The sequence below is a fragment of the Bacillus rossius genome, chromosome 10 (genome assembly GCF_032445375.1).
Source record: "Bacillus rossius redtenbacheri isolate Brsri chromosome 10, Brsri_v3, whole genome shotgun sequence".
Lineage (NCBI taxonomy): Eukaryota > Metazoa > Arthropoda > Insecta > Phasmatodea > Bacillidae > Bacillus > Bacillus rossius.
The window spans coordinates 57,343,366-57,415,454 of NC_086337.1; the positions used below are offsets into that span (position 1 = coordinate 57,343,366).

A 72,089-nucleotide genomic window follows, 5' to 3' on the forward strand; every position below is an offset into this window, starting at 1 on the left:
CACGTTACCTTGTCCATCAATTTCTGGAATCTGTGATTCACTAGAAATTTTTTACGTTATTCTTTACCGAAATTATTTGATTTTTCTTTAGGGGTTTACATTTCTCCAAAACCTTACTAATAAAGTATAGTATTGTATAGTCTTGTAAATTTTTGAGTAGTGATCTGGTTTAAACAGGGGACGCACCACAACGCCGAAATACCACAACGCCGAACGTACAATAACGCCGTTAACCATAACGCTTAATGCCAAATTGACTACAACGCCGACAGCTAGAAAGCTGCTGTGTACCACAACGCCGAAATACATTAACGCCGAAAAATGTCATTGCAGGACTGCCACAAAGGTTAGGTTAGGTGAGGTTAGGATAGGTTAGGCTAGCCTTGGTTAGATTAGGTTGTGGCATTTTGGCGTTAAGATGCGTTTAAGAAACACACACAAATTAATTCAGTTGTTTTTCATTTTGCTCCTGTGGCCCCCCCTCCCCGCATCAACATTTTTCGGCGTTACTGTATTTCGGCGTTGTGGTACACAGCAGTTTTCTAGCTGTCAGCGTTGCGGTCAATTTGGCATTCAGCGTTATGGTATTCGGCGTTATTATACGTTTTGCGTTGTGGTATTTCGGTGTTGTGGTAACGACCCGTTTAAACATATCTCGTACTGTGGCGCAGCTAGAGATGGCTGGAAGGTCCCGCCGGCTGGTTGAGGCATGTCGGCGGGCTGCGGCCTCGAGACCACGGGAACCAGGATACTGACGGCCTCCTGCGGCGAGGTCACGTGGTGCGCGCCGGCCGCGACGGCGGGTGGACGGGCTTATCTTCCCGTCCAGGGAACCAGTCTGGTCGCACAGAGGCACCGGCTGTCCGGGAACTGGGGGGGGGGGGGGGGTTGTTCCTGCGGCGCGTCTGGTGTCGAGGCGGGTCGTTCACAACGCCGAACGTACAATAACGCCGAATACCTTAACGCCGAGTGCCAAATTGACCGCAACGCCGACAGCTAGAAAGAAAACTGCTGTGTACCACAACGCCGAAAAATGTTGCTGCTGGGAAGGGGAAGGGGCCACAGGAGCAAAATGAAAAACAACTGAATGAATTTGTGTGTGTTTCCTAAACGTATCTTAACGCCCGAAATACCACAACCTAACCTAACCTAGGCTAGCCTAACCTAGCCTAACCTCACCTAACCTAACCTTTGTGGCAGTCCTGCAATGACATTTTTCTTACGTCGGCCTTGTGGTAATTCGGCGTTGTGGTACACAGCAGTTTTATAGCTGTCGGCGTTGTTGTCAATTTGGCATTCGGCGTTATGGTTTTCGGCGTTATTGCACGTTCGGCGTTGTGGTGCGTCCGCGTGGAGGCTCGACCGACGCGAGAACCTCAGGTCTGGTCGTCCCAGGACAACCCCTCATCCCCACCCCCCTTCCCTCCCCCAGATCACGTGCTCTTAACGCGAGGCAGCGCAGTGGCAAAACACCCGGCCTCGCCGGTTCGGGAAAAACCGGGGCTGCGATCCGGTTTCCTGCCGGCCTCGTTCGCTGGCGCGGTCACCAACCGTAGCCCGGGGTCGGGTCTTTCCAACGGACCTGCTTAATCGTCTTGTTTGCGCCAGTCTGTGATCACTCGTGGTCGACGAGGTATCCAGCTGAAACACCCGGGAAGAATATTCGCCAGACACACGGAGTTACCGACGCGATGTCTCCAGTGGTGCCGGTTCTTGTTGCTTCTGTCTCGACGCTGCCTTTCCACTGAGTCCGTCTGTGGCTGCAATAATGTCTTGAATAATTACTTCCACGGACTTTTCTGTGCCATGTTTTGACGGGACAACGTCTAATAAATCGATGAACGCCATGCACGTACGAAAAAGTGTCCCATTACGCAAATTGTCCCGTTACGCTGTGTCCCGTTACTCTCATTGTACGCTTGCGCCGCACCTATCTCTCTTCCACTCGATTGGAACAACCATCGATATAACTTTTTCGAGGCACATTAAACTGAAACACTCCCATTCGTTTCCTACTTTTCCTATCGTCGTCCTATCCTTAACAGAATAACACAGACTGGAAGAAGTTAAATAGCAAACATGTATAAAAGTTATAGTTAAAATAATCTCTTCGTTAAAGTAATAAACATATTTGAATTAATGAGTGCAAATAAAAGTAAATATACGAATTAAATTGTAGATTTAATTTCACTCCTTTTTTGTATCCATACAAAATAGTGATAATTCAATAAAAATGATTCAATTTTATTCATGAAAGTATGCAATAATTTCATCAATGTTTTGTTATGACGTTATCACGTTAAACTATCGTCTGTAAACCGACTTTACAGACAACCAATTATTTTTTTTAATTTTTGACATCGCCTGCTTTTAAGCTTGTTTTCTGTGTGTGTTCGCATACTTATCACCCTTGTCTGTTACTGAGGTTTCTTATGGCATATAGTATAATCAGCCACGGCGCATGTACCAAAGTACATCTTGAACCAAATAAAATCATATAATGAAACATAAAAATAATTATTTTTATCCTAAGAATTTTACAGTTTTAAACTATTATAATTTTGTTTCAGTTTGATGTCATGAACAATGCTAAGTTGGGAATCGCTAACGTTAACGGTCATGCTTCCAAAACACGTCCTTTTTTTATGGATGCACAGATAGTCACGGGGTTTTCTGTTGTAAGTTATGCACAGTCCAAGGCCACAGGACATCCGAGGTTATAGCTGGTCCCCAATCACTTTACTACCATCTCGGTAATCACCACTGTCATAACTCTGGAAAGTCTACGGGTTTATTGCATTTATTTTATACTTGTTAGTGTAAGGCACCTAAGACGTTCAATGATTAAAATAACAAACACTTAAATTTAATATACACGAAAAATTTATAAAAAAAAATTTCTTTTAAAATTGTGCAAATGAAAATTATTTCTGACATATACTAAAAAATAAAACATGTGAAAAAAATTGTTAATGAAGAACCTATGGAAAAACTCTGGTCGTTCAATATTCTTCCTTACTGTGGATTCTATTGAATACACACCAGGATGGCAAACCATATTGGCAGTGCGATTCGAATAAAGGTTCTCAATTGAATAGAGTTCGCCATAATATTAGCATGCTACAGTTCAAAAGTGCCTTAACAGTTATTCGATATCAATTAATCCTACCATTAGCGCTCAACAGTGGTTGGTAGATTCATGTTTGCAAATGGAGGCCAACAACTGGAATTGTATTAAACCGGTATACGCGGCCAAACTAAGCCACAGCTCGCTACTTTATCACTGAAAAAATGTCTCGTCAACATATGACTCTATGCCCCCATGCATATTATTTTTGCGCCATGGACTCGGCAGCAATGCTAGGAGGAACAGGTTAGCAAAGAGCAATGAATATATTACACTTCAAGCGCATAGAAATAGAATTCATAGATCGTTACAGGTCTGTCAGTAAGTCAGTGATGAGCGTATTTATATTATTTATTGCTTGTCACGTTTTTAGTTATTTACGTAGCCTAACATTTTGTGAATCCTTGTACAATTTTATCATGGTATCTATATTTGTAATCTTGAGCAAGAAATTGACGTCATTTTATTAAAAAGTAAAACTAGATTTTCACTTACAACTAAGTCATGCTGGAAACCATATTATTTTCAACAAAGAGAGTTTAACGACTTTAACATGATCATTTAAGGGAGAGATATATTAACCAATTATAAAATTGGTATTTTTCACGACGCCTTTTACTTTACCAACGATATTGGAAAAAATTCCTCCATAAATACACAAGGAACACATTGATAATTCTGAGACTCATAGAAAAATTTTAGTTATCAAATTTACTTTTGGAGTCATTACTAAAGTACTCCATTGATTTGACAGGAGAACATATTTATTGCAGACAATAATTAATAACATATTCAGAACTTGCGTTAATTAATTCAAAATCAAGACGATGCAAAAATAAATTTCATAGTTGAATCTTAAAGTGTCAAGTGTTTTCTATCTCTCCTACTTAATCAAGGCTTTTTGTAAACGGCGAACTACAAGTGTCATTTAAATAGCCAAGACAGTGCAGGAAACAAAGTTCAAGGTATTAAAAAGGCATTAAAAAATTTAATATCCTTTACAGTATAGTACAATGCATGCAGTCAGGAATAAAGGTATGAGAAGAAAAAGATTTTTATTTTATTGCGTGAAAACATGCATAAGTTAGTTACAACATGCAGTATGCACTAATGTTGTGTTACATTAGTTATAAGCCTAATGAAAATAAGTTATTTGAACCAAACAAGTGGCAAACATGCTTAATTTATACATGGTTGTATATGTAGTAGTTTACATGTTTTTATACACCCACCTAAAAACATGCTGCTTGTGTACATGGCTTAAATGTTTTTAAAATTACATTATTCTTTACACTCAAATTGAAATATGCTGTTAATATACATACGTTTATATATTTTACAGTATTATTCACTCTTATACCCAAAATAAACACACTGTGTCAGCTTTTAGGGGCACAAGTTTTAAATTAAATGTTTTTTGAATCTTCGATTACAAACTTGTTTTATAATATTGTGATAAATTGTTTACAATAAAATATTTTTAAAACCTAATGAAAACATGCTATTTGTGGACACAGATATAAATATATTAAATGGCATGCACTTTTACACCCATTTGAGTTATGAATCAAAAAATATATTCCAGTCACAATTATTATTTACATAACTAAAAATTACAAAAATTGGTTCAAACCAAGCTAAAAACAATAAAGTTTGCACTTAAAGTTCAGGTACAAATCAAAGTATAACACTTTCAAATGTGTTCGATAATATTTTATCTTGCTTCCATCTTATCAGTATATGGAAACACGAAAGTGCTTTTAACCGACAAAATATAGGCGTCTGAGTCAGTTATGACTGTTTTAAACGTGTGTATGATAACATGTTAAATCGACACGCCTAACACGCAGTTACTCTTGATTTAGTTGAGTCTCAGGAACACCGTTTTTTTTTCAGGATATAAAAAATAACAAAGGTTATTGGTCGGTTACAAAGTTAGGTAGAAGGCATAAGCTCGATTCTCGGAAGGTTGAAAATCCGTTCGGTTTGACCAGCTTTCAGTCATCGCAGATCGACTATCGCTCGACTGTGAAAAAAAGCTGTATCGATTGTATCGTGTCATGTAAGGTGGAGTTGGTGTCGCAACCAGCTTGCCCTAAAACTTATTGGAAACATTTAAATTACATTTATTTAGCTTCAGTCTCTTAACGTTTGGCCTCTTTTGTCATTTATGTTTAGTGCAGTCCAATCAAATACATTGTGTTAGTTGTAAAATTTAAAGATTACGCTGCAGTTTACCTTAACCCAAAATGACTAGAAAATAAGTAATGGATTTACATCAAGAACCTAGAATAAATTTAGTTAAATAATTTCGTGTTGATTGTCATTTAAAAATATGCTTTTGTACTCTAGACATATTTATTTAACTGAACTTGTGTAGCATGGTAACGTGACATAAATTTCTCGTTATTATTATTTGTTTATTAACAACCTCGCTTCGTGCAACTCAGAAAACGCTTTGTTACGTGTCAAGTTTAAGTGCAGTAGTTGACTCCAACTCCAAACTTAACGTTAAGCACAGAGTGTCGCGTTGTCACTGTCCTGTACCTTGAGACAGAAGCCTGCTGACGGCATTCAGCGTGGATATCGGGATCTGAAAAGAGACAAAAAATAAAACCATAAATTTCTCGTTTATATTGTAGCTACGATTACAGGTTTCACACTGAGGCAAAAGGAAAACACATCATTACAAAGCGAAATTTTTTGTTACAACTGTCACTTATTACCAACACTGCTAGTATCATTTGTCTATTGAAGGTAATTCAAACACTGACTTAAATACATGGAAGTATTTATTATTATTACAGACAAATATTACACATGAGTTATAATCATGGAAAAATTCAGCACTTCAAGGAATATTCCATTCACTGAAAACAATCGTGAGTTTCAGTAATTGATAGATGATCTTACTACTCTGTAAAGTTGGCCTTCAGAGAGTGCGATTGGTAGGTTGCTGGGGCATGCCAATAACTTTTCTGTGGCCATTCGCTACGTTGTAATATACCTCAGTCTGGTCTGACAGGTCCTGTACCTTGGATCTTTATTTTAAGTTGAAAATATGTTAATTCCAAATCACCTGCTTTAGTATTAAAATATTTAGCAATTTTTCTTGGGAGGGGGAGGGGGAAGAGTCCAAAGGCTAGACCCAGTGAAAAAAGATACGAACAAAATATTTTGGAAGGTCACAGTCGGCACTGACTTTATTGAATCTGCTCTAATATTCAACATCGGACAGTTCTAAGTAACTCTGATGTTGCAGCGCCTGAATATGCTGCAATGTGTCGTACACGCGCGTGCTCAGAGCTGCTGTTGTTTAGGAATGTCATTGTTACGTCACTAAGTAAGTACAAAAAAGATTATTAGTATTTCGTCGCCTGAGAATTGGAGTGTTCTATGTCCATTGAAGTCAGAACTGAGATATAAGCATTTGAAAGTTTAAACAACTATGAATATCATGACATAGAACAAAATATTATTGGTCTTAAATTAAGAACAAACATTTTTATGTGCGTAGACGTGTGTGGATATAGTACAAATGAATACTAATATTAATTTCGTTTCCATAGCATAAAAAACCTAAAAAGTGGACATAGAACACTCCAATACTCAGGCGGCGATTTAACTAAAGTACGGTTAGCCACAAAAACAAGTTAAAAAATTTACTCGTTCTTTAATTTAATCCTATTTTTAACCCTAATATCTATTACTAAAATATCAGATCTTATATGGCAGAGATAAAATGTTTATTTTAAAGGTATGGTATACTTATGAAAATTCATAAAAAAGTTATTTTAGAAAATAATGTTTTAACAAGTTATAATATGCCAATCACCAATCAGACTACGACTAGTTTTATGCGTTACTGTTCAGTATTGAACTACCCACTGTCGATTGGCTTCAGTATTTTGATTCAATAAACTCGTTGCAGGCTTAAACTTCCTCCGGAGCGCAGTTCTGACGACGCGAAGCGATGAAGTCAAGTTAATGGGGCAAGTCGTGACGCTAATTGTCACGGGAAGAGACGGAAGGCCGCCCACCACACATGACACGAGGCCGCGGGTCTCGGAGCGAGAAGCGACGCTGCTTCAAGGACTCTTCCCGCCGCGCGGGCAGGGGTTCACATGCGAGTCACGTGTCGTGACACGCACCAAGTCACACCCGCGCGCTGTGACCTCGCTGCTCAGCTGCAGCAGGGCCCGCTGTGACCTGCGACTAGCCGGCTCTACTCTCTCCGCGAGTAGCACGTCCGACGTTGAAACCGGTGCCACCGTTGTCATCGTACCTGCTCTTACCGCGATAACTTTATATTTAGTTGTTTTTTTAAAATAGATACATTATTATTCAAGAACGAAAGTTGCACCCGTAATTCGAACTCGTCTCAGATATGGGAGTAGTTGAAGAGGGTTTATGGGAATGTGGACACCGTCATTCGAAAGTGCTACGTTTTCCACTTGCGATAAACACGGTCGCCTAGGTAGAAGGCGAGTGTTCGAGGTATTAATAACACGGTATTTATTATAACCTGGGTTAAAAGAACGATTCACGACCTTGCTGGGCCTTCCTCGGCTGCGCTGGTTGTACTCACGTCGAAGATGCGGTCGTAGAAGCCGCCTTTGGAGGCGCCCAGGGAGTTGCCTCCCGAGTAGCCGCCGGCGTACGAGCTGGCGCCGCTGTAGAGCCCGCCGCCGCCGCCCCCGCCGCCGCCCCCGCCGCCGCCGCCTTTAAGCAGGCCGCCCAGGCCTGCAGCCGCCGACCCGCCACCGCCCGTGGTGGCGCCGCTGTAGAGCCCGCCACCGCCGCCCCCGCCGCCCCCGCCGCCTCTCAGCAGCCCGCCCAGGCCGGCCGCCGCCGACGCACCGCCGCCCGTGGTGGCGCCGCTGTAGAGTCCGCCCCCGCCGCCGCCGGCGCCGCCTCCCAGCAGCCCACCCAGGCCGGCAGCCGCCGCCGGGCCGCCGCTGGAGCCCGCCTCCGCGTGCAGACCGCCCGCCGCCGCCCCCTGGCCACCCAGCAGGCCCCCCAGCCCGGCGCTGGCGCTCCAGGGGCCGAACGAGGCCCCCACCTCGCCGCCTCCCAGCTTCACGGCCTGCACAGCGCGCCGCTCCTCGCTGTCACTCACATCCCCTCGCTGTCACTCACATACCCTCGCTGTCACTCACCTCCCCTCGCTGCCACTCACCTCCCCTCGCTGTCACTCACCTCTCCTCGCTGTCACTCACCTCCCCTCGCTGTCATTCACCTCCCCTCACTGTAACTCACCTCCCCTCGCTATCACTCAACTCCCCTCGCTGTCACTCACCTCCCCTCGCTGTCACTCACCTCTCCTTGCTGTCACTCTCCGCCTCTCGCTGTCACTCACCTCCCCTCGCTGTCACTCACCTCCCCTCGCTGTCACTCACCTCCCCTCGCTGTCACTCACCTCCCCTCGCTGTCACTCACCTCCCCTCGCTGTCACTCACCTCCCCTCGCTGTCACTCACCTCCCCTCGCTGTCTGCTCCATGCTTCCTCCTCGCCTGCTGACTGAGGTCGCCGTCACACATACACTGAGAGAAAGGTTTGTTTACATATGGCGAAATAAATATATTTTGTTGATTCAAACAAATATTTTGAAGAAGGAAAGATTCTGTTGACCCCAACAAAAATGACTTTTGTCAACTCAAATGTATATTTGGTTAGATGTAACAAATTATTTTTGTTACTTACTGAATTGGGTTAAACTAACAAAATATTTTGTTCCACCAAGTAAATATTTGTTTCGCCATATATAAACAAATATTTGTTTGATTAAAACAAACCTCTTTTTTCAGTGGCAGTCTGTGCATCTTTCAACCTAACCAGGTCGCCCAAGAAGTAGTTCAGTACGACATCTCTCCTGCACAAGCCTCTGATTGGCTGTTGAGTGCCGAGAGTATAAACAGTCATTTTCGAAAAAAATTGCAAGATGGAGGGAGAATGTTCGTGTAATATTCTACCGACTGCAATTTCTCTAACAGAGACACCCTCGCTCAGATAAATAGGACCCAAGAACACATTCATTCGATGACATCAGAAAATCGGTCCAGGAGTTGGACTTAACCTCATACCAACTACAGTGTAACCGTACACTTTCGGGTTTTTGTAAGCGTGTTCACTGTACAACTTGAAGTTGTTGGGAGTTCCGTGTAACCGCGCCCTAGAAGATTATCCTGTTAGTTCATTGCGACGGCTCTCCTATTACAATCCGAACAAGTCGGACTTATGCTTTTAAAAGAATACGCTTGGTAGGACTGTTGTAGATAAAATAGCTTTTCCGAACAAAAGAAGCAATGTGTATGTGTCTTTTGACGTGACAACGTCTGATAAATCGATGAACGCCAGCTGCACGCACGAAAAAGTGTCTCGTTACGCTCATTGTTCCGTTACGCTGTGTCCCGTTACGCTCATTGTTCCGTTACGCTGTGTTCCGATACGCTGTCGGCGAGTGCAGTAATAATAGATTATGTTACAATTGACTAAAAAATTATGGTGATTCATATAATTGATGATAGATATTTGATTATAGTTCATTTATATGAAAACTTGTTCATAATTATATTTAAACTTTATAGCTAAACGCCAGTTTTTAAAATTAATTACAATTCATCTACACGTGAACTGTTTCGTCGACTGTTTATAAAGTGAAGTGAAAAGTTAATGTGGTTTTCATCGCTTATTACAACACCAATTTCGGCAATAAAGGTTAATTATTCTTGCATTTTAAAAATCTGTTTACTAGTATAATTTCAAGTATTTATTATTTTATTATTAAAATAGAAATGAGTCAATTTTATTCATAAAAGTATGCAATCATTTCATCAATGTTTTGTTATGACGTAGTCACGTTAAACTATCGTCCGTAAACCGACTTTACAGACGACCAATTTTTTTTTTTCATACTTTCATAGACGCTTTTAACACCCGGATTCTTATTCGCAGAATCGTAAAACTGCCCATGAAGACACGCTTTGTGGCGGGAGGGGGGGGGGAAGTGGGGATAAACCGATATGCCTGATGTACTGCCGAGAACACGAGACCTCGCGAAGTACCGCGAAGTGAAGACGCGCGGAGGAGATGACTCGGCGAGAAACAGAGGCGGCCGACAGCGAGACGCGCTTGCACGGGGCAAACAGCGCGCAATGGCTTCCTCCGAGCAACGACACCGGCTCCCAGCCCGCCGTCCTTCGCGCGAGTAGCTGTCAGCTGTCCGTCAGCCGTCGCCTAGCTGCCTGCGCCGTGATTGGCTGGGACGCTCGCGACTAAACCCGATCACGTGGCTGCAACCGACACATTTTAAAACATTTCGTCTTATGAATCGACGAACGCCGGCTTGCACGCACGAAAAAAAGGCACGACTCATTGTCACGTTCCGGCCTGAGCCGAGCGTGCAAGAACCGGCAAAAACCAACCGTGCGAGAAAATCTTCTATAATATCAAACAGGTTAAGGCGGGCTTTTTAACTAATTGTACGTGAATATATTTAAACTAATTATTTAAATTAAATGTTGCAAAAAAAAAACTGTAAATAATATTTGAAAATTAAAAAGTTTGAAATTTTTCATCAGTGTTTTTTTATGACGTTATCACGTAAAATTATCGTCCGTAAACCGACTTTACAAACAACCCCCCCTTTTTTTTCGTGTGTTTTACCAAGAAAATTCTTCGAAAGAAAAAAAAATCGGTGGAGCTTTGTCGGGACACACGGCCGTTGGTTTAACGTGAAACGTCTGTGCCAGCGAGTCGCTCTAGTTGTGACGGATCGAAGTGAAGACGAGACATCGACTGCGCACTAAGCGGTTCAACACAAGCCAGACCCTGGCTGGCTCGATAGAGGTGTCACGCCTGGCAGCTCTGCGCCGCTGCACAGACTGTCTCACCGGACACTGGGGCGTCTGTACGAGGCCCCGCCTCCTCTGGCCTGCGATAGGCTGGCTCTGGCACGGCCCGAGGCTCACATGTTTGTGTTTTAATACTTATTACAGGCTCACTTTACAGTTTTACATAGAAATATTGTCCAAAAACGACGTTGTTAGGCTTAAAATAGATATATCATAATAAACTCCACACACAAACACATGCTTCACCGCGCCGTCACGTCTGAGTCGGGAGCTGCGCTGAGTAGAAAGGAGCGAGAGCGCCGGTTGTGACCAATCAGCGCGGTTCCTCTTCCCTTTACCCCTTCCCCCCCCCCCCCCACAACGCGCCCGGCCGCGACGCAGACTCAAGGTCGTATCAGACGAGCTGCCTACAAAGTTAAATAATGACACTACACTTATGTCTCTAAGACTAATAGTTACGGAATTATTAAGGCAAGACGACATAGACCTTTTCGTTACGTTACAAGTTTCTGTTCTGGTGCCCGCGTGTTTCTGGCTTCACGCCAAACTGACCAGTGAAAGACGCAGTTCGGCTCCGCTGCGTAGATTTTTCGTGAAAACGTCAGAATAAAATCACAACAAGTGTTTCTTATTGATATGTAATTTAATTATCAATCTCCTTAGCGCAACATCCTTTTTCTCTAGTTCCGAGCATGTTTACGTGCCGTACGAGACATCTTTAATAATTTTGTAACAGTCACGCGCATGCGCATACAGTAGTACGATGACGTCACAAGCAAAACAAATACTTGCGGGACAAACGCGTACGGGAATGAACTATTTCGTCGTGGACTCGACCAATTTTGACGCTTTGTCTACGCAGACTGCGAGTAACAAATAAGGAAATTGCATTGTAAACTGATTTTCACATGCTTCATCGCAGACAGACTTTGCCACGCACGTGGCCGTGCAAATGATACAAATTGCCCTGATTTTTCTTAGGCATGATTAAGTGATAATCAGCGAGATAAATATGCTTGCCAACAGAATGGCCTTAACGCGAATGAATAAAACAATTTCCTTGTAAATGGACGTTTATACGCATAAAAAGGAAAAGAAGCGCGTAACATTGATACTGGAGATTTGAATACAAGAGTAAGCGAGAAAACTCGTGGACAGATTATTAGCCAAGAACTGTTCAGTAACGACGGGGCTTTATCTCAGACAGTTTTGACTCTAAGGCTTCAATGCATTTTGTTTTCAACTGCAAAGCATTTTAAGTTAATTTCTGTGGTCAGAGAAAGACGCTCCCCCTCCCTCCAACTCATTTTTGGGCCAATGAAAACGCACCTGGACTCCAAACCCAAGGCAGTCGGTCCAAGTACAGACCACCAAGGCTTGTGCAGAAGCCCGACATACTGACAGGAATTCAATACTAAAATACTTAACTTATTCTTGCAGAATTTCAATTAGCAAATTATATTTTTTAATTTATTTAACGACAGCTGTGATTTTACTGAAATAAAGCTCAATTGCCTGTCCTTACCTATCATTGAAAAAAAAGTGGAATAAAACAAGGGGAAAGAGTTTGGGGGTGCTTTTCGATACTTGAAAAAAAAACACAAACACAAATTTCCCCGCTAAATTTTAATTTCTTTTTATTTGGCCACTGCTGGTGTATCTATATCATATATAAAGTTACGTATTTATCAAGAGAAATGTTACAAATACTTCTTATAGGCCGAATCGAATCACCGTACGCCACCTACATCTACTGTGGTAATATATACGTAATCGATTTGTATCTCACAGAGCTATTTTTCGAGAACTCGCTTCAGCACTTACTAAAACAACAAATTCAACTTGACGTAATTACTGTAAAAATGTTAATTTTCAAATATACCTATGCCTGTAGTTTGCTATCTGAAAAAAACTGAAGTGTTGGCGAGGTCTGCTTGTCCATAAGGTCCTTTAGTAATAAATTGTGTTTGTGGGAAATTTATCCCTAAATTTGTTTAGCTACAAAATAATTTAATCACAAAGTATTTCTATATTAAACTTAAATTGGCATGGTTTTGCCATGAAGCTAATATCTCTAAAAGTACATTTTATAACTTGAAAACATCAAAATTTATATGAAATTCAAAAATCCAGATTTGTTGGTCACCTATAATTCTTAAAAAGCATGGCGTTTATATGAGCAGATACATTAGATGTGCTAATTGTGCCCATTAGCCATTATTTTTTGACCAATGGTTTGGCTGTTACTGACATCACAAATACTAGCATGAACTTTCTTTCTAAACGTCTCTAATTTCAAATGTTATTAGTAGAGACCCGGAAAATTCGCGGCTTCAATGACCTCCAGGATAGACTCCAATATCCTCTACACACTCGGGCAAATGCCAACTGTTCATTGGCTGCTGACTTGTGAGTCGTCTCGACTGGGTGGCCTGTGATTCGACACTTCTATGAGTGAGGGTCTCTAATTGGCCCTCAGTCCTCCAGATTAACAGTGAACTAATGGCAGAAGCAGCACTAAGGTATAATTATTTGAATTTTAGCATAACACGAAATGAACCCGCGAATTTTCCGGGTCTCTAGTTATTGGAAGCGAGCACGCCACTGACCTGAGGGGCGGCTAGCGCCGAGCCGACGAGCAGCAGTAGCAGCACCGCGAGGAAACCTCCTGGAGTCATGTCTGCGGTCTCTGCGGGCCCGCGGGTAGCTGTGCGGCGGCGGCGGCCCGCCGCGGGTGTTATAGCGGTGTGCCCCCCCCCCCCCACCACCTCGCGCGACGCCTCAAGGTCACGGCCGGGACCCGCCTGCCTTCCGCCACTCGGCGCCTTCAACCGGCCTCCGTCACCGTCGGCAGTGTCCACGTGGCTTTCAACACCTTCATACAACAGTACAATATCCTTGGACACGCGACATTGCAGTAGCAACAGAATTAATTTGTACCTAACCTCGGGGATTATTTACCAATTAATTTAACAGAAAACTGCAATAGAACATTGGCATTGAAGAAGCAAGGTGCCTAATGAAGGACATGCGAACTCCTACCAAAATTAATACTTCCCAGGAAATTTACACAATTTCGTTCAACAAATAACATTTTTATTTGTTCAAAACGAGTAACATGCAACTATGAAACTGACATCGGAAAGTCGGAAGTAAGCACGTAAAGGTACGAATAATGACCAAAAATAATTAAGGCGTTACTGCACAAAAAAAAAAAAAAAAACTCGTGAATACAGTCGCAAGAGCAATGACTAACCTTTAAATCATTCAGATGCAATATACTGAACAACTCATGCAATTCCATAATTTTTTTTCTGATACAATTACCGCATCTGACAAAGGTTACAACTTATAACTGGTACATACATGGGAAAAAAAGGGGGGGGGGACAGAAAATTAAAAATCCCCTCACAAAACTTAATTGAAAATTTTGTTATTTTATTTTTTTAATTTCGAAATATTTCAAATTGAAGCATCCTGTCCAGAGAGGTGTTGAGTCGTTTAAACTCCGCAAGGGGGAAAAAAAAAAACATTTGGGTCACAGATCCCCCCCCCCCCACCCCCAGCCATACTTTTCCCTTGCGAATTCCACATATTTGCGCCCTTGGTGCCCTGTTTAGCCGGAACAGTTGCAACTTGACGACAACACGCCAGATGGCAGTCTCTGTACCAACATGCCAGTGGGGTCGCGGGCAAAGCCACGCCTTCTTCATCTCAGAGTGCGGTCCAGTGCAGAATCCAGGTCAGGTCGAGCTCCACCCAGAGGTCACTGAACTCTGCGGTAGCCCACGAGGCAGCCACTGGTTTCCCCCAACTGGCTGCCGCTATGGTCCTCCCAGAAGTAAAACTCAGCTTCAGTAATTGTGACAGCGAACCTGCTTCACTGGAAAGGTTTTTTTTTTTTTTACGGTCTGACCTGATAATGCGTTGAAATGAGCAGAGCCACAATTTCCCGTCTTAAACTCACCCCCTGGACGTCATAGTTACAAACACCACATCTGGCACAACCTCTCGTTTTGATGGAGGGGCGAACATAATATTGGTGGCGTGTGTTTTCTCGTGGTACTCTTACTTGCTCTACCATGTTCATTTGAATATTTTCAATTACTTCATATTACTTCAGCCATGACTAAAGATGGTCATAACTAGGCAGCCAGACTCTCTGATACGTAGCCGTAGCTCATCTATGCTGACCCTTTTTCAGGTGTAGCGTGTAAGTAGAATTGCTGACACCACAATAACGTACACAATATTTTTTTGGTTAGGCTGTATTTTGGCCTGCAGCCACCAGGGGTATGTTGCATTAATTTCCAGCGCCTTTAACGTTCACAAACACTGGCTCAACTGACTTCACATAATCATCAGGGAGCGTAACCATGACATTTACCAAAAAAGTTTATTCCCCATCGCTAGAGACCGGAAAAATTTGCGAATTCATTTCGCGATAGGCTAAAACACAAATAGTTATAGCTCAGTGCTGCCTCTGCTATTGGCTCACCACTCACCTGGATTACTCTGGGTCAATGAGAATCACCCAACCAAAGTTTCATCGAATCATAGGCTTCTACGTTGGGACGTCTCACATGACAGCAGCCAATGAGTGGGTGGCATTTTACCGAGTGTACGTAGGACTATGGAGTTCATCCTACAGGTCATTGAACCCGCGAATTTTTCCAGTCCCTACCCATCGCTTCTCGCGAGGTGGACAGCTGAGGTTCGCTCGAGTGCAAATTTCGCGCCTCGTTCGGGGGTTCGTTTTTCCCCGCTGGCTCATTTGTCTTGGCTAATTTTTACCTCAATCGATACTTACGACATTTCTCTGCATTTTTAATTGCTTCTTCTCGGGAAATTTCGCTTGTTTTCTTTCTTTTCTCCAACATAACCCGTTTTCGCTTAGGCATTTTGCGATTAATGGCTAGGGACTGGAAGAATTCGCGGGTTCAATGACCGCCAGGATAGACCCCACGATCCTGTGCACACTCGGGCAAACGTCGCCTGTTCATTGGCTGCTGACTTGTGAGGCGTCTCAATTGGGAGACTCGTGATTCGATACTGCTTTGACTGAGGGTCTATGATCGGCCCACAGTCCTCCAGGTTAACAGAGAACCAATAGCAGATGTTGCGTAAAGGTACAATTGTTTGCATTTTAGCATACAGCGAAACGAATCCGCGAATTTTTCCGGTCTCTATTAATGGCTCCAAAACCAAAGTTGGTAACTTTATAGTTATTTCACTCAACTAGAACCACTCACTGCTCACTCATGAGCAACTTAAAGTTCAAATCACGCAAATCGATCTATTATTCCGGAGTGACAGCTCTCATTGACTTCAATTCGACGCTCCCCACTAACGCTCATTACGTCATCACTGTGTCAGTCGCACGTAACGACCACGAGAAAAGTCTGCTCTACTAAGACATATTTACTTCAACTCTGTAGCTTTCATAGTTTACGAGCTTTAATCTGTGTCTAATCCTCAGCTGAAGTGACACCCAACCCGAGATTTAAAGACATTCATATTCCTGTTAGAAATTCATGTCAAAAATTGTTGTTTTAAAAATAGGCTACTTTTGAGTGCCTCTGACATTCTAAACGAGAAAAACTGTCTCGTGGATTCGTTCGGATCCAAGGTCGAATCATTTGACGCAGTGGGATTCCCATCGAATGTCGGGTTTTCCTTCCAGCAAATGAATTATCAAAATATTCCTCTGTAGACCAAGTATCTTCACACCACAGAATGCATGTCCACTTGTGTGTAGTTGGATAATCTTGGGAAGTTTTTCTTTTTTAGTTTTTTTTTGTTATTATTTAGTAAGTACCACTTTTGTTGAGATTAACAACTGCGTAATTTCGTCAATTGCTTTTTTTGACAATACATTTTTTAAAATATGTGTTTATGGTACATTTCCGATTGTATAAAGAAGATCAACTAATTATATGTATTGTTACCGTCCAGAACCTAACCAAGCCAAAGAGAAATAAAATTTCCATGCTTGAAAATATTTCTTCCATTCAAAGAAATATCAAGGAACAGTGATTTGCAAACTATCATAACGCTAAATATTCTGTTATCAAAAATGTATATTTAGTGATTTTACCTAGTGACTGGATTCATCATGTCAATTTCTGAGATAACAAATAAGCCTCAAAAAAATTACTATCGAATCATGAATAAGTAGTAGAAAATACAATTTAATTTTTATACAGATAATGTTTCCAATGAAAACGTGGCACGTTCTCAGGTACTCACATATAAAAATTATAAAATTTAGCAAAATAGTTGAGCGTTGAAATTTTTTTTCATTATGTGTCAAAGACTATTTCATATCAACATTACAACTTCGCGTCACTTACAAAAAAAGGCGGTTGTCTGTAAAGTCGGTTTACGGACGATAATTTAACGTGATAACGTCGTAAGAAAACATTGATGAAAAATTGCATACTTTTTAATTTTCAAATATTATTTACAGTTTTTGCAAATTTAATTTAAATAATTTGTTTAAATATAATCACGAACAATTAGTTAAAAAGCCCGCCTTAACCTGTTTGATATTATAGATTTTTCTCGCACGGTGGTTGGCCGGTTCTTGCACGCTCGGCTCAGGCGGAACGTGACAATGAGTCGTGCTTTTTGCGTGCGTGCAGCCGGCGTTTTCATCTATTTATAAGACGTTATCACGTCAAAAAATTTGTCAGTGGAAATTGTAATCTTGTGTAGGGAACTGAATTTTTTTTAATCGGTTAAATCCGGCAGGAAAAGGCACTTATAAGTTCGCTGAAGTTTCAAGATTACTGTGCGCGATTGTCACGTGTTGAGATTGGCAGTTGGACTCAGAGCGCGTGTCCAAGGAGATCATGTCGCTACCAGCCAAGGATGCTTCCGAAACCTTAGAAAGTTGTTCTGGATGGCGATGCGAGGACTGCTTCCTGAAGTTAGCGTGCTTCACTCTACGCAGGAGTCTGCTCTATGCACATAATACAGCCTGACAACAGTGACGTAGCCATTAAGAGGTCATTTGGGCTCGGATGCCTTTCTTCCAGGTTAAAAAAAAATACCGAAGACGGAGTAAGAAAATTAAAGCAACCTAGATACGTGAGGATATTGAGATATTATTTCCGAAGGATTGATTAATGTTATCTGTAGAGGGCTACAATAATTTAATTTTTCTCCATTATAGCCCGACTTGATGTCATACACAAAATCGCCAGGAATTGTTTTTTCAAGTAGTATACATCTAATGCCGGTTTGCAACGCTTGTTTTTGCACGTCTTCTATTCAAACGTATCGTGTGTGTTTCATGTATTTAATAACATTAGTTTTTTTTACTAGTTGTTTTAACGGAATCATCGAAAGATTTTCTTAAGTACTGGATGTTAAAAAATAAAATAAAATAAAAATTAAAATTAATAAGTTTCCGTTTAATTTTTCAAGCCAAATCATAATATTTATTTCTATGCGTAAACACTGGTGTTCTAAAAGCCAACTATTCCATGAGATTTAAATGTTACCATTATATTCCTTTTAAAAATTCAATTATAAAGGTGACTACTGATCAAAATTTGATACAATGGATGTACTGGACACCCTGCCATGATGCCGTTCTTAAAAAAAAAAAAAAAGACGGGTGGCACACAGGCAAATCTTGACGGTCACCAGTGTGCCAATCATCTCCCCCCCCCCCTTAAGGGGCCCGCCTCGTCAGGGGTGTATGTGTGTTAGTGAGGCGGGATGATAAGTGCGACGCTCGCTGGTGCTTCCAGCGCGGTGTCGCCTCTAAGCGCAAGTCTCTGAATTGGCGAGCAGTCTTCTCGTCGTCACAGGATAACCGTGAAATTTTAGCGGTGACCGTAACATTATATGGCGGAGAAATGAAGATAAAGGTGTAATGCAAGTCCCTTAAGTGCTTTTAATAATCTGTACTGGTTGTTTTACGCCTAAAAATTACTCTGAAAACATGCGTTTTAGCAATTTTAACTCTTCTAGAAATACAGTTTAAAAACGTGATCCAAAATTAAAAGTACTTGTCGGGCCTCAGCGAACTCTTAAATGCTTTTCGTAAACATACCCCACTCGGATATCTTGAGTAGTTTTGTAATCGCGTTGTTTTTCCTGAAGCTCTGCGCACCGTCTGTGTGACCAGGTAGGCGGGCCCCTTAATGTTGTATTTTTATGTCACCCCGCGTCATTGTGAAATTGTAGTTGTGATTGTTGGCGTATTAAGACAACACAAATTACATCCACGTCTTACCCGGGATTTGAACACAGAGCCCCCGGACCTTAGCCCGGTGCGGTATCGACTGCGCCACGAAGGCTGACTTCTTCGAGCTGCGTTGTCGATGGTTCGATGTTGTTGTTTTTTTGTTTATAGCCGACAAACCATTGGTAATTTCTGATGTAACCTTTTTGTTTGTCTACCGGGAAGCTTGGTGGGTTGAACTCGTCGACAGGAGTTTCAGAACTGTCAGAACTGTCAGAGCGGTCAGAGCGGTCAGAGCGCCTCTGTGCGCCGTCTGCGCTGACCTTGTGACGCGCGGAACCTGTCCGCCGAGCAGAGGAAACTCCCCGCGGCCAGTTGGTGGGTGGGAGGGGGGACTGGGGGGTTCCGTATAAACGTACAAAGCTGTACACTCTCAGGGGAATCAACTGGTCGCCACGGCAGCCTGGCGTTTAGTGCCCGGGTTTACCGGCAGGCCACGCTACTGCAGTGGTTCCTAGAAGGTGCTCCGTGGTAGGGTCTCAGAGCTTCTGCGAGTCAGGACGTGTCTCCTATACAACAGGCAGCCGACATAACTTTAGGGCTATTGTAAATACAACTATGAGAAAAAGATGGTTGTCTGTAAAGTCGGTTTACGGACGATAATTTTAAGTGATAACGTCATGAGAAAACATTGATAAAAAATTGCATACTTTTTTAATTTTCAAATATTATCTACAGTTTTTTGCAAATTTAATTTAAATAATTTTTTTTAAATATAATCACGGACAATCAGTTAAAAAGCCCGCCTTAACCTGTTTGATATGATTGAAGATTTTCTCGCACGGTGGTTGGCCGGTTCTTTCACGCTCGGCTCAGGCGGAACGTGACAATTTTTCGTGCGTGCAGCCGGCGTTCAACGATTTATAAGTAAAATAAAAATTGGTTTTGAATGTTCACAATTATTGTCAAATAATTTACTTTGAAGGAGATGAGTTTTCACCGAAGCACTTACGCCCTAAGTTAACCTCTTTCTGAAAAGTCTGTTTTGATAATTCAGTGGAAAATAACCCGTGGGTGTTCCCTGGCTGCGTTCCACGCGGTGCGACAGGAAGTGCTGCCTAGTGTGACAGGATGTTTTTGTTTCACTGGGCGACGACGAAAAAAAAACAGTAGATAGTAGTCCCGGCATCTGAGATAATCAGCCCATTTTCGACCGTGGGAAGCATAGTGTTATTCATCTCTTGGGAACTCCTGAAAACCGGTTTCTTTACTTTATTGCTTTGATTACAACCACTGTATTCATTGTTTTAGGAAAAATATTAGTTTTGAGAGTTCCTCGGAATTCCTAATTAGAACTTATCTCATGGAAAAACAAAACAAAAAAAAATAAACATGCTTATTTGGATATATTGCACATGCATGATGTAGCCAATAAATACGAAAAAAATGAAATTTGGAATCAAACAAGGAAACTTTTATTTTAAGTTTATTATTTTAAAAAACAACAAATATTTGTACACTGTATGATTACAAACAAAAATTACATAAAATTAAGTGCATATGTTTAACAAGCCTACAAACTTGATGACTAAAATAAAATCTAATAGTTATGTAACAAATTAAATATCTCTATGCTAAAAATAAGAAGACAATACTTGAATGCCAATTATTATCTTACATACATTACTCATGTTAAACCAAGGAAAAAATGTATTTTTGATACAGAGGATTTTGTTAAAATTCACATTGCCAAATCTTTTTTCGATACAAAATTTTTGGCAAAGTTAAATTTTGTACAATATTTTGTGACAACTTCCAAAAAAAAATATTCATTGTGACAGTATTGAGTGCACTTAAATAAGTACAGTCATTTGTCACGTATTAATATTTATTTGGTTGGTTTATTAAAGAGAAATCATTCTTCTTCTCATGGATGTGTAAACGTTTTACTATGATCTCTATTTTGATTTTTTTACTCAAAATTCAGCATCTAAACATGCAAATAAACTTCTAATTTTTTTTTTAAATTTACAACACAACGGTATTAATTAAATAAATAATGTTTTTTTAAGCCAACAGGATGACCGTAACAGCATTAATAGTGGAACATGTGTTCGAAGATTTTTTAAAACTATGCCCGAGCGTACGTAATGAGTTGGAACATTGTTAACATACCCACGATAGCGAATACAGGTTTCTTCTTGTAGTATCCATCTCTGTAACACGTGCTGTAGTGATGATGGTATTGTAAGGTGCACACAGTGAAAAATTTCTTGTAATTTTACAGACTAATCTTCCGATATTTATGCCACAATATTCTTGAAAAACTGCAAGCAAACAGTCTGAACTTCACAGAATTCTTTCGTGGTAAACTTGTAGGAAACTAACACTTAAATTAAACAATTAATTTTTGAAATTTCCTTCACCTCAAATGAATATGTGAATGCGGAATGAAAGTAATCAAACGTTTTCTGTACGAGCTGACGCTGACTGGCGAATCAGTCAGAATCACTGGCACCCGTGCTTAAACAGCGCGATCAGCTTCGAAATAAGTAAGAGTTACCGATGCATAACTAACATTCGGTCAAAGTGGACAAGGGACCCGCCTAGTAAGTGGGGCGGGATGATAAGTGCGACGCTCGCTGGTATTTCTAACGCGGTATCACCTCTAAGCGCAAGGCTCTGAACTGGCACGAAGTCTTGTCGTCGTGTGAAGGTCAACCATGAGATTAGAACCAAACCATAACATTATATGGCGGAGAAATGACGATAAAGATGTAATTCAAGGCCCTTGGGTGCACTCAAGAATCTTTACTGGGAGTTATTTCTTAAAAATATGTTGTGAAAATACGTTTTTTTTTTTTTAGCTTTTTTCACTCCCCAAAAAAATAAAGTATAAGAACTTAATCCGGAAACGAAAATACTTATTGGCTCTCTGCGAACTCTTAAATATTATCTTTGAAAGATTTGTGCAATGGGAGTGCATGACTTGATGTAAGCTTTTGGACATACGCCATTGCTAAGCACATTTTTGTGCTGTCATCATTTGTGTTTTTTTTTTCGTTCTCTTAGTCCATTTTTCTTTGTTTTTCTTTGTTGACCATATTCCTGTTATGGAATATTATGTGGTGTTTATATCCTGTTGGCAACAGCCATTTTTTGCTTAATTTGTGTCTTTGTCTTTTGGGTATTTTTTAGTTTTCTTCTACAGAAAAAGTGATTAGCAATGGCGTATGTCCAAAAGCTTATATCAAGAACTCTTAAATGCTTTTCGTAAGTAGACACAGCTCGGATACCTTGAACAGTTTTCCAATCACATTGTTTCTTCTAAAGCTATGCGCACGAGCAGGTGGGGCCAGAGCTGTAGGAACTTGCAGAGACAAGGAGGGCGGTTCTAAAAGATTTGCCATTAAATTTAAAAGATCTGGAGCAGTATGAAGTTTTAAGTGTTGCTTTTAATAACAATGGAAACACAAAATATAAATATCTTGTTAACTGGATCTTTAATGTATTGAAAAATGCAATACATTTTTTTTCTCTCGTAAGATTCAAGAAAAAATTGTTTGTCAGCTAGTTTACAAGATATAGTTAGTAAAGGCTACCTTGAAATTGTACACATCACGCCTCACACGAATAAAAGGAATCTTTCCAGATGTAACTTTTTAAACATTCTTTTTAGTTTAGACAGCTGATGAATACTAATTTTTATTTTATTATTGGTTTTGAAATCCAATAAGTCATTAAATTTTGGTTGATATTTAAAATAAAAAAAATTGTAAAACAGAAATAATAAATTATAAAATACTGCACTTTCCAGACGCGTAAATATATAAACTTTGTTGCGGGTGAAAATTTGCAGCCCACTACACTAATCGTTCTTCCCGAATTTGTAACATGGTAACCCCTGAATGCATACCACCCGCCGTACACGCAAGTATTTCCAGTTGCCTGACTATCAGGGAAAGAGAGGCTCTGCGCCAGTCCTGTGACCAGCAAGTAGTCCCGGCGCTGGAATGTTAGCGATGCCTCTAGCTACCTCTGGGCGCGCATGGGGCTCTTCACGTGACGTCACGGCTCTACAAGCTCACGGCGCTGCCACGGGCATGTCCTCTACCTGCGCTCTGCACTCTACCACTGCACTCGCCCGTGTCATGTTCTATTTCATTAATTATTTAATCAAAATAGATTAGGTTTTCTTGTTTTATTAGTAGAATGACTACCATATTTTTCTAACTTTACGTATTTTTTTCTCCTAAATAACATTTATTTTGAAGACGTAATTTTTAATTAGGGAATACAATAATTTTTATTGTATTTCGAAATTTGTTTTCGTCTTAAAACTCCATGCATATTCAAAGAACACACATGCTGCAGGTCTCTAGAAGAATTGGAGAATCTGTTTACTTAATAAGTGTCTCATCTCCCTGGGATAGTGGAAGGACCAGCACGGCGCCTCGCAGTCCGTCATGAGCCGGGGCTCATATCTTGTAGCGCCTCGCAGTGACTCATGAGCCGCGGCTCATATCTTGTAGCTGGAGCCGTCGGCCGCGACGGGCAGGTCGGCGGTCTGCGCCGCGGGGCTCAGGAAGTCGCGGTTCCGCGGTCTGCGCCGGGACTCCAGCCTCTGCTCGCGGCGCCTCTGGAGGGAGGGCAGCTCGGCCGTGGCCTTCACCAGCTGCCCCACCGAGCCCAGCGTCTGGATGGGCACCTGCAAGACACCCTTGCACAGCACCCACACCACCAGGTACACGCCCAGCCCAGCGTCTGGATGGGCACCTGCAAGACACCCTTGCACAGCACCCACACCACCAGGTACACCGCCCAGCCCAGCGTCTGGATGGGCACCTGCAAGACACCCTTGCACAGCACCCACACCACCAGGTACACGCCCAGCCCAGCGTCTGGATGGGCACCTGCAAGACACCCTTGCACAGCACCCACACCACCAGGTACACGCCCAGCCCAGCGTCTGGATGGGCACCTGCAAGACACCCTTGCACAGCACCCACACCACCAGGTACACCGCCCAGCCCAGCGTCTGGATGGGCACCTGCAAGACACCCACAGCACCTACACCACCAGGTACACCACCGAGCCCAGCGTCTGGATGGGCACCTGCAAGACACCCTTGCACAGCACCCACACCACCAGGTACACGCCCAGCCCAGCGTCTGGATGGGCACCTGCAAGACACCCTTGCACAGCACCCACACCACCAGGTACACCGCCCAGCCCAGCGTCTGGATGGGCACCTGCAAGACACCCTTGCACAGCACCCACACCACCAGGTACACGCCCAGCCCAGCGTCTGGATGGGCACCTGCAAGACACCCTTGCACAGCACCCACACCACCAGGTACACGCCCAGCCCAGCGTCTGGATGGGCACCTGCAAGACACCCTTGCACAGCACCCACACCACCAGGTACACCGCCCAGCCCAGCGTCTGGATGGGCACCTGCAAGACACCCTTGCACAGCACCCACACCACCAGGTACACCGCCCAGCCCAGCGTCTGGATGGGCACCTGCAAGACACCCTTGCACAGCACCCACACCACCAGGTACACCGCCCAGCCCAGCGTCTGGATGGGCACCTGCAAGACACCCTTGCACAGCACCCACACCACCAGGTACACCGCCCAGCCCAGCGTCTGGATGGGCACCTGCAAGACACCCTTGCACAGCACCCACACCACCAGGTACACCGCCCAGCCCAGCGTCTGGATGGGCACCTGCAAGACACCCTTGCACAGCACCCACACCACCAGCTGCCCCACCGAGCCCAGCGTCTGGATGGGCACCTGCAAGACACCCTTGCACAGCACCCACACCACCAGGTACACGCCCAGCCCAGCGTCTGGATGGGCACCTGCAAGACACCCTTGCACAGCACCCACACCACCAGGTACACCGCCCAGCCCAGCGTCTGGATGGGCACCTGCAAGACACCCTTGCACAGCACCCACACCACCAGGTACACCGCCCAGCCCAGCGTCTGGATGGGCACCTGCAAGACACCCTTGCACAGCACCCACACCACCAGGTACACCGCCCAGCCCAGCGTCTGGATGGGCACCTGCAAGACACCCTTGCACAGCACCCACACCACCAGGTACACCGCCCAGCCCAGCGTCTGGATGGGCACCTGCAAGACACCCTTGCACAGCACCCACACCACCAGGTACACCGCCCAGCCCAGCGTCTGGATGGGCACCTGCAAGACACCCTTGCACAGCACCCACACCACCAGGTACACCGCCCAGCCCAGCGTCTGGATGGGCACCTGCAAGACGCACACTACCAGGTACACCCAGGACACCACCGGGAAACACCTGCTTGGCGCATGTTGTGCATGCATGCCCGAGGGCGCAGGTAACGTGGACAGGAACTGCGGGGTGTAGCCAGGCCCGTCAGCAGGGCTACCAACTCCCTAGAATATTTATTGAAATATATTATAATTATATATATTTATTACATAAAATATAATATATACTTATTATAAATGGGAAAACCCCAGAAAATCTTTTTAGAATCCAGGAAGAATTGTATATATGTATAAAGTAATAAACTACAGAAATTACTTGATGTTGGCTTTTCGACATACGCCATTGCTATGCTCATGTTTGTCTGTAGAAGAAAACTACAAAATTACACAAATGACAAAAACACAAACTAAACAAAACATTGCTGTAGTCAGGATATAAACGCCACACAATACTCCAAAACAGGAACATGGTCAACAAACAAAGAAAAACAAAGAAAAAAGGACTCACAAAACGAAAAAAATCCACAAATGATTACAGCACAAAAATACCGAACCCAAAAAATTCAGCACAACAGTTGAAACGAGACGACAACACAGCAAAACGAAAAGACGAAATAAACACAATTGTTTTCCAAATAAGAACGAAAAAAACCCCACAAATGATGACAGCACAAAAAATATTCAACGCAAATATTCAGCACAACAGTCAAAACAAGACAAAAACACGACAAAACGAAAGGACCAAACGAACACAACCTTTTTATAAAACAGAAACAAGCGACGTTTCGGGAACTGCAATCTGCTCCCGTCCTCAGGCAGAGACGCGCATGGTACGGAAACACAGGGGCGCATGTGCGGGAGGAGAACGCGAGAACGCCGGCCGTAATGTCGGAATAATCTGTCACTTGAATAGAAATTCAAAACCAAACACTTAATATCATTTCACAAGAGAAAATATTTGCACCAATCGGTTAATTTTAATAGCAAGGAATTCTATTAAATATATTGTTATGCTAAAACAGATCGAAAATTATCTAATATTAAATCACACAAAAAAATTTTTGACAAAAATTATTAAAAACAAATTGGCGTCTTTCAAATATGTACGTTTTTTTATAAGTACAATGTTAATATTATCCGATGATGGTCTTAATTAATATACAAGAAAAAAATATTTCTGAAATTGTCGTGTCAAATTTACCGTACTGCCCCAGGGAAGAGGCAGGGTTGCCAACAGTGGAAGGAAGTATTCCCGAGCGGAGAGAGTGGTGGGACGTCCTTGGAGGGACTTAAGTGCGATAAGTGATCAGCTGTTTACGTTCCCGGCGCTGAGTGGCGGTCAAACATTGCGCTCCGCGCGGCTGAGTGATGGTCACTCTGAAGCTTCGGCGCAAGCCAAGGCGGGATGATAAATTACTTTTTATTGAAGGTTGTATATACTTCAAAAACACCTAGCACCCGTGTCAGTAGTATGTACGAGGGCTATTCGTAAATTAAGCTCCGTTTGGTCATTCTAAAAAAAAAATTTGGTTGTCTATAAAGTCGGTTTACGGACGATAGTTTAACGTGACAACGTCATAACATAACATTGATGAAATGATTTCATACTTTTATGAATAAAATTGAATCATTTTTATTTTAATAATAAAAGAATAAATACTTGAAATTATACTAGTAATAAGATTTTTAAAATGCAAGAATAATTAACCTTTATTGCAGAAATTGTTGTTATAATAAGCAATGAAAACCACATTAACTTTTCACTCCACTTCATAAACAGTCGACGAAACAGTTCACGTGTAGGTGACTTGTAATTAATTTTAAAAACTGGCGTTTAGCTATAAAGTTTGAATATAATTATGAACAAGTTTTCATATAAATAAATTGTAATCAAATATCTATCGTCAATTATATGAATCACCATAATTTTTTAGTCAATTGTAACAACCTATTATTACTGCACTCGCCGACAGATGCTACTTTTTTTAATAATAAAATAATTAATACTTGAAATTATACTAGTAATCAGATTAATTTTCTTACGTACATCTGCGTAGAAATGATTTCATATTACACATTTATAAACAAAGTTTTAAGTTTTCACTTCTGTCGGTGCGACGCAAGCGCGAATGAGCGTAACGGAACAATGTGCGTAATGGGATACTTTTTCGTGCGTGCAGCCGGCGTTCATTGATTTATTAGACGTTGTCACGTCAAAAAAGGTAACTTGTGAGAAATGTTTCTGACGGTTTTAGTTTTCTTTATTTCTGCTTCACATTCTCACATACTCGCCATTGAGTTACAACCACTTTTCATAACGCTGTATCAGTTTATTTTAACCTCTCGCCGCCTGGATTTTAAATCAGTTGACAATTGTAATTTTGTGATTTCCGCTGTAATTGTTGACCCACGTTTCATTAAATCAACAAAAAAATGACGCCATTTTTGTCCCAAAAAAAATGGTAGCGATCATTTTTCGACACGAGTACGGAGATTGCTTAAACGTTTCCCGGAGATGTTTACTAAGCGCCTGTTCTTAGGCTACACGCATTGCGTGTTTGAAGTTCGTGATGCCTATGGCCCAGGTGTCCGTTTCAGTCATTATTAACATTCTTACTGAAATACATTTATAAAATTGGAGTGAACCACTACCCTCTTGTACATCATGATAGTAGTAGATCCCTTGTGATTATCAGCTCTGGCTAGGAGCAGACCAGGACAGGACTCTCATCCATGGATAACACCACATATGATGTACGTGCCGTAGTCATATTGTTGCCACTGTGATGTTGAACGGCGTGCAGGCGATAGACGACTCCAGGAACCAGAGCAGAGTGGCGCTCACCTGGAAGATGCTGTCTATGAGCTGGCTCGCAGAGCTGCCGTATGTCTGTCGTGGCTGCCTGGCGCCGTAGTCCGTGTAGGACTGCCTCGTGCCGTAGTCCGTGTATGACTGCCTGGCGCCGTAGTCAGTATAGGACTGCCTCGTGCCGTAGTCCGTGGAGGCCTGCCCCCTGGTCTGCCGAGGCCCGTTCTGCGCACGAGCACACCCAGGTACAGCACAGCATCTCGCGGGCATCGCAACATCAGTGACCTCGTAGCTAGATGCACTTCCCAGTTACACGAACAGTCCGACATTTTACAAAATAATAGCCCCTTAAACATTGCTTGTTAACATCAGTTCCAACACCTTGAAAAGTGATTATCGAAACAACGTTTCTCTATTGGATTTTTAAAAGCAAAAAAAAAATTAAAACATTATTACGCACAGAACAGAAGCACTAAAAATTGTCAAATAATGCATTTTATTACAAGAAAACGGAACCAGCTTTAAAACTCACGTACGTACTAGAGTAGATATATTTTTTTTGTTATCCCTCTAGGTTTTATGGGTTGTGGTTGGACATATCGTAACATTCCCAATAAAATGTAATGGTAGTTTTTTTTTTATCAAACTGTACAAATGTATGTGAAATATATCATAAAAATATGGTTTATTTTTGGGGCAGGTACATTGTGCGAAATCAGACCAGAAATTACACGGAAATAAGATATGCTTACGCCAGCAGTTTATTTATTTTTGTAAATGGCGGCCATTTGCAAGAGAAAACTTTTTAAAACTAAAAATTTCTTTTGTCAAAAAGTATTCCTACAGTGTAGGAATAGTAAATTATACTACCTGAATTTTTATAGTTTATAGTGTTTTAAAACACAGCCGAAATATTTCCGCGAAATACGTCATTCCGTAATTCATTTCTTGTGAATGTTATTTTACCCCACATATATGTGGGAAGGATTCAAATCAATATTAAGTTTCACAAGCAAGAATATGAAGGTTAAATGTTATCGTTTCATGTTTAAGGACCTTACATAAAGGTGTTTAAGGATGCAGGTGATGGACCAAGTGACTGTGTGGACTAGCAGAGTCACGCTCCGCTATAAGACACGTCGCGCGCGTTGGTGGTCCACTGGTCCGTGGGTTACATCAGAGCCGCCGAAAGCAGTTTTCGCATATTCAGATCGCGCCCACGGACTCGGCTTTCTCCCGTCGCGGAGGGCGAGTCTCTGCCGACACAGGGCCTCTGTACCTCTGTGCCTCTGTGCCTCTGTGCCTCTGTGCCTCTGCCGACACAGCGCCTGTGTCACAGCCAGGCCGCTCCAGAATGGAAACAGTAACCTCCTCTGAGGAGAGGTGTCGAGACAGATACTTCCATCAGCCATGTCCCGTTCCGAGGTAATTTTTGACGTGATGACGTCTTATGAAGCGATTAACGGCCGGCTGCACGCACGAAAAATTGTCACGTTCCGCCTGAGCCGAGCGTGCAAGAACCGGCCAACTACCGTGCGAGAAAATTGTTTATAATATCAAACAGATTAAGGCGGGCTTTTTAAAAGCAGAAATTTAAAATATTTCACGTATTTGTCCAATTTTAACATTTCAAATTAACAATTTTTGACATTGATTTGATTTCAAAAAATTTCTATAACTAATTGTTCGTGATTATATTTAAACTAATTATTTAAATTAAATTTGCAATAAATGTAAATAATATTTTGAAAATTAAAAAGGTATGCAATTTTTCATCAATGTTTTCTTATGACGTTATCACGTAAAATTATCGTCCGTAAAACCGACTTTACAGAAAATCCCCCTTTTTTTAAAATTTAGGTTCAACGTGGTTAAAACTACCGACTTTTTAGAGGCTGGACTTTAACAAAACGAAATTATATATTCACAGTATACTTTCCGCATATTCAGCCGTCAAAAGTTGCGTTTTTAACGTTTTTGCGCATTATGGATACCGAGAAATAAATGGAATTGGAACTATTTTAGGGTTAAAGTCAACTTTACTGGCTACTATGTAATATGGTTAAAATTATTTCGAAAAAACAATTACTGTGCCTACCTTTTTTTAAAAAAAAAAAATGATTATAAAAGGCTAGTTAAAATTTTTTCTGAATGATATTTAAACCATATCACGCAGTAGACACCAGCATTGCCTTTAATCCTAAAAATTTCCAGGTATTTATTCTATTTGGTTCTCCGTGTCCACTCTGCACAAAAATTTTAATTCAACTTTGTCAAATAATTATTCGGAAAGTATGCATTATATTAATTTTTTTTTTTTTCATTTGGTTGAATTTGGTTACTAATAAACTTACTACTATCCATTTTGGGAAAAAGTTAACTCGTTGGACGAACAGTTTCAAATGTTATTTTTTAAGGTATTTACTTAAACAAAACTTTAAATGTTTTAAAATTGTTAGTTCAAAATGGTTAGTAGGTTGAGCGAAAAACAAGTAAATCACTGAACAGAATATTGGTTACTAAAATATCATAATGTCAATGGAGACGAAAACGTAATCTGTGATATAAGACTTTGTAAAAATGTTAGCGTGGTGCAAGACTTGACGGGGTTTTAGACGAGAATACTCACGTAGCTCTGCGACGGGAATAAGAGGTCCAGGAAGGAGTAGGGCCTGCACTCCGTGGTCGAGACCAGCACCGCCAGAAGGAGGAGACAGCCGGCGCCTGGAGACATCGTCCTGGGAGACAACCGTTCAGGGGGAGCTCATAAGAAAGGAAGTATGCGAGTGAGCAAGAATTCGAGTGTACCAGTCATAATGCAAGTGTTATAAATGAAAATTTACACACAGCCATTTCCTCCATGGCTTAAAAAAAATATTATCTTGGCTAGTCGGTTACTTTGACAGTTGTATGTATTCATTACGGTACCTTAACAAAGTAGTACAATAAAATAAGTAAAATTTAAATAAATCAGTTTTTTAATAAAAGTAGATGAACATCATTTAAATTCATCACAGGTAGACCGAAATTAGTGTTCAAGGTTTAGTCAGTTGTTTTTCTAGTGCCTTTGGGCAGGCGGTGTTCCTCAACACAAACATTGAGAATCATATAATTCAAAAATTATTTCTTAACTGAACACTTTTTGATTTCACAGTGGCCACAGAAGCATGCCATCTGTGCTTCCAGCAAGTAATTTGGTAGCTTGAATATGCTTCACGAATTCGGGCTGCTCTCTTCGTTACCCTCTGAGAGTTACTATTTCGTAACGCTACGACGTCATCGACCTACCCTGCCAGATGTGTAGAAGTTTACAATATAAAGACTTCCTCTTTTCTCTCTCACTACCGGATTATTGAGGACACAGGTTCATTTCCATTTCGCACCGACATTGCGTAGGGGCCATCCAAACCGGTTTCAGCCGGACGTGAAATCCTCGCGTTAAGGTGACGTGTTTTAAGAGCGGAGTTGTGTTGTAAGTAGTTCGCCGACACGCGATACTTTCACCCAGCACACACGCGCGGGTCTTCGTTGTGTAAACTAGCTCGCTCGCTGTCTGAGATAGTGAGGTGCCGTGGTGGACGCACCACAACGCCGAAATACCACAACGCCGAAATACCACAACGCCGAAATACCACAACGCCGAAATACCACAACGCCGAAATGCCAAATTGACCACAATGTCGAAATACCACAACGCCGAAATGCCAAATTGACCACAACGCCGACAGCTAGAAAACTGCTGTGTACCACAACGCCGAATTACCACAACGCCGAATTACCACAACCCCGAAATACACTAACGCCGAAAAATTACATTGCAGGACTGCCACAAAGGTTAGGTTAGATTAGTTTAGACTAGGTTAGGTTAGACTAGGTTAGGTTAGACTAGGTTAAGTTAGGCTAGGTTAGGTTAGGCTAGGTTAAGTTAGGTTAGGTTATATTACGCTAGGTTAGGTTAGGTTAGGTAAGGTTAGGTTTGATTGTGGTATTTCGGCGTTAAGGTACATTTAAGAAACACACACATATTCATTCAGTTGTTATTTCGGCGCTGTGGTACACAGCAGTTTTCTAGCTGTCGGCGTTGCGGTCAATTTGGCATTCGGCGTTATTGTACGTTCGGCGTTGTGGTAACGACTGGAGGCGAGGTACCGGGTACTATCGGCGACTGCGAGTTGGCGGTGTCAGGGAGGCTCCTGCTATTTGTTTGTCACCAGATATTTAATACGCGTTATTTCCGAGCTGTGAAAGGTCGTGCTAGTCATGGCAATCATTAACACTTGCGTGACATTTTACCGTCAGCTAGAATTTTTATTTACGGATTTAGCCTTTTGTAAATTGCGTGAATGTTGTAAGGGTTGTTTTATTTGGTAGCATGGCCTTAGGAAACTAACTTGGATTGATGTTGATTTTTTTTTATGTGTAAAATCTTAGCTCTAGGTATACGGCATTTGGTGAGAGCGATTTCGTGAATGGGACGGAAATCATGGAACGGGAATGCGTAACCACGGTGCTGCCATCTGTGGCGGATGGCGCGAACAAAAGTTCACAAAGACCAAGGGAAAAATATATATAATTAACTTTTTGATGAATTTTTGACAACATGGGCGGTATTTTAATGAAATTCTTTGTCGGAAATCAGGTCCAAAGACTGATTTTAGTATTTTCAATTATTATTTTTCTCTTTTATCGGAGCCGTTTCATTATGTAGTTTAAAATTTCACTTTACAAATTGAATGATTTGATAGTCGACATGATATATATTTTTTAAAAATATCATTAAGTGTTTCTCGCACAGTTAAATCTTCGTTACAAATCAATTGGTCGTAAGTAGTTAAATTTAACAATGTAAACACAACACTTTGAATAGGAACCGTCTGTCCGAGTTTTTTTTGCTAGTAGTTACAATGAGAGAAAGGTTTGTTTGCCTCAACAAAATATTTGTTTATATATGGCGAAATATATATATATATATTTAATTCAAGCAAATATTTTGTAGAAGGAAAGATTCTGTTGACCCAACAAAATGATTTTGTCAACTCAAATGTATATTCTGTCAGGTGTAACAAATCATTTTTGTTATTTACCGAGTTTAGTTAAACTAACAAAATATTTAGTTCCACCAAGTAAATATTAGTTTCGCCATATATATGAACCTATATTTGTTTGATTCAAACAAAGCTTTTTCTCTGTGTATGGGTCCAGCCGATAGATAGCGTCACATTTCGCGCAAGACATGGTTTCAGTTCGCACTGTAAGAGTCCCTCCTTGTTCTAAGAGTCTAAGTGTCTAAGTGTCTAAGTGTCTAAGTGTCTAAGTGTCTCACCCTGGACTTGGAGCTTCAGCAGGAGCGGCGGGCCAGCTGTCCGTCGAGGTCTGGAGCCGGGACCCGGGGGACAGCTCGCTATATCGCGGGCCGTAGACGCCCACCGGGTCCCTGCCTCGCGCGAGACCCCCCGTCGACGGGCAGACAACTCTCCCCCCACCCACCCACCACCACCCCGGCCGACGAGACACCCCCCTCTCCCCGCAGCCCCTGCATGCTGCCCACTGCTCGGCTGTTGCTCGACGACCCCACACCAGCTTCTTGTGCAGACCCGACAATCCTGAGCTCAGTTCTTAGACGACTCCCGAGACCACCGCGAGCAGATGTCTGGGTGGTTCCTCGCCATCGGACAAGGTCCAAACCCTTCCCCACCAATCCCTGGTCTGGATTCTTCCCACATGACCTCGTCGTACGCGATACACACAGATGGCCTCGGTCATACCCAACTCCTGAATCTGGATGTCACGCCTGGGGTGTGGTCGCCTTTAGAATTGCTCCCTAACATGTAGAGACCGGAAAAATTCGCGAATTCATTTCGCGATAGGCTAAAACACAAATAGTTATACCTCAGTGCTGCCTCTGCTATTGGCTCATAAAAACTCACCTGGATGACTCTGGGCCAATGAGAAACACCCGACCAAAGCTTTGTCGAATCACAGGCTGCTACGCTGGAACGTCTCACAAGACAGCAGCCAGTGAGTGGGTGGCATTTGACAGAGTGTACGTAGAACTATGGAGTTCATCCTGGAGGTCATTGAACCCGCGAATTTTTCCGGTCCCTACTAATATGGACACAAGTATTAATGTAGGAACTTAAATGTGTTCTTGTTTGCCAATCGTTAATGCATTATCGTCAGTCTTAACCAGATGTCTCAATCCCCAGAATATAGATTTTACAGGATTATGAAAAAACTACAAGGCATAATATTTTGTTTGTTTACTTTTTTTCACTGAATTAATTTCACACGGCTAAGTCTACTGCGATGAAAAACATTTCGCTAGACAAGGGAATATTAGCAATTCGAGTATTTATTTGCGAATGTGACTGTTCTGCCGGGAGTATTAGGTGTAGAAGTACGGAAGAACAAATCTGTTCTCAGAAGTAGCCGCGCTTTTTTTAGAGTCTTTGAGGAGGTAGCTACTTTTCATAAGCCAGGGAAACAATAAAATAGAAAAAAAAATATTTCACAAAATGTTTTACGTGTTGACGGACATATTCCGCTACTAACTGAAAGTTCTTTGATCATAAAACACATTTAGCTATGGTGTGGGTATCTGTTTTGAAGTTGAAGTCAGCTAGTTAGCAATTGGATAGCAAAAAATAGTCTAAGCTGTATTTTAGTCTGATATTCTGTAAATTCGTTTAATAGTTTGAAAAGAATTAACTAGGAAGTATCCTAAAAAATGCGATCATGTAGTGAATATTGCTAAACAAACATGATTCCAAGACACCTGCAAGATCGTGACACACTTACGGTGTGCTCATCTTCAGGAAAAACAACGTGATTTGATAACTACTCAATGTATCCGAGTGGGGTATCATAGTATTCGCCGAGGGCCGGTAAGTCGTTTCGATTCAGGATTAAGATTTTTAAACTGTATTTTTAAGAAGAGCTAAAAGGCGTGTTTCCAGAGCTTTTTTTTTCAGGCATGAAACAACCGGTACAGATTCTTGAGAGCACGTTAGGGACTTGAAACATACTTTTTATCTTCATTTACACGCAATGCTCAGACCTTACAGTTGTCCTGTGCACTGGGAGAAGACTGCGCGCCAGTCCAGAGGAGACATCGCGCTAGAAGCACCTGATCAGACGGGACTTCACTCAGGTAGGAACGAGGGTGGGTGGGGGGGGTTATGTTCTCGTATTGACCACGAGTAGTAACACGGCAGTGGTTGCACGCATCCTTGGTATTAGCATTTCAGATGATTTCGGTTATTTCACATTAACAATTCCACACATTTCTGGCCTTTCCTTTGATTTATATCGTTACACTTCATGCATTTAATCATTGAAATTAGTTTCTATTAAAGTACACTTATTTCGTTATAAATGGGTTCTTTTTATGCTTTTTCATGTAATTTTACTTCATTTTATTTATTTAATTAATTACATTTGGATACAAATAATTCAATTTGTATTGTATTAAGTGATTTTATGTGTTATATTAGGTTTCCTTATTATTTCGGCATATGTGGATGTATATCATTTCCATTAATATCGTTTCAGATTATTTCGGTTATTTCACATTAATATGTTCGAGTAGATAACATTTCCACACATTACAATACCAAGGGTGTGGTATTCACTGTTGGTGCGTGCAACCCTTGTCACCTCCATGTGGAACAGGCCTGACCGTCGCTGCTCTCTAGTCCCTGGACGGTCCCTCCAGGGCCTCTGGGGAGGGGGGGGGGAGGTAGTGGCTCTGCTGCATATGGCCGCGGGTCGCGGGACTTTCTCTCCCGGAGGCGCGGCCCGTCAGGGACTCCCACACGGGGTCGTTGAACTCTTGCCCCCTCGTGGTCTCTCGCGCGGAGATCGGGTCAGAGGGTGGACCGGGCATACCCCCTCCCTCCAGCCTCCTTACCCCCTACCTCCGCCCCACACCCACACTCACGCCTACAGGCATACAGTATCAACATCTCACTTATCCCTGCTGTTCGGGAACACCAGTAATGGTTTATGTAACTTTTTGTCCCACTGTTGTCATTAAATTATATCACACAGTGACAGATGCCTCTTTGCAAATTTATGTCCATGTACATGAAAAAAATTATGATTGATTTGGAATTTTTTTTATGCAGTTATGAGTAACTAATGTGGAGATAGTCAGTTTTGTTTTTAAAGGAAAGTGAATTAATGAAAGTTTCATATTGCTGACACGATTCATGATAAATATTGATATAATTGAAGTTAAATATATCTATTTGAATTTTTTATCACTATTGGGTTCAAATACAATTTGAATTGAATTAGAATCAACTCAAGAAGTGTAATTCTGTTAATACATATATTATATTATAAGTAGAATAGTCAGTACAAGCTTGCTAACATCATGTTCAATAATATTGTACAACATATACGGTGAGTTATGATGTTAATTTGATTGAATTCATCTTTTGGAAACTTAATCTGTGAATTGATATTATATTCAAATTATTTGACCCACATATTTAAATTTGGTTTTGCATGCTATCCGATGAGACTCTCTGTGATAATTAGTCCAATTTTAGAATAGCAGATTAAAATTCGTCATGCTCTGCTAAACTCAGCGGTCCCGAGTTTAGTTATCTTGCAAGACCAAGTGAGAAATAAACAGGTTCACAACACAACTATTGATATACATATTTCGGGACCATATCAAATGTTGAATAAAATTTTCTGAACACGAATTCTAAATCAAAATTTTATTAAGAACTATAGCACAACATTCATGAACTTTCGTTGATATGATTGTAATGTGTATGTGCTTTCTGAACCAATTAAGTATTTTCCAGCCATTTTGTTATTTAATACTATATTGTGTATGTTTTTAGTGTCATTGATAAAAGGTTATACGAATGTTCTTGTATTAGTGTTGGTAAGAATATATATTTTCGCGCGTGTGAATGTATTGTAAGCTAGATGATGTATTTAGCGTTGTTGATGATTAAAACATATACGTAACCAAATCTAGTTCAACCAAATTTATAAGGAAATATAATTTTTTGGAATACCAACAAATTTAGTTAGTAAATACAGACTAATTAAATATTTAATTCAATGTCTATACCTGAGTATGTTGCTCTTAAATTGTGGTCTAGTGTTTAGTTGTGTTTCGGTAACTATTGTTTTAAGAACTTGATTCTAACGCGTTCCCCAACAAAACATTCGGCTTAAAGCAGAGGTTTGACACCTACTGACAGTGATAAAACACAACATCACGTGTTTTAACTTGGCAAGAAGCTAAATTCAGCAAGAGCACATGATTTGCCGGAATGTGGGTCTCAGAAACCTCTCCGGAAAGTCTTCTACAGAACATTGAAGTGAGACTTTCAGTAATAACCCGTGCTTTTCTATGACTATTAGCAGGCTTTGTGAGTGACTGTACAATCCTTCTGCAGGTGTAGTTAGGAATCAGCACGCAGATACATGCAGTGTGGAGAGATTTACTCTGGGGTAAATCAGGCAAGTAATGTTATATACATTTAAAGACAAACATTTATTCATAAACAATATATTTATTTTATTTTCTAAAAGTCATTACAAGTACAAAAATGAAACCGTGTAAAAACAAGAATGAGTTAAAAATCATAAACAATAAATGTTTAGCTATCTTAGGATAGATACGAGGATTGTGTCCTTAAATCGATGTTCGGAAAATACATGTGTATTAAATACGACATAAACAATAATGATATCTCATTTTGTGATCGAGTACACACACTATCAAATAAAACTACGCTTTAGCACGATTATCTCCGCATTATTTCACTGTGGTACACCTCCAGATAATATCATCACGTATCACATAAATTATTGAGATAATAAGTAGAAATGGCCGTGCGAGCTGTAATAGGAACGCTTATTGTTAAGTTAATAGGTGTCAGGAACTGATGAGAAGATTTTTCTATCACCCAAAATATTATTTTTTCTTATGGTGAAAGATTGCGAAGCAATGACTTAGTCGGACACTTGCTTTGAAAATGAGCGCATAGACTTTACAACGAGTAGTGAAATATATTATGACAATACGCATTAAAATTATGTACATTTAAATACGAACGTTTTGACAAAACTGCACGAAGGCACAATTCTGTCCACCAGAGCCCAGCACCATCGCAAGGCAACATTCACCAGAGGGCTGCAGTAACCGAGGTCGCAGTCCGGGCTGCCTATGTTGCAGGAGTAGGAACGCTTGCCAGCCGAAAGCATATGGCGTCTTCCAGACCACCACGTACACGCCTTAAGGTGGTAGAATACTTATTTATTTTACTTATGATGTTTTATGTTTTTTGCATATGTATTTTTAATACATTTATAATATAACCATATTTAATAGTTTATAAAAAAGTTTTTTTCCTTTCAAAAAAGTCCTTATTTTATGTGATTTTTAATGAACGTCTACAGTTTTGTTTCAACCTTTCGTATGTAGCATTATATATTAAAATAATTTATTTTTAGCATGACATTCATTAAAAAGATGCAAATTAGGTTTTCCCAAAACTGAGAAAAACTTATATTTATAGATCATAAGAAAAACATGAATATGGAATTGTTTAGTGAAAAAAAAACCTTTTTACAAACAATAAAATGTGGTTGCATTATGAAATGTTTTGAAACCACGTGCGAGAAGATGGAACAAGAGAAGCACGGTGCTTGGGGCGAGCGCAAGAGGCGGTGAGTTGCTCCGGTGTCCTGCGAGTGTCCTGCCAGTGACGTCACTAGGTGAAGTAGGGCCTCAGGGCGCTGCGCAGGTCCTCGTCGGTCCTGGCCGCGTTCAGGCGCGAGTCCTGCGGGCAAGGACACAGACCGTGTGACAAGAATCAGCCAAACCCATAATTATTGTAAATTCAAAGAAATATAAACTTTAAATAAAACTTTTCACGACATTTTTACAATGTTTTATTAATCATAAATGCTATGATTTAATCCTTGATGCATATAATTAGAAAAAAATAATTGTTTGCATGTTTTCTGCTGTGCGTGAAGCTCGTTGGGGTGGGAGGTGCCTGGAGCAGCGGCTGGCGAATCACGATCTCACTAGCACACCAGCACACTAGCTCGCGAGCTCACTAGCACACTAGCTCACGAGCACACGAGCTCACTAACTCACGAGCTCACCAGCTCACGCACTCACGTTGATGGCGAGGCGGAACTCTCGTCGGAAGAGCCGCACCAGGCCGTACAGGTTCCTCCTGATGATGTCCAGCGCCTCCTGCCGCGTCAGGCGGTAGGGCGGCTCCGTGGTGCTGGCGCCGGGGAGGGGTGCCTCCGTGGTGCTGGTGCTGGTGGGTGGTGCGTCCTGCAGGGGGGAGGGGACAGGGTGCACACCGCCTCGAGTGTGCACAGTGCGGGACAACACAGACCGACACAGTGCGCCCACAACCACCAGACAGATCAACTCCAGGCAGACAACAAACCAGCACAACGATGAAGATAAACAAGTATGGGCATGCAGAATTTCGCGAAAAAATATTTCGAGACGAGATGAAAGTTAAAACACTATAGCATCGTCTGTGTTTCGTGATTGGGTGAGTTTCTCCCAGGTACATATCGATTGTAACAACACCGATCACAGTGATTCAGTGCGGAAGTAAACGCGTCCTGAATAGCTCGGTCAGAGAAGGCAACGACTTCTCTCGCTAAACGGCCACCACTCACAAGGAAGAATCCACAGATGGGGGGTGTACCTTGTTGCAGTCTAATAAGTGTTCGGATTCTTTTCGCGAAAAATGCCTGCCCCTGTAAACAAGTACTACGGACAACAATACGACGATAGCACTGACAAACGTTGTTTTGTCCGTAGTACTTGTTTATATTCATCGTTGTGTTTAAACGTTTGCTGCGTTGTCCAGGTTTGTTGTCTGTCTGCATTCAAGTATCTTCGTTGTTAAATAATATTTTCCATGACTAAGTAATTTTTATGTGCCGCTATTTTAAAACGAATTATAAATTACTCAAATAATAAAATTTAGATTCGACGTATTGAATAAGGCAACGGGTAAAATACAAAATGCTCTCTTAAATAATACGTTACAGTTCAGGATAACTGGTGAAGTAATTTCGGACGTTCTTAAAACTGCATTAGTCCCTTGAAAGTAGGTGATCCGCTCAACACAACTGGTTTGCTGGTTGCAGGCTCACAAATTTCAGGGAGGCAGTTGTATTGACATCGATGTGGGTGGGTTGGCAAATACACGCCCGAAGTAATATAAATGATGTTGACAATGAAAGAATTTGTACAAGATACATTTGATTGAACACAAACATACAAATGAAATAACGTAACAAGTGTGATTTCAACTGACAAAAAAAAAAAAAAAAAAAATCGAATGTCAATAAAATTTAATTGAACTCGTTTGATATTAATTGTAGGATTAGCAATACGTTGTATAAAATAAAGTTAACATGGAATAAAAACGGTAAATATTAACGATTTTGGAGCTTACACTTAAAGTTGTGTGGCAAATCATAACATTAAGAAAGGCACAGTAATCAGGCATCAGTAATGTTTATCATCTTTGTTTTATAAATTTTTTGGTCGAAGAATAATCAAGCTAAGCTTAATGAAAACTAACAATAAGGCCACGAATAGAGCTTTATCCGTGACCTCCGCATTGTTTACCCCGTGTATTACTGACTTCACTGCTGTCTGAATGAGAACAATTTACACGGTCTGCTCCGATGGATAATGTTACTGCTTCGATCAGAAACAGCTAGCGACTGTTGAAAGGGTGAATATTAAATCACTAAATATAAGTGAAAATTGAGAATTTTAAAATAATGATAATATTCCATTATTTATTCTATTGACACTTCACTAAAATCACGGTTTTAAAATTGGATAGTAATAGATTGCTTTTCATATTTAGCTATATTTCCACATTGGTGTTGTCTGTATGTGAAATATCTCCTGAATACTGATCGCACTATAGAAAACTTAGCTTGAGTAAAACTGAACGATTTTTGCCTATCTGTAAGCTGCTAAGCAATGTGATGAACACATATTTTAACATACAGGATATAACAAGCACTATCAAAGAACAAGCTAAACAAAAATAACTCATATTTCAAAGAAAAAAAACTTGTAATTTTATTTATTTTTGCTAAACCAAGCATACCTCCTTCTCCCGCGTTGCACAAGATTTGATTCATATGTTTCGTGCGAGTCTCTTATTGGAATAGAAATATTCGAAGACGGTAAAACTACTAGTAATAATTCACTGAAAACAACAAAAAGTTTTCAATTTATCTGCCTCCAAATACTGATGTGAGTTTCATATGTCCTACGTTATTGTCAAAGAGCCAATAATATCGTGTGGTTATTGAACGCCAGGTTAGGATTAAAACAATATTTGTAATTACATTAAAAAAAATTTCAAAATCATATTTGTATTCTTAGTTATTATTATTAACAATAAGTATTAGTGTATACACTAAAAACAAATTTATATACACATTTAGTTAAGTAACTTTAATGTGAGCTATTCTCTTAGTTTATTTTACAATTATTTCATAAGTTGACTATGTTAATGTTAATAATAAAAGTTATTATGTGATAATTTTTCCCTGAGGTTGAGTGTAGCATAAAGGTGTAAAAGTAAGTTGAGTAACACAAACAGGCACTGTGTGTGATGCCTTGGCGCTAGATGCCAGAACCACTCAGCAGTGGTCGGGCGGGACTCACCCCCAGCTGCAGGGTGGGTATGAGGTTGGTCTGGATCAGGTCTGTGATGTTGGCGAAGGCGCGGGCTGTGTCCCTCGCGGTCTGGAACACGACACAGCCGCCGGCACAGGGTCACAGTTCTGCGCGCGCACCAGACTGTCGTGTGCTCTGAGCCACTGAGCCGGTGTAATAGTTTTGAACGACCAAACAAGTTTGAGCAACAAAAATGTTGAAAGACAAACGTGTGTGTTACAATATTTATTGCAAAAGGTATCTACTAACGTGAACAAATCACTTTATTCCAGTCCTACGCTGAACTTTAGCTTTGAAAACAAAAGATTTTTTTAAAAAAAAAAACACACAACAGTTTTAACGCGTGTAAAAATCACAGAAAATAAAAAAAGAAAAAAATTATCATTATTTAAATAATATTGGCTTGACAACCACAGGCACACACAACTGTCCGCGGCACTCGCCTCTCCAGAGAAGAACAGCGAATGAAAGTACCTAACCTTAGCGCGCAATAGAAACGTAATTTTACGCTTTCGATGTCGAGTCCCGATAGTACCGGGAAAAAAAACGGGAATCGATTTTAAATCACCGGTTGTTCTGCACACCGCAGCGGGGCCCCTACGAGACCAGGGATGGATCTCATACTGAGTTCTATCAAACATTTAGGCCCCTCGCTCGCAACTTCTGACCCTGAAACATCTCTTTGCGGGAAGCTGCAAGAGAGAGTTGGAATAAAGACGGCGGAAGTGTGATAAAACTTCCAGCCCCTCTTCTACTTGCAGCCTTCTCAACCCTGTTCTTCCACTTTTTTTCTCTCTCTCTCTCTCTCTCTCTCTCACACACACGTGGTCGCTGATGGGAGCAGACGAGACGTCTCAGCGCCCGTAACTCCCCAAGTTTCAGGAGTCCCGCCACCGAGAGAAAGGATTGTTTGCCTCAACAAAATATTTGTTCGTATGTGGCGAAAAAAATATAATTTGTTAATTCAAACAAATATTTTGCAGTAGGAAAGATTCTGTTGACCCAACCAAATGTTTTTTTTTCTCAACTCAACTGTATATTTGGTTGGGTGTAACAAATCATTTTTGTTACTTACCAAGTTTGGCTAAGCTAACAAAATGTTTTGTTACAGCAAGCAAATATTTTTTTCGCCATGTATGAACAAATTATTGTTTGATTCAAACAAACCCTTTTCTCTGTGCGGGGGGTTGCCGCTGCACCGCAGGGAGCACGTGGGACTCCAGGGACTGCTCCAGGGACTGCTCCAGGGACACTCACCCCGAAGAGCAGCTGCCACAGCGCCTGGAGGACTCCGAGTCTCCTGGAGGCAGGGACCGCCTGGCGCCGCAGTCTTCCCGCGCCTGCCTCTGCTTCTGTCTGGATACACACACACACACACACCACTGCTCACTCTCTGCAGTGTCCGCCGACACATCACCGTCACCTGGAGACCGGGAAAAATTCGCGAATTCATTTCGCGATAGGCTAAAACACAAATAGTTATACCTCGGTGCTGCCTCTGCTATTGGCTTCACAACTCACCTGGACGACTCTGGTGCCAATGAGAAACACCCAACCAAAGCTTTATCGAATCACAGGCTGCTACGTTGGGACGTCTCACAAGACAGCAGCCAATGAGTGGGTGACATTTGACCGAGTGTACGTAGAACTATGGAGTTCATCTTACAGGTCATTGAACCCGCGAATTTTTCCGGTCCCTACTAATAATTCATCTTTATATCCTGTATATATATATATATATATATATATATATGTATATATATATATATATATATATATATATAATAAGCAAGAAGGTTCATTTTTTTACACTCACCTAGTTAAACGCGGAAACTAGGGAAAAACAGCATCAATGTTTTATTTCGGAAAACACACACCTATACCTCCCTCCCCCTGGTCAGGATCTGCTGAAGTGAGACTGAGGTTCGAACAAACTCTTCGCAGACACACTCTTCCCCCAGTCGTCTCCACCATCGACACACGGTATTTTTTGCTTGTGTAACATCTTAGCTCTCGGTATACAGCATTTGTTGAGGAGTAATTTCGTGAATGGAACGGAAATGTGTAACCACGGCGGATCACGCGAACCAAAGTTCACAACAAGGGCGTCGCCAGGAAGGGGGGGGGGGGGAGGGAGGGTTAGGGGAAGCAGTTGCCCCTCCCCCCCCCTAGAGCCAAGAGATTAAAAAAAATGTAGCCAAATGAAAAAAAATACTTACTTTTCCCACAACTTTCCCCCCTCCACCCCTAGGCCATTGGATGGCCATCGGCCGGCGACGCCCTTGGTTCACAAAGTCAAAAAAGAAACGTTATGGTATTAACTGTTTGGTGAATTTTTTTTTTAACAAGATGGGCGGTATTTTAAATAATAAAAAAATTCCTTTTCGAATATCAGATCCAAAGCCGGGGTCAAGTATTTTTTTTTCCCCAAGTATTTTTCGCTTTTATCGGAGCCGTTTGATTACCTAGTTTAACATCTCGACCTGCTGATCAAATGAATTGATAGTCGACGTAGTTGCTCCGGTAACGAATTCTAACGAAACTACGTGTGATTCGCGCCAATGAATGCAAATGAACACACAATTTTGTTACGTTAATCAGGCTTCACAAGATCCTGCCAGGGTCGGCATGGATGGCTACTCGCCTGCCGGCCGGAGGAGCTGCGTGGTGATTGGCTCTCGGGCAGAACCAGGCACACCACCCCCAGCGCCAGGACGAGCAGGAGTGCCAACCTCTTCAGCATGGCGCCCTGGAACAGGCGTGCCACCCCAGCCGAGCTTGTTTCCTCTGGAGCACTTCAGTTACAACTGACAAGGAAGGTAACTGATTATACGAAAGAAACACATACCAGCTGACAGACATTTCGGCTAATATCTCGAAAGGTTTCTAACATAAACATATTTATATAACGTTGGAATAATTCTAGATTAAAAAATTATAAAATGAACCAAATAACATTTAAAAAACAAAACAAAAAATCACAATAAAACTAAAAAGAGCATAATTTCTAAAAAAAACTTGCTACTGTACTTAAATTGAATTATAAATAAACAAATTACTTATATAAAATAATTAAATATCATAATACGAATTATAACATAAATGAGAACTAGTATAATAAAAATTTAAGTATAAAATTGTTTTAACTAACAAAAAAAAAATACGTAAACGATGAGCAGAAATTTAGGCGTGAACGCTCTGTCAACAAACAGCTCGCGATTTCGGAAAGATTCCTTTTTCGTTCACTGCACTCCTAGGAGTTACGCCCTTGTTGGTCGAATGCCATGTTCGCTCGCCAACTCTCGAGTGTACACTCACGTCAGAACAGACGAACGAAGTGCGAGGCTCTCAGCTCGGAACATCACTCATGCCCAGGAGAGGAACACACACAAGTTCTCGGCAGACTGTAGCCGCAGCTATACTGACTGCAAACAAATAAAAGGGAATGAAAAAATAATAAAAAAATAGTTCGCCATCGCAAATATTTTATGAGTATCGAACATACCAAATATTTATGTTGAATTAGATTTAAAAAAGGGTGTTGTCTGTATATTCGGTTCACGGACGATTATTTTACGTGATAACGTCATAAGAAAACATTGATGAAAAATTGCATACTTTTTTAATTTTCAAATATTATTTATAGTTTTTGCAAATTTAATTTAAATAATCTGTTTAAATATAATTGTGAACAAATAGTTATAGAAATAAACTGAAATCAAATCAATGTCAATAAATTGTTAATTTGAAATGACGAAATTGGACAAATAAACCAATTTTTTTAATTTGCGGCTTTTAAAAAGCCCGCCTTAACCTGTTTGATATTATAGAAGATTTTCTCACACGGTGGTTGGCCGGTTCTTGCACGCTCGGCTTAGGCGGAACGTGACAATGGGTCAATCTTTTTCGTGCGTACAGCCGGTGTTCATCGATTTATAAGACGTTATCACGTCAAAAAATGTTAAGCGACAAACCCATTTATATGCGAGTTGATGTCTGCGCAATGTAACTTGTCCCTAGTTTATCAGTTCTCAAGGTACTCATTACCCATTTAATGCAATTTCTTGGACTAACGCCATTAAAGTTTTGGACTGTTTGTCACGGATTATAGTTTTTAACAATACCCTAAACTAAAGATGTATGAAACAATTATATTTTCTAACAGACAAAATGAGGTCACAGAAATGAATTTTGTTGCATTTTGTGTTTTTTTCTCAGCGTTTCGGTGTCTGGTGGTGTGTTCACCTCAGTTTCATTATTTCGGTTTTATCGTTATTCACCACAAAACCATACGTTAAGCAAATGAGAATGGCACAGCCTGGATTGCGCTTACTTAGTCAAGAGGAATTGCCCACCCACTAACGGGTAATGTATTTATGTGAATACTTGCCTAAAATAGTTGAGTTTGTTGTTTTAGAACAGCAGTGTGAAAAATCGGAAAGTGTGACAAAATCGGAAACCTGCACGCTCCCCTATGAATAGGGACCGGAAAAATTCGCGGGCTCAATGACCTCCAGGATGAACTCCATAGTTCTACGTACACTCGGTCAAATGCCATCCACGCATTGGCTGCTGTCTTGTGAGACGTCCCAGCGTAGCAGCCTGTGATTCGATAAAGCTTTGGTCGGGTGTTTCTCATTGGTCCAGAGTCATCCAGGTGAGTTGTGAGCCAATAGCAGAGGCAGAACTGAGGTATAACTATTTGTATTTTTGTCTATCGCGAAATGAATTCGCGAATTTTTCCGGTCTCTACCTATGAAATATGCTAAACTTTCCTGTAGACGTAAAAGATTTCACGGAAATAAAACGTAACTGGAAGATATGCGCCTGGTCGAAAGAGAGAGAGATAGAGAGAGAAAGGAAACGGAACAACTTTCATGCAGCACCGTGCGCCATGAGGAGGAAGCGGATCCCGCCCGACCTGTGGTAATTACATCACTGCAGAGGAAGATCCGTTCTCCTGGAAGCGAAGGTGAAATACCGGAGTGAGTGAATGTGGGATAACATCCGCGGGCCACCTTGCAGTGTGGATGCAATCGTAGCATTATCCGCAGTTTTCCTTCCTCCCCGTTGTGCAACGAGGATGGTCGTTAGGTCCGTGATTCAGCGAGTCACGAGCTTAACAAACAGGTATGACTGCGAACAGGAGGATTCTTACAATCACACTTGGCAGTCTTTTAGGGCCTATACCTAGGGACCGGAAAAAAAGTTACATACAAATAAAAAATTATATGTGTTTTTAGATCTTGTAAGAACCTTAGTGATTGATTGATATTGAATACTAATACATATAATTAAATATATTTATTTATTGTGAATATTAGTGATATAAACTGTTGTTATCTTTGAAAGATTTGTGCAATGGGAGTGCATGACTAGATGTAGGCTTTTGGACATACGCCATTACTAAGCACATGTATGTCTGTAGAAGAAAACTACAAAAAAAACACAAATGACAAAATCACAAATGAAGCAAAAAATTGCTGTTGTCCGGATATAAACACCACGCAATACTCCACAACAGGAATATGTTCAACAAACAAAGAAAAAAACAAAGAAAAATGGACTAACAGAACGAAAAAAACCCACAAATGAAAGCAGCACAAAAATACCGAACCCAAAAAATTCAGCACAACAGTTGAAACGAGACAAAAACACAGCAAAACGAAAAGATGAAAACAAACACAATAGTTTTCCAAAAAACAGAAGAGAACGAAAAAAAAAAAACCCACAAATGATGACAGCACAAAAATATTGTTTTTGTAGTTTTCTTCTACAGACATACATGTGCTTAGCAATGGCGTATGTCCAAAAGCCTACATCAAGTCGATATAAACTGTGTTTATGAACTTTTGCAAATGTATTCATACAAGAGAGGTTTTGTTCCCGTATGTACAACGTTGTCATGTTACTTGTAATCTTCCATTGTCGCTGGCAAGTAGTGTCTGTGGTGTGTTTAGTAGTTTTCATGGGAGTGTTTGTGAGGTTATGTTTTAGTATATATAATTTATTTGCATTAAAATTATTACATTATTTAATAAGTAATTAAAATTAATAAACTATAATAAACATTCAGCATTTTTTGTTTTCATTATTAATTAAAATTTATATAGATTATTTTACAAAATTAAATAATTAATTTTATACACGTGTTTATATTAATATTTAATAGAGACTATTTATTAATTTTTTAGTAATATATAATTTATACTTTACCAACCGTAGTTATATTGTCACTCTAGTTAATTTTTTTCATTTCTATTAATTGTGTGTCTATTAATTAAGTGTTTTTTTTACTACTACGCCAAGTAAGTATAACTGATATTTGTAGAGACCATATCATCCCGTGATATATTTCACCACGTTTAATCATTCTTCCGCTTGAGTTATTGGTAGAGACCGGAAAAATTCGCGAATTCATTTCGCGATAGGCTAAAACACAAATAGTTATATCTCAGTGTTGCCTCTGCTATTGGCTCAAAACTCACCTGGATTACTCTGGGCCAATGAGAAACAACCAACCAAAGCTTTATCGAATCACAGGCTGCTACGTTGGGACGTCTCACAAGACAGCAGCAAATGAGTGGGTGACATTTGACCGAGTGTACGTAGAACTATGGAGTTCATCCTACAGGTCATTGAACCCGCGAATTTTTCCGGTCCCTACCATTAGGCGTTCATGTTATTTCGAGAGAAAAATGGTGCTTCTAACCATAAGTCGTACAGAGAGTTTCAACTAATTTTGTCTTGACGAACCTGCAGCTAAATCTGTATTATTATTACATTTTTTTTGAATCGTGGGGGTTGAAAAATTTATACGCCTTTAATAATGACTAGAGACCTGGAAAATTCGCGAGTTCAATGACCTCCAGGATAGATACCAATATCCTCTACACACTCGGGCAAATGCCACCTGTTCATTGGCTGCTGACTTGTGAGTCGTCTCGACTGGGTGGCCTGTGATTCGACACTTCTATGAGTGAGGGTCTCTAATTGGCCCTCAGTCCTCCAGATTAACAGTGAACCAATGACAGAAGCAGCACTAAGGTATAATTATTTGAATTTTAGCATAACACGAAATGAACTCTCGAATTTTTCGGGTCTCTAATAATGACGAGAAAGCCCGGCAAAATTATTCGTCCCTTTCCACCCTTTTCAACTTTGGTAATAGTTTCACTAGGAGCCCTTACTGGTGGAGATGATGACTAGGGACCGGAAAAATTCGCGGGTTCAATGACCTCTAGGATGAACTTTATAGTTCTACGTACACTTGGTCAAATGTCACCCTCTGATTGGCTGCTGTCTTGTGTAGGTGTCCCAACGTAGCGGCCTGTGATTCGACACAGCTTCGGTTGAGAGTTTCTCACTGGCCCAGAGTTATCCAGGCGAGTTTCGAGCCAATAGCAGAGGCAGCACTGAGGTATAACTATATGAATTATTTTAGGCTGTCGTGAAATGAATCCACGAATTTTTCCTGTCTCTACCAATTCACTCACTCATAGAAGTGTCGAATCACAGGCCACCCAGTCGAGACGACTCACAAGTCAGCAGCCAATGAACTGTTGGCATTTTCCCGAGTGTGTAGAGGATGTTGGAGTCTATCCTGGAGGTCATTGAACCCGCGAATTTTTTCCGGTCTCTAGAAATCAACTAGTACCTACTTCTTCTTTCTATTACGGTTGGAGGAAATATTTAGTTTACATTTCGATGTTGTTTTCGAGCGGATCACGGACAGTTTATTCCCACCGGCGAGAGACAAGCCGACCAGAGTCAATGAGGACAGGAAATTCAAAGACTGGGAAAAATTCACGGTTTCCATGACCTTCAGGATGGACTGCACAGCCCGGTGTTTCCTCAGGCAAACAACGCGCCAGTTCATTGGCTGCTGACTCGTGAGTCGTCTCGACTGATCCGATACTTGTTCGTTCGAGGACCAAAGTTTACCTGACGGACTCTGTCTGGGCTCAATCGACATAATGGACTGTATAATTACTAATAATCACAAACTTCTACTGTCGCGCACGGCCGACCTACCGAAGCGAAAACAAACGAGAACGAACTAGTCACAAGATGGCGTGGGAGCAGCAGCGTCACGATTCCAACGCTGCGGGCGGGAAATTCAAATTCAATATTTACACCCGGCCTGAACAGACTCTGAGCCAATGAATAAACGGTAAAAAAAAAACGGGGGGGGGGGGGGGGGGGGGGGGGCCTTGTCTGTTTACGGACGATAATTTTACGTGATTACGTCAAAAGAAACCATTCATGAAAAATTGCATACTTTTTTAATTTTCAAATATTATTTACAGTTTTTGCAAATTTAATTTAAAATAATTTGTTTAAATATAATCACGAACAATTAGTTAAAAAGTCCGCCTTAACCTGTTTGATATTATAGAAGATTTTCTTGCACGGTGGTTGGCCGGTTCTAGCACGCTCGGATCGGGCGGAACGTGACAATTTTTCGTGCGTGCAGCCAGCGTTCATCGATTTATAAGACGTTATCACGTCAAAAAAAAGAAGTATCGAATCTCATGCATTCCAGTTTGACAGGTGTCACAAGTTCGGTGCTAGAGATCTGCAAAATTCGCGGATTCATTCGGTGATAGGCTAGAATTGAAACACATATACCTCTTAGATAATTTTGCTATTGGCTTGCTGTTCATCTGGACGAATCTCAACCAGTTATAAACCCTCAACCAAAGAAGGATCGAATCACCGACAAACCAGCTGAGACGACTTACAAGTCGGCAGCCAAATGAACTTGCGCTATTTTCCCGAGTGTACAGGGGTACGTGCAGTCTATCCTGAAGGCCATCAAAACCGCGAATTTTGCAGGTCTCTAGTCATCACGTCAACAAAAAAGAAGTATCGAATCTCACGCAAACCAGTTTGACAGGCGTCACAGGTCCGGTGGCATTTGCCCGAGTACGTACCGGATCGTGGAGTCCATCCTGGACGTCAGACAAGAGGCGAGGCGCTTACCTCGGACGGCTCTGGCGAGTCGGTCGCCGCGGCTAGTGTAACTGCGCCTCGGGAGCCGGACCCGCGCGCCGCTGAGCGGGGCAGGAGGGGGGAGGTGACATAACCGCGGTGTTGCGAGAGCCGCCTGGTTGCCCAACAAGGGATCCGTGGACTCTTTGCCGACTTGCACAACCCCCTCCCCCCTCCACTCTCTCGGTGGCCCGGGGGGCAGACAGTGTGGTCTGTCACCTCCCCTCCCCTCCCCTCCCCGTAGCTCTAGGAACAGCTTTACAAACCCCCACAATTCAGAAGAAAAAAAAATATCTATACAGACTTTAAACGTTACCGGCCGTAATTATTGAAAACCTGATCTGCGCGTATCGCATTTCCTACAATTAGAGACCTGAAAAATTCGCGGATTCATTTCGTGTTATGCTAAAATTCAAATAATTATATCTTAGAGCTGCTTCTGCCATTGGTTCGCTTTTAATCTGGAGGACTGATGGCCAATTAGATACCCTCACTCATAGAAGTGTCGAATCACAGGCCACCCATTCGAGACGACTCACAAGTCAGCAGCCAATGAACAGTTGGCATTTGCCCGAGTGTGTAGTGAATATTGGAGTCTATCCTGAAGGTCATTGAACCCGCGAATTTTTCCGGTCTCTACCTACAATGCTTCCAATGAATTCTACGACGTATTTTCTTGTCCTACATTCAACAAAAACTCAGCAATTAAAATTTAAAAAAAAAAAATTCTCGGTACTCAATTATGTCCCTGATGTTCTTGGACAAGGGGCAAACACTTAATGTATAGCAAGGAAATGACAAAATTTAAAGTTTCGTTGGTGAACAGACGTCTGGAAAAGCAACGCCGGGAAGTCACAGGCGCGAACAGCAGTGCGCTAGTTTGAACTTCCCGCGCAACTCGCCCCCACTCCATTGGCTGGGCGGTCGACTCAACAGAACCGTCAACACTGCGCTGATGCACATGCAGATGTAACACGGCCAACTGTCCGCTGTGCCGTTCAACCAAGCTGCTGGTTGCTATTCTTGCTTCTGACTATTATGACTATACGCCAATCTCGTCACACGTCACGGCGCTGTGATTGGGCGACCTCTAAGCCACTGGGATGGTGCCTAGTTGGGCGCGAAGTTCAAATTTGCGGACATACGTTCATCGGAAAAAAAATTGCATGTTTTGGAGTTCTCTGCAACCCATTAAATGAATGGCCCGTTGTTAACGAAATTCCCGTATAAATGATTTAACCATCACATTAAACAGGTATTCACAGTTTATTTCCGTTATAAATCACTAGAGACCGGAAAAATTCGCGAATTCATTTCGCGATAGGCTAAAATACAAATAGTTATACCTCAGTGCTGCCTCTGCTATTGGCTCACAACTCACCTGGACGACTCTGGGCTAGTGAGAAAACCTCAACTGAAGCTGTATCGAATCACAGGCCGCTACATTGGGACACCTTCACAAGACAGTAGCCAATGAGAGGGTGACATTTGACCGAATGTACGTAGAACTATAAAGTTCATCCTAGAGGTCATTGAACCCGCGAATTTTTCCGGTCCCTAGTTATAAATCACTGTCTCTAACTGAACGGATTGTGGCATGCACCAGACCTAGTTGTCAAAGACCAACAGGAAGACACAAGACACGTACGTCCGCGCAGACACGTGCGGCGACAAACCAGCCAGAGCATGTCCGTGGAGGTGTCACCAGGTGTGCCAACACACAGTAACTCCAGCGCCTCTCTTCCCTCCCGGCATGCACCGCTTCCCGCTTCGGCCGAGCGAAGCCGAGCTCGCCCGAAGCTACCTCCCTCCGCTCGGTTTTTCCTGCGCGTCATGACGTCAGCGTGACGGGGCATAGTCTCCCAGACGAGGCGTGGTTCTCATTGGATACGCTCGTTTTTGCGACTGGGTGTCGAAACTTTGTAGCGTTGTCCGTGTTGCGTGATTTGGTGAGTTTATTTCAGGCACAAGTCTACTGTCAGCACACCAATCACAGCCATCCAGTGCCGAAGCAAACGCGTCCTGAATGACTTGGCCAAAAAAAAGAAGTGGCAATTGTTGCCTCTGTTACAGACGGCCGCCAATCACAAGGGAATAATCACTAGCGCGGACATACCTTATTGCAGTCTAATGAGCGATCAGATTTCTTTTTTTTTTTTTTGCGAAAAATACATGCCTCTACCAATTGCACACAACGAACCTGATAGTTTCTGAAATCTTACTACACCCATTTCGCACTGCAAAAATGTTCTTTTTCGCAGTTATCCATCACCACATTAGATCCTTTAATATCTTCTTTCACTTCGCCGACACACGTTCACAGAAACGTCAAGAGAAAAAAAAAAACGGGTAGCAGCCGTCACTCCATTGAGTGGAAGTCCCTGGTTGGAGCGGCGCCTCTCTGTCCCTCTCGAGTGTTCACGTCGCGAAGCGGCGTAACTAGGACGCCGCTGTTCTGGCGACTTCGAGTGTCGGGTCGACCTTGATGAGGGCCACGGGACCTTCTGCAGGTGTGAAGGACGACGCCGACCTCTGACGGAGAGTGACAGAGGGCTGGTGATAGCTGTGAAGTGACGAGGGCGAGTGATCGGTGCATCGGAGACTGCGCGGTGCAGACGAGTGAGCAGCAAGAGGCAGTTGTGTCGGGACAGAGGCGAAGGCTAACACACCAGCAGTCGTGAGTAACTGTAGAGCCCAGCTCCACTGGAGAGAGTGAATAGTGGATTATTTATTAAAAGAATTACTTTGTGGACAACTACATTGCATCAATTTAATTAATAGCATAAATATTAGTTAATAAATAAAACTGCATTTAATCAACAGGGCTATCCATTCCGAACCATTTCTCCCCACGGGTAACAATATACTTACTTCCTTAAACATACATCTTCCGTTTTTCAGCAAACGAACCATTCTAGGCCAATCAAAGGTACTTTTTTTGGTCCCATCTGAATGACTAACTTGTCTGCCAACAGAATTCTGAAAACAATATGCCTAATGAAAAATATTTTCAAAAGTAGAATATTGTGTTTTTTTTTTCTAGTGCACTGAGTTTCAATGACAACTTACACTTCAGATAAAATTGTTAACAGGGAATTAGTACACTCATTCTGGTTTAAATGTTACATATTTAAAAACAATGGCTCAATATTTTCAATGAAATTTTAATTCATTGTATGATATACTAAAATGAACAGGTAGGAAGTAAATTTTCATTGGGAGTAGTATAATTTTTTAAAGGTAGTGTTGATTGAAGATTTTAAAGTTTTTTTCTTCTTCTCACAACAAATTCATAATACAGGTTGTATTTCTAAAGGACCCTATAGAAGAGTTTAAATTTCTTTCTCTGGCTAACCAAGATGTCACGAAATTCTATCTCTTCATCGTTCGCAAGACCACGAACACCATTAGCCAATCGACTCCAAGGCTGGCTTGCTCAAAGGCGAGAGTGTATAAGTGACAGCAGTTTAATTGTTGGGCAACCATGGTGCCACCATCAACTACTTAGCTGAGAACTTGCCGAGTATCGTTAAGATATAGCCCACTTTCTCCACATAACCACAACAACCGCTAATGGATGGTTACTTGCAAAGTAAACACTAACTGAAATAAAACTATTGTACAGTTAGACTTAATTTATTTCCAGGCACAAATAATGAGAATAAATACTACATTACAGCTGATCAGAGCAACTGACTGGGATATTTTCATGATTATTATGTTTTAAATAATTTAATTTCTTTACCCTGGCTGAGAAATTGTACCTGAAATAAGTCAAGTAATAACAATGTTAAAATGCAGGTAGCTATGAGCTATTTAATACTATTTTTTTGCCAAGACTTAAAAGTTTTCTTTTATTTTATATTTACTAAGCACTATATTTCATAGTTATGCTAATTATTCTCTTGTACATGGAGTAGTATAAACAAATTTTTTCAAAAATGAAATGAAAATATTAATAATTAAAGTATTTTAAATAGGTACTTAAAAATGTTTAAAATATAAGTACATAAATATTTCAATGATATTTACCATGATTTAAATTTTTTTTTTACATAACCTAGGTAATCCTACAACCAAATATTCTGTTCACAATTGTTTTCCCATTTATTGAAGGAAAAAATATTACCACATGAAAATGGAAGTACTACAATATATTAAATAAATGTGACTAGATAAATAATGAATAAAGGTAAGAATTAAAATGAATGCATATTATGGCAATCAAATATGATGATACTATTTTGCTTTTCTAAAATTTATTTTTAATCTAATCTGGTTTTTCTTGGTGTTCAATACCTGGCCAACATCTATTATGAGCGTTTTAAAAAATAAAAACTTCGGTCTCTATTCTGGTAAATTCAGTATTTATTACAGTGTACAATATAAAGCACAAACAAAACAATGTGCAATTTGACAGTGTATTTTGTTTACAACAAATTAAGTATTATTAAAAGCTCAAACATGCAAACTTCAACACCCAATTTCAAAACAGTAAAATTTACAACTGTTCTTGTAAACATACGAAACAATATTCGAAAATGTTTACTTAATACACACACACAAAAACTGACTATGTATTAGGTCATGCCATGTGACTGACAAAAGTTTAGAGACAAGAATTAACATTACTACAGCAAAACCCCTTATTTGCACTTTTCATGGGGACAAAGTAAAAAAGTGTAAAAAGCGGGAAAGTGTAAATAAAGGGAAAAGTATAAAAAGGAGTACAGTTTACCTTATTTAGAATTTTTTTCCTTTTGTTTAATAGCACATACTACAATGCAGGTACAAACACACTAACAACAAATTTTACTTTAGTATTTCATCCATTATTAATTTACCACATTTGACAAAAATAAAAAAAAGAATGAAAGCCAAAATGTTTTTCTGATTACTTCCTAAAAATAAATTTGAAATTTTCTTCTGCTTGCTTTTTTGGCTGTTCAAGATTATTTGCCTCTCCAAATTATAAATACAGTTGCAACCGGCAGGGTTTATAACAAATACGGGCTACATACACATTGCTCACAGTAAAAATTTTTTTAAGAAAAGGCCGCAAATTGTTGAATATTTACCGTCAATAGCGCGCCAAACGCGGAGAAAGGTCATTGTACTCGGTCAGCTGCTGTAACGACGCGGCGGCGCATGCGCACTCTATGCTCCGCCCAGACTCATGACTCATGACGCCATCAGCCGCCAACCAATAGATGCGAGCTTAGCGGAAAAAAATATAAGCTCCACCTCCCGTGTACCAATTTTATCCAGTTATAATACCAGTTTATTGGTATACGCACCAGTTTTCTCGCTGCCGTGACATGTTCAAGTTTACGTTTATCATGATGTCTTGATACCAATAATTAATTATTTACGATCCCCAGAAATAAATGGTTAGTTTAAAAAATATGGCGTCAACTGTACAACACTTCCCAAATTATAAAAGACGTATAAAACAGTTACCAAGACACCGCTCATTTTATCTTGTGAAGTTTATGTCTCGTACCAGTATTTCGGCTAAGTTGTGACATAAATACAGTATCAGAACTTACAAGCAGCCATGTTTGTACATTCATGAGTTTACGTTTTTCCCTCGTGCATTTTAGATTGTCTCCTGCTATAATTACTCGTACTTTTACACGCCTAGGCTTAAATTATTACATGTTTAGAAATAAAAGCAACTTTTCATGTTATAAAATATGTATATTTTGCTATTTAAAATGTTCATTGCCTACTAGCTCCACGGTATTTTCTGGTTGTTTATGGTTGTTACGTGACGTAAATAGCGGGATTGATTCGATTTTTGAGACGTAATTCGCGGGAAAGTATTGTATTGGACTATATAGGAACCAAACGGGACCTGAAGAATATAGTGCAAATAACGGGAAAACGTAAATAACGGTAACGTAAATAAGGGGTTTCGCTGTAGGTTTATTTAAAAACACAAAACAAAATTTTTTTTTAACTAAAAGAATTCCAAATTATTAGTCATGGATTAAAATTTTTTGTCCCTAATAAACTTTTCAAAATATGCAACATTGCAACAGTTAACATAAAAGCAGGAATAACATTATATTTTGTATGCATAACATATATACAAATAATTTGTTTTAATAAAAAAAATTCTTTCAAAATTAAACTTACATTTTATACCTTAAAAACTGACTGAAAATTTACAAATATATTTAAAGCAACATGAAATTAATCAAAACAACAACCAAATTATTTTATAAGACTTCTGCAAACGATGTCAACAGTCCGTAACACTTGCGTCACCGCCTCAGTTTACTGCAAAAAACAAAAAAAAAAAAAAATAAATATATAAAAATCATTCGCTCATGAAACCACATCTGCACAGAGTAACAAACACTACAACCTTTATAGCGTGTCTCATCTTTAGTTATCAGTGTGCATTTTAATGGCATTTACTCTCTCTCTCTCTTTCTCTCTAATGCACTATAACTGCTATTAGCACCGTCCTTGTTCACTGTGTTCTGTTGCCAGAAATTATGCCATAGAGCAAAAAGGTTTAAGAGATAACTTTATAACGAAATTATATATATATATATATATATTTAAAATGTAATTAAAAATATTTCAATTGTGAAGGAAAATTTGGAATGAGAATTTTATAACTTACAATTTCTTGTATTTTCATAAAGAGCATGATCTGAAGGAAACGTAACTGAAAGATACCATCTTGGCTTCAAGCGTTTCAGACATAATTTTTTTTTGTCATTTGATATTAAAATTTTTTAGCTCTTATTGATCATAGTACATAATTAATGGAATGTCTTGTTATTAACAGAGGCCGAAAGCAAAACATGCATTTTTCAGTCTTGAAAACTTGAGTAAAAGTATTTTTTTTTTTGGTGGATACACCCATGTCAACAGCGTATTGGTACGTAACATAAAGGTAATGATTAGGAACCCTAAGAAATACATTCAGCAAAATTTGAAGTTTCTAGTGAAATCTCTCAACATTGTTGGAGCACAAAGTTCTACGTAAAATACAACTATTTAATATGTTGATCGATGCCATTCATTAATCAAGGGGTACGTTTCAGATTTGTAACACAAGAGACACATTTCAATATCTCTACTGTAGTATTTTCTCAACATCATGAATCTATAGCGGTGATAGCATGGCAACACTCAAGTTATACATCTCGTATTTTCACATCGTTGGTTATCTAGTGAAATAGTTGGATGGCTTTGTTTACAAGAGAGACTACAATGTATTTTATATTTAAACTTGGTTTCACGCTACTTTTATAAGCGACGTGACATGTAAAGATAGTGTCATTTTAAAAGTGGAGAAAAAATTAGTTTCCCAGAAAACATCAGAAAAAAAAACATGAAATATACTAATACCAAAATTAATTGTCTTAGTTTTTTTTAACACTTTACATTTTAGTAAATTTATTTTTTAGAATAAGAAATAATATTGATGGTATAAAAAGATATCTTAGATTATGTTTAAATAACATTTTAACGTTTTGTGTTTGTCAGTTTCTTTTTTTTAATTTGATTGATTTTTTTAACATATCGAAACATACACATTGTGCAGATTTTGCACTGTTTAAACCAGGCGATAATCCGGAGTATACGTACTGTATTTCAAGGAGTTTTGGCATTGCAAGTGCAAGTTAACAGTGTGCAGCTCTTGATTTATTACGTACTTTTGTATTAAGATTGTGTTTATTTTGATATTTTCTAAACCATCACAAAAAAAAAAAAAACACTTGCATAGCATTTCTGGATATTCGAGTTCGGATTCGAGATTCATTGATCTAAGATAAGGATTCGGGTATCAATTCAAATTAAAAAAAATTTGTTGTCTGTAAAGTCGGTTTACGTACGATAGTTTAACGTGACGTCATAACAAAACATTGATGAAATGATTTCATACTTTTATGAATAAATTTGAATCATTTTTATTGAATTATCACTATTTTGAATGGATACAAAGAAGGAGTGAAATGAAATCTACAATTGAATTGATAAATTTACTTTTATTTGCACTCATTAATTCAAATATGTTTATTACTTTAACGAAGAGATCATTTTAACTATAACTTTTATACATGTTTGCTATTTAACTTCTTCCAATCTGTGATATTCTGTTAAGGATAGGACAATGGTAGGAAAAGTAGGAAAGGAATGGGAGTGTTTCTAGTTTAATGTGCCTCGAAAAAGTCAAATCGATGGTTGTTCCAATCGAGTGGAAGAGAGATAGATGCGGCGCAAGCGTACGATGAGCGTAACGGGACACAGAGTAATGGGACACCTTTTCGTGCATTGTCATGTCAAAAAATGGATTCGCTCCAATCCCACAGGAAACTGCAATTGGCACAGGCCTCTAGGTCAGGTAAACCCGCCCAACACACACCTGTTCAGCGGGGGCTCCTTGTACACTCCTGGACCCGACTTCTTGGCCTGGCGCGTCGGCAGATGCAGCTCCGGAGCTTCGCAGCCAACACACAACAGTCACTCCGTTACAACGTGCCCACAGCTTGCTGCCGAGATCCACAGACAGCTACACCCCAAGATGTGTATCCCAAAGCCCAAACCCACACACCAAGCGGCATGACCAACCATTTCAATGCCCCATGGTGAAATATTATTTGTAAGCTACACTTGCAGCACTCATTGAATGATCAACACTGGTAAAAAATTCAAACAAGGACATACCTAATTAGTACCGTATTTATCCGCACACGGGTCGCACAACCGATGCGGATTTGTAGTAGGTAAAAAATTATATATATATTCAGGGCTCGATTTTAGTGCCTGTCCGCCTGCCCGGGACAGGTAAAATCTCGTCCGGGCAGGCAAAATAAAAAAGGCAACTGTCCGGTGGACAGGTGCAACTTGTGACGCCGAGGTTATTCGCACGCACTAATGCAGCAGAGGTGCTTAATAACATTTATGCGACCACGACCGAAAATAAAACGTCTTTGACAATACATATCTATAAATAAACAATAATGGCTGCTCTTTTGTGACGGACGACTCTGGCTATTGTATACCGCGGGAAAAAAGTAGGTTATGTACAAACCGTGCTGAAATCTTCTGAATCATAATTCTTAAAATCTTACGTTCACCTCATGATTCACGTAACATAGTCGTATTCGTATGCTAGAGATGCAAAACGTCTCACACCGATGATGTTTGTTTTGGTTGCCATGTTTTAATATTAATTTTGTTGCAGTGCAGCCAACAATTACGTAATTTACCGTTGTATACTTTCAAAATATAATTTTTTTTAAATTTATTGTCTTTATAAATCGTGACTTTACTAATTCCTTGCTCTACTTTAACATAGTTTGTTAACAGAAAAGCATTTTCGCGTGGTTAACATTTCACGGCGTACTCCAGATGCAGCTGACAGTGGCCGCAGTGACTGCGACTGCTTGAAAATTCGCCTGTCAACTGTTGCATCAAAAAATAAACATTACTTGTTTACAGAGGACACTAATCTTTTACAGTTTATCTTGTCACGGCGATTGTTTAAGTATATAATTAACTGCGTTACACAATGTGGAAATTCATTACTGGTGCTTCAAACCACCAGAAAAGAAAAGAAAAACGGACGAGGACAAGTCAGAATATAATGTTAAATATGACAAAATCGCCCGGTCCTGTACCTTTTTAACGTCTTGGTGTTCCGAGTTTCTTTGGCTTCGTTACGACACAGAAACAATACAAATGTTTTGCAAAGTCTGCGAAACGCATTCAAAATCATCTGGATCAGTTTTTGTTACGGGCTGGCGAAACTGTCTAAATGATGATACACTGTCTGCCCTCATGCGTGTTCAAATACAGTCACCTTCTGAAAGTGAGTTTGATCCAGCACCAGCAATAAATTTCTGGTATCATAATGTTCAGAGAAAACGTCGACCCTTTCAGCCTCCTTATCGAAGATGTTCAGGAGAGAATCAGAAAAGTAATTCGTGCAGTGACTCAGACAGAGACTCGTCTGAAAATGATGATTAAATAAGGATGTTAAGTGTGTGATAAAAATAGGTGCAAAATATAGCAAAAATCCTTTTTTCTCACTTTTTCAGCGACTTTGAATTTTTTTTTATTTGGGTAAAACAGCGGACAGGCAAATTTTCGATTACACCTGTCCGTTGGGCAGGTTAAAATATTCCTTAAAATCTAGCTCTGTATATATTATAACATTACACTGTATGGTTGAATATGTGCTTAAATAACTAGCATGGAAATGGTTTAAAAAATATATATATATACATATATAACGTATGAATAAATAGTTTAATTGAAGTATCTGAGCCCGTGTGAAGTATACTGGACCGTGTTGATTTGCTACGTCTGATGCCGGCCAGCCCCAGTAGATGACTGTGGCTAGACGAGGGGAAAGATTTAAAAATGAACCAGCCAGAGTCGGCGAGCGTGTGCATCCTGCGAGCGTACGCGGTCACGAAGCAGCGTTGAAAGTTGTGTTCGCTATGCGTCACCGGTTGGAAATTTTTCGGCAAAAAACCAATGTTTTGTACAGCCCTGCTGAATTTTTCCATCCGAGAAATTTCAAAGTTTGACTGATTTTTCCAACAGAAATACTGTTGTGTGACAAATGAACAAAGTGTACAAGTCCATGTTTTATGAAAAAAAAAGTTTAACGTCAGATGTCATAATAGCTAGAGCCAAGATTATATGGTTTTATTTTGAACCTGATTTAGTCATTTAAAACCACACATTTCGTCGTTATTTCGTCTTTTAAAAAAATATGGTTTTTTAAGCTATTCATGGTACTTAAACAATATATTTCACTATTGCGACATAAAAAATAGCAGTTGGGTCTATTGTGTTGTTTAGAATCACATGTAATCAACATTTTAATGTTCTGGTTAAACATTTCCTCTTAAAAAGTACCATCGCTCATCAGGTCATCAGTTTCAATTTTTTGGATGACACATTAAAATAATAAACTGCAGAAAATTTTACTATGCACACTTTTACACAAAAATTACGAAAATGCTACCATTCTCAGGAACCGTCAAAAAAATCTGATATTTTGACACCAAAACAAAAATAATTGGGGGAAAAATGGTAAAACCCACAATAAAAGCTTATAAAAAGCCATTATTTAACACGCAGCATATATTTTGTGTGGGTTTATAATAATCGTACTAATGTTCGTATAAGAGAAAAAAAATCGGACATTCTGCTTAAAAATACGGCAGCAGTAGCATGTGCAACTTAAGTGGGAGCGCGGGAATCTCTAGACAGGCTGGCGGCAGCACAGGCGGCGGATGCATGACGTCATATGGCTTACCTCTCCTTCCCTTGTCCAGACTTCAAGGTTCATCCCTCCCAGGTATGCAAACCATCGTGTCTCTCTCCCCCTCCTTCTTCAACGTCCTTTGGCATGTGAAACTGTCAAAATCCTTCCTCCCCTCCTCCAAACTGCATGAGACGAAAGCCAGGTTTGTATAGTCCAGTTCTGGTAAAATGAAAATTTTTTAAGGGCCCCCGCAACAGCCATTTACCGTTAATTGTTTTTATACAATTTGTTTGTTAGTTACACAAAATTATTTCTGCTGGAAAATCACTGAAACTTCAAAATTTCTTTAATGGAAAAATTTAGCAGGGCCGTAAAAGTATTCATTTTTACCGCAAATGAACTATACTCGCCCTTCCTGCCGGACAACATTCTCGGCGCGTGACGCATGGCAACTACAGTCGTGTGCCGCGCACAGCCACGAAAAACCCACGCGATTTCCAAACTACACTAGATATCTGACTGGAGTCTGTTTACGAAACGCATTTAAGGATTTGTTAATACCCAACTGGTTCTTTTGATATCGGATCAAGAGGATTTAGAGGAGATAAAATGGCTAAAAGGCATGTTTTCGAAGTTTTAGGTATAAAGAACCCGTTACAAATTTCTTGAAAGAATATCAGAGGGAAATGCATTACACCTTTATCTTTATTTTGCCGCCATATAATGTTACGGTCACCCCTCAAATTTCACAGTTATCTGACGGGAACGAGATGACTGCGCGCCAGTTCAGAGCATTGTACTTAGAGGTTTTACCGCGCTAGAACTACCATTGAGCGTCGCTCTTATCATCCCGCTTCACTAACACACACGTTGACCAGACGGCGCCCTAAAGCTGATTAGAGGAAGCACGTAGAAATGCAAGGCAGGAAATTCTTCCAGCTTATCAACCAGGACCCAGCCAAGTCTTGACTATCAAGCTTCTGTTGCTATTAGCATTAATATTCCACACTGTTCACTACTGGAAGATGTGACTATTCACACAATCGTAGAAATAACAGTTTGTATAAGGCGGGCAGGTTTAAATAACGCGGTATCCTGTCGCGTAGCAAACATTAAAGAATCTTTAATGTTTGCTACATGACAGACGGTAGCCCAGCGCTGGGATGGGAAGGGAAGGCAGGCGGCGGGCAGGCGAGCGAGTGAGCGGTCGCCTGTCTGCGTGGGGGGCAGATGAGCTGTCTTTAAGAAATTGAACCAGAAGAGGGAGGGGTAAGCCATATGACATCATGATGCCGCCAGCACGCACCAGCCTAGCCACACGAGTTTCACAAACGCCCATCGTAGAAAGCTACCATTACATTTTTTTAAGGGGGATTTCTGATTTTTTAAATTTTCATACACAAACTTAACTCAGAGTATTATAGCCCATACAAAATATACACTGTGCATTAAAACTGACTTTTTTTATAAGCATTCATTCATGTGACTTTTTTCAATTTTTCCTTCTTATTTATATGTATTTTTGTGTCAAAATTTTGAGGGTTCCTGAGAATGTATTCATAAACTTGCCATCTTCGTTAATTCTGAGTTAGTACCATCAAGAGGTCTAATATACACTCGCATGAAGACCAGCATTTAGATGCCTTGAACCACCAACTGTTAGGAATAGTGTTGCGTCTTGCCATTTTCCGGCCCTTTACCAAAAGCATTTAGTAAAAAAATATTACAGTAATTATTTATAAGTTCACGCACAGATTCTAGCACACTTACATAGACTTCTGGAATTTTCCTTACATTTTGGTCCACGCAAAGCATTCCGTCCAACATCGGTTTCACTTAGTTCTGTTTCTAGCTTCCCCCAATCTCACGTTAATTTTCGTTAATGGAAAATTCACTGCCAGCTGCTCTGTTTCCATATTGTTCAGAATAATTAGCTTTAGTCGGACCCACACTATAATTACTGTATTTTCTCATTTTAACTACCACACTGCCTGACTACTACTTGAAAACTGATTGCTGTCGCAGTGCTTCATCCTGTATCTTTGGCAAAGCCATGTTTACAAAGCACTTGGAATCCAACAGCTGGAACAAAAACATCATGCTACTTTATGCAAAAATTTTTCTTTCAAATTTTGTTACCCTAAAATAACAGTGAGACTATAATACGCTAAAACACAGTATGAAGGGGAAAAAAAAAAATGAGTAGCAAGAAGAAAGAGCAGAATAAATAAAAGTTACAAGACGACGGTAAGAAAAAGGGGATATTAAAAGAAAACAAGAGAAAGAATGAGCAGATGGAGTGGAGAGAATGAAATGGGGAGAGGTAAGATAAATAAAGGTGTAATGACGTCATGTACTTCGACTTCGGCACGGCGTATTTGTCACCACTCCTACACATTCCCCCTCCTTTCCCCTTTAAATACGTCACGATTCCTTCTCCGGCCAATTGGTAATTGATCCCCCACCCTTCTGGTTTACTGCGCTTGCGCGGTTCCCCTTCTGGGGCGCTGCTTTCGAGGATTTTCGGCGCTGTTCAGCTGTAGCCACCGACAGTGTCGGGTCACTTTGCATTTGAGCAGCATGCAGTTCCTTTGGTAACTCTTTAAGTCAGTTAGGGGTACGGCGCTGGCGAGCTCTCGACATGGTAAGCTTCTTCGCGGAACTTGGGTTTGTGTGCTTGGGCACCAACAGGTTGTGGCCCTGTTCTTAACGTCAGGTGATCGTAATGTAGCTTAATCATATTTTCTTCTAAATTATTTGTTTCGGCTTGCCACTTGGAAATTACGTTTGGCATTCTGCAGTAGGGTAACCATGTCGAGTAGTCTCGTGGTACGTACGGTTTTGTAGTTAAATAATTTTTCAATTCTTTTCTCTTTTTTTTTGTAGTAACTGTATCATGCTGTGCCAGTTCTATATTAGTCTGGTCTACGTTAACAAGTTAGGTCGTTTGTGGCATAATGTGCTGTATCTATTTGACTCTTTCTCTTTTTGACATTCACTGCTAGCTAGCTTTGGTTTGCGAGAGTCCGATTGCGGGACTTTATACTGTAAACTATAATAGTTTAATGTTATGCTTATAAATTTGTGCAAGTTATGGTTGTTACAGTTACAGGGATCAGTATTATACAGTATTATCAGTATTATATCAGAATTATTCAACTATGTATTTCGTGAAAGAAACTATTTTGTACCTGTTTATAATGTACCTATTTGCAGTTGAAAGGATAGTAAAGATGACGTCAAGATAAAATTTAATTTTGCTTATACCTACAATAACACACCTCTAGTAGCCATTCCTAATCCAGCTTAGGACATTGTCATTTGTTTTCAGGTACATATTTTGTGAGGGTACTTTTTTATAGTTTATCCATGCGTGGGTTGGAGGTTATTTGCTGATCTGCAACAAGTACCCTTCAAAGGGGTGAACCAAATGAAAATTTTTAGTGCATATCATACTTGCATGGTTTGTAAATTAAAGGTTATGTCCATCAGGACTTAAATTTTTACTAACTCATAATACCTTGTTCAATTCTTGAATTTGTTCTTCTGCAACGGCTTTTGCCCCTGCTCCTGCAACAAAAATAAGTTTAAAAGAGTAAATTTAACCAAAAGTACACCCGAATACCAAAATCTCACACCAAAAACCTATAAAAAAAACTGTGCGTGGTCTATGCTCAACAGAAGTGAAATTTCTTGCTCATTATATTATTTGATATAAAACATAATTTTATATGCAAGTGTGCAAATTTGCAAGTGTGTAATCATGAAAATATGCAAGTGTACTGTTTCATTTATACCTCTCCCATGCCGTCTCAACTACCGATTTCCCCATCACGTACCTATCTATTCCCTTCCTCTCTCGGTTTCCCCACCAAGTACCTAACAAAATGGGTAAATTTCTCTCTCCTCAGGTTTGTATTAATGAGGTTTCACTGTAATGGAAAAATGCAGTAATTACAATACGATTTCCTGTCCAACATGGTCAAATGTTTCGGTCCCGTAATTTTCTCAATAACGTGTGTGTGTGTCTGTATGTATGTGTGTGTGTCTGTATGTATGCATGTGTGTGTATGTATATGTATGTATGTATGTATGTATGTATGTATGTATGTATGCATGTATGTATGTATGTATGTATGTATGTATGTATGTATGTATATATATATATATATATATATATATATATATATATATATATATATATATATATATATATCTTGCCCATAAACTTCTTTTCCCATACAAAACAATGTATTTTAAGTTGAAATCTATTTTTCCTTCGGATATTACCACTTACTTACTTACTTAATTAACAGAAATACGAAGTTGTCAGATGTTTATCACTTATAAAAACGAAGCCAGCGCCAGTTAGCTTCATTCATGTTTGGATATGTTGCTAACCCGTATAGAACGCGCACACGTAGTTGAATATCAATATCTCGCCGATTCATGCAACGCCCGCTCTCTGTCAAGTGTCGAGTTGACTACATTTGATAGCCTGCACTATTTCGTGGCAAGTGCGTACTACGACGATATTTATGTGTTAGTTCCGGCTCATGTTCAGGTCGTGGTTTTTGTTTTTCTATTTTAAGTTAAAAAAAAATTTTTTTTTGCACGACTTATTAATTTTAATTGTTTAGGCCTGCTTTTGTACACTCTACTTTTTTTTTAAAAAAAAAAAAAAAAAGTACTTTCCAAGAATAGGTTCTCTTTTTATGAACTCAACAAAAATGCTTTCTTTTACAAAAAAAAGTCGCACCCCTACTTTTCAAACTCGATTTTAGTATAAAATGTGCGACGAACATGCGATAAAAACACGGTACGTTACGTCTACCACCTACTTTTTGACAGACGGCTTGACCACCGCCGCTGGGGTTTCTGCGTCAGCTGGCTTCTCTGCAACAGATGGGATCCCTGCATCAACTGGCTTGGCTTCTTCGCCGACCGACTTGGCTTCATCCGCCACGTCGTCCGTAACAGCTGGTCTCACGTCAGCTGGCCTCTCTCCACTGACGTCGCCGTCAACTCTCTTCAGCACTACCTGCGAAGAAAATAGTGGCTCAGCTCATTAAGAAACTAATCATTCTGCTGGAACTACAGCTCTGGAAGTATGTATTTAAAAAATAGCTGATGTTTGTGAATAACTTGATACTATATTCAAAATTTCAAAACAATTTTTTTTATTGTTAGTTTTGAATAGTTATAGCAAGTGGGACTCATTTAAAAAAAAAAAAAAAAAAAAAAAGAAGAATATAACCTAAATGAATCTAACAAGATTCTTTAATAAACTATTTTTTTTTTGGGAAATAGTACATACATAATTTTTACATGCAACCAATAATGTGATTATGATTTAAAATAATTATTAAAAATTCTCTATTTTAATGTATATATGTAATCAGTTGGATTAACAAATTTTCAAACTTAAAATTTAATGGTTTAAGAAAGTGCATTACCACATTTTATTATTTTTTTTTTTTTGCATTTTAGACTACACTATTTGGTTTCATTCTGTGTTCTGTCTCTTTAATTTTACTGCATTTCACACATTTTGCATTAATTTTTCTAAAAATTTCTGGGAGACAAAAATATATATTTGAAAATACATTTAAAAAAAATTGACATTTATGAATAATTTGATATTCAATTCAGAGTTATAATTGCATTAAAAAAAAAAAATAATAATAAAAAAAAAATTCCTAGATTCCTATATGTTTGGCAAAAACAATATTTTATTTCTATTCGTATATAAAACAGTATTTATTAACAAGCACAACCTTCTATTTCTCAACTAAAGCACTTATTATCAACAGAGCAGAACTCAATAGCAACCGAAATGACAAAATGAAAACAGTCACAGAGTAGGAAACTTGGGAACAGGAAGAAGCCACGCTCACCTTCGCGAGTTCAGACGCGTGCTTCTCGGATCCTGACGACACGTCGACGAGCGCGCGCGGGCTCTCGGCGGGCGGGGCCGTGCAGATGAACCCCGGCAGGGAGATGCAGATGTCCTCGTCGGAGTCGCTGCCGTCCCCCCCCTCCGCCGGCGGGAGGCGGTACAGGTCCGCCTCGAAGAGCCTCGTCAGGGCGACCGTGGGGGACCGCCCCGCACTCTCCGCGGCGACGGGCGAGACGGCCTCCACGTCCTCCCTCCGGGGCCTGACGGACGCCTTCGTCCTCACCGGCTCCAGCAGCCCGCGGGGGCAGGCGGCCGGCGCCGGGAGGCACAGCGTCAGCGACATGTCCTGGGGGGCCGCCTCCTCGTCGCTCTTCGGCGACGCCAAGTTCCCGAACACCGCATCGCTGAAGCTCTCCTTGGCCGCCAACGTCTTCACCGAGTATCTCTTCCGCTTGGATCTGCGGTCTCTCTGCAAATTGAGTACATAAGAAAATGCACACAATTTTTGTTTTTAGTCTCAAATTTAAAAGTGTCTCTCGCCACGTCCACATGTTCACTTTTTTTAAGTGTCTCTCGCCATGTCCACATGTTCACTTTTTTTTAAAGTGTCTCTCGCCAAGTCCACATGTTCACTTTTTTAAAAGTGTCTCTCGCCATGTCCACATGTTCACTTTTTTAAAAGTGTCTCTCGCCATGTCCACATGTTCAATTTTTTAAAAGTCTCTCTCACCATGTCCACATGTTCAATTTTTTAAAAGTGTCTCTCGCCATGTCCACATGTTCAATTTTTAAAAAGTTTCTCTCGTCATGTCCACATGTTCAATTTTTTAAAAGTGTCTCTCACCATGTCCACATGTTCACTTTTTTAAAAGTGTCTCTCGCCATGTCCACATGTTCACTTTCAAGAGGTGGCACCATTCATAACAACTGTGCGCGTTAAATCCATCGTGAACGTGCGCCTCAACCATGGACTTTTCTTTTTATCTTTCTGGTAAAAATTGTCTTTAGGACGTCTAGATGTTTCCTAATCATACGGATGATAAACGAGCCCCAAAATATGTACAATAAAAAAATCTTTCTACACAACTAGAATACCGTAAACATGTACAGGCAGATAACATGTATATCTACAGAAAATCAGGCCGAGAAGAAACTTGCTACGGACCTGAGGTAAAACCGTGAGGAGCGTCACTCACCATTTTTATCCTCCTGGACACACAGTTGTTGTCAAACATCCAGCTGCTGCCCTCCAACGGGTTGTTTGCGGGCGACTGCTCAGTCTGACCGCCCCCATCGCTCGGCAACTCGGGGTTTCTAAACGGCAGCACCAGATATAGGGATAGGAAGAAAACAAACCTACATATGCTAAAAAGCAAATCCTAACTTGACAGCACACTTTTTTTTTTGGGGTCTCAACTTTCAGGACTTAGCGGTCAAAGAAAACACACGACTTTAAACCACGGGTTTTTCTTGGGAACCATCTATAATTTTCATTTTTTTAGTACTCACAAACAGAAAAATTTGTGTTTTGTGCGACCATTTTGTACTTCGAACATGCGTTTAGTTTTTGTGGTTGGAAAATGACGGCCACTGTTGACTTCTGATTTATTGTTAAGACTAAATTAAACAGAAAAAACCTGTTTTGTGTCAAAGATGTTATTTCAGTAATCAATCAATCTCTTTAAATATATATGTATGTGCAAGCTAGACCAATTCTGAGTTAGCCGGAAGTCTAGAGTGTGACATTATATTGAGGAATAGATAAATAAATAAATCAAGATACAGTACTTTTGTTTAGCTATATTTGCGTTAAACTCAATACTGTTAATTCATTCTGATATGGAAAAAATGAGACATTAAAATATATCATCTGAAAATCCAGTGTTCTGAAATAAAATATGTTTTTCAGGCACTGTAACTGTGTAAAATCAAAAATACTTTCAGAAAACTGCATAAATTGGCAAGAACAAATTATATAATAAGAATCTAGTACAAAGTTTCACTAAAACATGTTTGAAAAACACTGGCACATATGAAGTTTTATGCTCACTGCAAACGCAAATGTACATAAGAGTTTTAAGAAAAATACAGTGGAGTCTTTTCCAGTCAAATACTATTCAAATTGAGTCAAGCTGAAGCAACTCGCTCGACTTAGTCCCATTTGCTGAGTCGCTTTACCTCTAGTTCCAACCTGACTACAAATTAGTCATAATGATTAAACTTTAAACAGCCATAGTATTCACACAAAATTGGAATGCTCCCACAAAAAAAGTTCCCAGACAACCACAAATGTGACACTGTCATCTGTAAGAACAAGTGAAAGACGTGTTTAATGCCGATCTTACCGTATTGCGTCATGCTCCCCGCTCGCCGCCTCATGCACGCTCTGGCGAGACGTCACGCTGTCCCCCTCGGCCAGGTAAATGCTCTGCTTCAACTGAATCATGAACACACGCACCCACCATCATGCATAATGCACCAAACATACACCTCAATAGGTGTACGTGTTTCCAATTCACAGCAAAAGTGGTGTTACCTATTTTTAGCTATAAGTGGTTTTAATTTTTGCTGAAAATGATGTTATATTCCCCCAATCATTTTAAACATTTAAAAAAATTTTTTTAAACAGTATTTACTTTTTTCTTCAAAAAAATAATATAATAACGCCATTTACACAGCACTACATATTAATGTTACATAGTACCAGTAGTCAAAAAAACATCACCATTTACGTCTACTAACTGATACCTATATAAACTACGATCTAATAAATATGGCAGAATGTTTACTTAAGCAAACGTGACCAGCAGTGATACATATACTGTATTTCTCGCAGAAGGATCGCACATATAGTTCTGGGCGTAAAAATGTCAAGTTTTCACCGTAATGGTCACCTTCGAATATGGGTCGCACCATATATTTGTCTTCAGGAGAGTTCCATAGATACACGGGATAAGTTTTCGTGTTCAGTGTATCAGCTTATGGTGCGTAAGAACATCAGTCCCCCTTTGCATGCTTTCTGTCTCACATTATAACTGAGGGCGAGGATGATGGGATAAAACACTGTATTTAGTGTGGTATGCAATTGTTTACAAGATTTTTTAAATTTGAATTTAATTTAAAAGTTATGTAAAAATGTGATTAAATTCTGTAATAGTTTGGTTTAATACAAATCTTGTTATTCCAAAGTTACAAAATTATGGTCCTACTGAGGTTTGACCGAAGATGGAATGAACACAATAATGGCTTGCAACGGTACACAACCCCTTGGTGTGTGTTCGAATGAAGTCTTGACGATAATGGCTTGCAACGGTACACAACCCCTTGGTGTGTGTTCGAATGAAGTCTTGACGATAATGGCTTGCAACGGTACACAACCCCTTGGTGTGTGTTCGAATGAAGTCTTGACGATAATGGCTTGCAACGGTACACAACCCCTTGGTGTGTGTTCGAATGAAGCCTGACTGCGCTGACGCCCGGCGTACCTGGACAGAGCCGGACCGGTCCTGGGGGGACTGGGCTTCGGTCGACAGCTCGACCACGGCATCGTCCAGGTGGGCGGAGGTCGTGCGCTGGATGTCCTGCAGGGAGAGGCGCTGGAGCGTCAGCGACGGCACTGCAGACACAAACCATTCCCCGCACTCACTAGAGTCGCACACAGACCGTAGTGATGGGAACCAGTTCGTGTGATTTAAATGTGCGCCTCATTTCGTTTTTGAAACGTAAAGCGACGCAATATTAAACATTAAAAATGGTTAAATATTTTCACTAAAACAGTGTCATTGTGAGTATAATACAAGATGGATTGGTTTGTCCGTTAAGTAATAAGACTGGCCGCCATGCGGTGCTTTAGTCACCAGAATTGAGCTCCGGGGGTGGGGGCTAAATTAAGCAACAAACCTGTCAGCAGTTCCGTCCCCGAGCTGATGCAGTAGTGAGGATAAAGAGTGGTGCGAAAGCTGTTTTCAGAGT

The 72,089-nt window shown here is 40.4% G+C and overlaps 4 protein-coding genes and 1 long non-coding RNA gene across 9 annotated transcripts in view; 1 reads left to right on the plus strand and 4 right to left on the minus strand.

The window, feature by feature from the left end:
• LOC134536359 (PE-PGRS family protein PE_PGRS47-like) overlaps positions 1 to 13,677 on the minus strand; it is a 17,531-nt gene extending 3,854 nt beyond the window's left edge. Inside the window, exons 1-4 of the mRNA XM_063376112.1 lie at positions 13,591 to 13,677; positions 7,716 to 8,213; positions 7,090 to 7,191; positions 5,675 to 5,720 (exon numbers count right to left, since the gene is read on the minus strand). Of these exons, the coding sequence (XP_063232182.1) occupies positions 5,675 to 5,720; positions 7,090 to 7,191; positions 7,716 to 8,213; positions 13,591 to 13,659 (715 nt within the window). The 5' untranslated portion in view covers positions 13,660 to 13,677. The remainder of the gene's footprint in view (positions 1 to 5,674; positions 5,721 to 7,089; positions 7,192 to 7,715; positions 8,214 to 13,590) is intronic.
• An 8,552-nt stretch (positions 13,678 to 22,229) lies between these two features.
• LOC134536360 (uncharacterized) lies at positions 22,230 to 35,062 on the minus strand. The gene is made up of 5 exons (XM_063376113.1): positions 35,052 to 35,062; positions 33,577 to 33,687; positions 30,883 to 30,991; positions 28,290 to 28,478; positions 22,230 to 23,886 (listed from the first exon to the last, which is right to left on the minus strand). The coding sequence occupies exons 1-5, from the start codon at positions 35,060 to 35,062 to the stop codon at positions 23,698 to 23,700; spliced, it is 609 nt and encodes a 202-aa protein (XP_063232183.1). The 3' UTR covers positions 22,230 to 23,697.
• Positions 35,063 to 37,775: 2,713 nt separating this feature from the next.
• On the minus strand, positions 37,776 to 51,000 carry LOC134535664 (uncharacterized). Its single transcript, XM_063374856.1, has 6 exons — positions 50,962 to 51,000; positions 44,621 to 44,725; positions 43,234 to 43,332; positions 41,965 to 42,045; positions 39,415 to 39,579; positions 37,776 to 39,067 (listed from the first exon to the last, which is right to left on the minus strand). The coding sequence occupies exons 2-6, from the start codon at positions 44,717 to 44,719 to the stop codon at positions 38,999 to 39,001; spliced, it is 513 nt and encodes a 170-aa protein (XP_063230926.1). The 5' UTR covers positions 44,720 to 44,725; positions 50,962 to 51,000; the 3' UTR covers positions 37,776 to 38,998.
• A 1,862-nt stretch (positions 51,001 to 52,862) lies between these two features.
• Positions 52,863 to 53,790, plus strand: LOC134535665 (uncharacterized). The gene is made up of 2 exons (XR_010075673.1): positions 52,863 to 52,919; positions 53,481 to 53,790. It is a non-coding gene; the product is annotated as an uncharacterized LOC134535665 (long non-coding RNA).
• A 1,504-nt stretch (positions 53,791 to 55,294) lies between these two features.
• Positions 55,295 to 72,089, minus strand: part of LOC134536256 (uncharacterized) — a 34,059-nt gene continuing 17,264 nt past the window's right edge. For 3 of the 5 annotated variants that reach the window (XM_063375963.1, XM_063375962.1, XM_063375964.1), the window contains 8 exons: positions 71,603 to 71,733; positions 70,463 to 70,554; positions 69,314 to 69,431; positions 68,116 to 68,586; positions 67,060 to 67,259; positions 65,739 to 65,788; positions 59,360 to 59,435; positions 55,295 to 57,255 (listed from right to left, as the gene is read on the minus strand). In XM_063375963.1, the coding sequence (XP_063232033.1) occupies positions 57,240 to 57,255; positions 59,360 to 59,435; positions 65,739 to 65,788; positions 67,060 to 67,259; positions 68,116 to 68,586; positions 69,314 to 69,431; positions 70,463 to 70,554; positions 71,603 to 71,733 (1,154 nt within the window). In that variant the 3' untranslated portion in view covers positions 55,295 to 57,239. The remainder of the gene's footprint in view (positions 57,256 to 59,359; positions 59,436 to 65,738; positions 65,789 to 67,059; positions 67,260 to 68,115; positions 68,587 to 69,313; positions 69,432 to 70,462; positions 70,555 to 71,602; positions 71,734 to 72,089) is intronic. The other 2 variants (XM_063375966.1, XM_063375965.1) reach the window with 1 other exon arrangement.

What these genes read in the sequence shown, in the direction of transcription:
- LOC134535664 (XM_063374856.1), bottom strand. Translation starts at nt 44,719, where the DNA reads ATGCTGAAGAGGTTGGCACTCCTGCTCGTCCTGGCGCTGGGGGTGGTG. An exon ending in TACCCACCCTGCAGCTGGGG is followed by an intron (nt 39,580 to 41,964) that starts GTGAGTCCCGCC and finishes TCCCCCCTGCAG; the next exon opens with GACGCACCACCCACCAGCAC. An exon ending in AGTTCCGCCTCGCCATCAAC is followed by an intron (nt 39,068 to 39,414) that starts GTGAGTGCGTGA and finishes CCTTGCCCGCAG; the next exon opens with GACTCGCGCCTGAACGCGGC.
- LOC134536360 (XM_063376113.1), bottom strand. An exon ending in GCTGAAGCTCCAAGTCCAGG is followed by an intron (nt 30,992 to 33,576) that starts GTGAGACACTTA and finishes GTTGTCTCCCAG; the next exon opens with GACGATGTCTCCAGGCGCCG. An exon ending in TCATAGACAGCATCTTCCAG is followed by an intron (nt 23,887 to 28,289) that starts GTGAGCGCCACT and finishes GGTGTCTTGCAG; the next exon opens with GTGCCCATCCAGACGCTGGG.